Consider the following 70,847-nt stretch of genomic DNA (forward strand, 5'->3'; position numbering starts at 1 on the left):
TTCGTCCCCTTGGAGGCCAACCGGAAGCTGGAGGACCACATCAAGAGGAAGATCATTGAGAGGCAGTGGGGGGTTCCCCAAAGGGTGATGAAGTCTCTCCAGATGTTCATGCCAATGCCCCCCAGTGTAGAGGAGATGGACGCAGAGAGCGAGGAGGAGAAGGTTGCAAAGAGGTCACCTTCTGTGAAGGATTCAGGTCTCCACAAGCTCCCCCAAGCCCTTCGGAAGCACGTGGCCCAAAAAGCTCTCAAGATTCACCTGGGAGAGCCAGGTCCGTTTTCCACGCTGCTTCAGATGGCTTCTCTCCGAGACAGAGAAGACGGCGCCCTCCCCAGAATTATCTCCCCTGGGACAAGGACTTTGCAGCTGCGACCCAAGGAACTCTGCTTCGTGGAGATGATGGCCCTGGAGCGTGTTGAACTTAACATCAGGCACAAAGACTTGGCTTGCAAGTGGGGGCTGGTCACTTTGTACCAAAAGTCCCTCTCCCACATGTTCACAGGTGTTGAATTTCAGGTCCCCCCTCCTCCCTTACCCAGAAGGGCCCTTGGGTTGGATATCAGCTCAACAGATACAGTCTTCATCAGCCAAGGAACCCGGGAAGATCTGGAGTGGCATGTCAGAAGGAAGAAGATGCAGCACACCTGGGGGCTGGTGAGTCTCGTCAAGAAATCCCTGCAGTTGTTTTTGCCAACTGCCCCACGCTGGCACGCTGCAGGGCACACTGAGGTGATCACCCTCCCAGCTGAAATCACTTTCCTCGGGGATGCCAACCTACATGAGCTAGAGAAGAACATGAGGAAAAGAGTCGTGCTGCAGAGATGGCACCTGCCCAGGAGGCTCCGGGAGCCATTGAAGATGCTTGGCTCAGAGATGGCAGTGGTCTCAGGCCCAAGTCAAGAGGTGAAGAAGCCAAGAAGGAGGACGGCTTCTTCTCCACGTCAGCTGGAGGTCTTCCACCTGCCACCACAGGGGAAAGCCCTGGAGGAGGTGAAGGTCTCTCTGGAGAAGAAGCACATGGAGATATTGCTGGGGGTGATGCCTACAGTGGCCAGACTCTCTTGGCAGCATGCAACCTCCACACCAAGGAAGCCCCTGCCCAAGCTGATCCCTCCTGGCCATAACTTCCTCCAGCCACGTTGCCGTTTCTTGCCCTTTGAACGCCCAGAATATGTGGACCAGATTGAGCAGACCCTGAAGCACAAATGGCTGATGTTCCTCTGGGGCCTGACCACCCAGTACCTCGAAGCCCTGGGAGGGATGATGCCAAGACCACCTGAGGAGCGTCCTCTCCAACCCAGATTGGCAGATCGCTTGGTCTTCTTAGAAGTGAAGACCCCCTTCCTCCAGGAGAATGTCAGAGAAACCTTTGAAGGACACATCCGCAGGAAGTGGCTGCAACACGAGTGGGGGCTGCCAGACGTGATCCGGAGGTCGCTCAGGGGCTTCATGGGAGGAGTTCCCTCCCCACTCTCCCCACAAAGTGTGTCTCAAGTGCAGATTCTACACGAGGAGTTGACCTTCCTCCCTCAAGATTCCCGCCGGTTCCTGGAGCTCCATATCCATAGAAGAAAGCATCAACATCAGTGGGGGTTGCCCAAGAGGGTGCTAGAAGCCATGAAGGGGCTGGGGGTCGAGTCCATCACTGGTCCTCAGTCCAAGGAAATGCAAGAGGTAGATCAGAGTCAGGTGGGCCTGGGGACCTCTGAAGCAGTGGCCACCAATGGGGAGAAGGCACCTCATCACCCATCTCCAGAAGAGATGTCCCCGTCCGAGACCCTGTTCTTTAGTGGTGAGGTGGAGGAAAGTATCCAGATGTTCTCCCTTAAGAAGTGTGTGGAGGTGCATACGGGGGTCTTCCCAGGGGTGGCCAGGCAGTCCTGGCAGCGTCTCCCTCCTTCCAGAGCCCCCCTCCCCAAACCGGCTTCCCCGAGCTCCTGGACCCCACAGCCACGCAGAAAGCTCCTGCCCTTCGTGCACGCCGAAGACATTGACCGGTTGGAGCTGGGCATTTTGCGCCACCGCTTGGCCTCCCTTTGGGGCCTGGGCAGGGCCTACATGGGAGCCATAGCTGCCCTGCAGCCCAAGCTGCCCTCCAGCCACAGAAGACCCGGAGTAGAAGAGCTCTCCGAGGAGCAGGTCCTCTCTCTGCAAGCGGAGGTCCGAGAGGCCCTAGAATTGCACGTCAGGAAGAAGAGGCTGGAGCACGGATGGGGCTTCCCCAGACTCATCCAGAAATCCCTGCAAGGCTTTATGGACAGAGCTCCTGCCCAGCCGAGCCTTCAGAAGACGGACAGCTGTGCCCGCATCCTATGCCAGGTCCCAGCCTTCCTTCCTCCGAGCACCTGCACCCACCTGGAATCCCACATCCAGAGGTGGCATCTACAGCGACAGTGGCATTTGCCAGCAAAAGCTCTGGAGTCCCTTAAGCTTCTCCATCCTCGGCCTGAGTTAAGCCCGTCTGACATGAGGAGCAGTGAGGATGGGGACATTTCCCCCTACTGTTGTGGCCAGGGGGCTGTTTCTGAGCACCCCGCTCTGGATTTGGGGTATTTCCAACCAGGAGGGGACATGGGAACTGCTGGCTCAGTGGAGGGCACCCCAGAGCGGGCTGAGGTTCTGTCTAAAATAGATGCCAAAGAGGTGAATCAACTTCAAATCTACTTGTGTAAGAAGAACGTAGAGGTCCAGTTGGAAGCAGTCCCAAATATTGCCTGGACCCGGAGCTCTTCAAGGCAACGCCTCCCCAAGCAGATCCCTCCTGGCCTCAGAATGTGGCAGCCCCGATCCTCCTCCCTGTCCTTCTTCCATGCAGGGGAGGTGGAGCGGATCGAAATGGCCATTCGTTGCCACCATCTCCTATCCTTGTGGAACTTGGGAATGAGCTACGTGGATGTTCTGAGTGCTTTGCCCTTCGCGCCATTCTCCAAGCCTTTCAGGCTGAGAGGGACCAGCATTGAATTCTCAGAGGTCCAAACATCCTTCCTCCAGGAGCAGGAAAGGCAAGGGCTAGAATGTCATGTTGTGAAGAAGAAGATCCACCATGCTTGGGGCCTCCCGGTTCTTGTCCAGAAATCGATGAAGGCCTTCATGCAAGAACTTCCCATGCCCCCCACCCCACAAAGGAACCCAACTGATGTCCATGTTATGCACCAGGAGCCATCTTTCCTTCCCCAAGTTGTCTACAGCCGCTTGGAGTTCCATGTCCAGAAGATAAACTTCCAGCGGCGATGGGGGCTACCCAGGAAGGCATTAAAATCCCTCGGGATGCTCTGCCCAACAGGTGATGATGCTGAGGCGGAGAGGCCACTAACGTCCCATCTTGATCAAACCTGGAGGAACCTCCCCAGAGGTCCTAGCTTGGAGACTCCTTCAGTAGGTTGGCCTGGAGGAGCACAGAGCACGGAACAGGCCCCCGGGAGGAAAAGTGATGTATTAGGGACTTTGGACCCTCTGAACCTGAGGAGGCTACAGATTCATCTGGCTAAGAAACATTTGGAGGTCCACTACGGGGTTCTTCCAACTGTTGCCAAGGCCTCCCTTGGCCTTGCGGATGTCTATTCAAAGCAGCCCCTTCCTAAGCCGATCCTTTCTGGCCAGGGGCTGCTACGGCCTCGCAATCTTTCCCCGCTTACTGTGTCTCCAGAAGACAAGGATCGCTTGGAGTGGGTGGTCCAGAGAAACCGTTTTGCTTTCTTGTGGGGGATTGGCCTGAGATACAGGGAGGCCCTTGCCGGAATGATGCCCCCATTTACCTCCCCATTCCCCAGGCCCAGGCTGCCACAGGCGGATTTCTCAGAGACGCAGATGTTCTTCCTCCAGATGGAGGACAGAGAAGCCCTAGAGGACCACATCAAGAAGAAAAGGATACAGCACATGTGGAGCTGCCCGATTCTTGTCCAAAGGTCCATGGAGCGCTTCATGTCAAGAGCTCCCTTGTGCCCCAGCCCCCACACGGTAGAGACCAACACCCACATTTTGCTGCATGAGGTGCATTTTCTACCCCCCAACACCCAAACCCACTTGGAGCACCACCTTCAGAGGCGGAAACTGCTACAGAGGTGGGGGCTGCCCAAAAAGATCCACCAGTCTTTAAAGATCTTCCTCCCAAGAGCCCCGATGAAGGCTCCGGCTCCCCCCACTAAGGAACTTTTGGAGGGACCAAAGAATCAGCAGTGGAAACAGCCAGCAGAATCGCTTCCAAAGATGACTTCATCAGCCTCTTCTTCACGGCCAAGCAGGAATCACACCTTCCATTTCCAGGTGTTGGAGACGCCGTACCTACAAGACGAGGAAAAGGAAGTCCTGGAGCATCATATCAAGAAGAAGAGACTCCAGCACCAGTGGGGACTGCCTGTTGTCATCCAGAGATCTCTGCAAGCTTTTGCACCCCCTTCCCTTGGACCAGTCTGTCCCCCAAAGAAGGCAGGTCCAGACGTGAAAATCCAGGTTCAAAGGCCACGTTTCCTCCCTCTGCATTCCCAGAAGAATTTGGAGGATAGCCTGAAGAGGATAATCACCCATCAGCAGTGGAGACTCCCAAAGAAAGTCCTGGACTCTCTACGGGCGTTCTCTTCCACCACCCCAGCCAGAAGGCCACAGCCCGGTCAGGAAAAGGAAGGATCCGATCATGTTGCCAAGAAAGAGCACCTCAAAACACACCTCAGGAGAAAGTCAACAGAAATTAGCTTCCAGTCCAGGACAATCCCTGACATTTTGCTTCCTGAGTCTCTTCACAGTGAGAGGGGCCCCACAAGCACCACTCGGCCACCAGAGTCAACCTCAGCCATAAATGGTGAGGGACCCAACCAGATAACTTCTCAAGCTGAGGCCAAAGACCTTCTGGAATTCCACATCCTACACAAGAAGATTTGTCACGAGTGGGGCTTGCCACGAATTGTGCAGAAATCTCTCTCGGCTTTCTGCCCACCTCTTCCTAAGCCACGAGCTGACCAGGGATCGGTTGGGGAGCATCTGGAGACCGTGAAGGAAGATGGTGCCACCCCTGAGGAAAGCATCCTTCAAGATGATGAAATGAAACTCTTGGCGGAAAGCCAACAAGCGACAAAGGAAGAGGTGAGTGAGACCCCCCAAGACTCCAAAAGAGGCAGTGTTAGCACCAAGGCCGCAGAGATGGAAAAACTGACCCTTGCTGGTGGAATGCCAGAGTCTCCAGAAGAAACCATCTCCACTGGTGGGGACAAAGAAGAAAGCCACAGACACTCGCCAGACACAGAAAAAGAAAACGGGTTTTCTTCCAAGACTCCACAGCACCCCACAAAAACCAGCCCTCGGGTTGAAAGTCCTCAATCCGTAACCATGTCCACTACCCATCCACAGAGTCCATCAGCCTCAGAAGAAGTCAACATCACAAGTAAGAGGCTAGAAGCCATTGAGGAGGAGACACCTAAAGAAACAACTACTCTGAGTAAGAGTCTGCAAGCTGCCGAAGAAGCCAATGTGGCCGGATTGCAGATTGATGATTTGGTGGCCACTGAGACTCCATGGTCTACGGAGGCAAAAGGCCCGTCAGGCCCATGGAATGTGAATGTGTCATATGAGACCCCACAGACAGCAGAAGAAAGCAGGGCAACGGAGACCATCTTGGGGGGAGATGCTGCAGCAGAGAATGGAAGATACTCCCCAGGTACTGGTTCTCTACAGATGGAAGAGGAAGGGATCCATGGGGCTGCAGAAGAGGAAAGCACCACTGTCCATGGCCTAAAAGTTGGACCAGAGGATGTTGCTTCGGACAGCCTTCATGCCACCGAAGAATCCACGGAAGAATTAGGCATCAATAGTCCACCGTCAGCTGAAGAAACATCCATTACCAGCAAAGGTTCCCAAGCTACAGAAGGATTGGTTGAGCTACAGAGCACAGGAGAAGTTGTTGACATGCCACAAGCCACAGGAGAAAGGGCCAGAGCCAGCAAACTCCCACAAGATGAAGAAGAGAGTGAGAACGCGACGTCTCCTAAATCAGAGACCACACGGAGTCCCACCTCTGAGATTTCACTGGCCGCGGAAGGAGAGCGAGCCGTGGCAGAGAGCACAGCGGGTGGGAAAGCGAAGGATGCTGAAGTCACAGCAGCTGCTGAAGAGAGTGACTTTCCTGGGGGGCAACATCGGGAGAAGCCACACCCCATCAAGGATAGGAGCCTTGCTGATGGCAGGAGGTCATCAACTCTGAGTTCAGAGGCTGCATCCAAAGAAGCCACCCCTTGGGACGGCCCCTCGGGCAAAGAGGGAGGAAATGCAGAGATGGGGGCCCTGTTAGCAGGAGAGGAGGGGAGACTCTCTGAGCTGCATCCGCAGTGGGTCACAGCTGCAGAGAGACGACCTCCAGCAGGAGGAGGAACGCACGGTGGAAGTGGGAGCTTCCAGGTCATCGGCAGACTGAGCCCCATGGCGGAGAACCCCCCAACTGCAGAGAGAAAGAGGATGGGTGGCAGGACTTGGGCGCAAGACACAATGGGCCACTCGGCAGCCTCCTTCGCAGGAGAAGCTCCCCAACCGACCCAAGAGTCCTTCCGGGCATTTCTGCCCCAGTCCAGATTTCATAGCTACCATAAACAACCCAGAGTCCATTTTCTTACAGAGGCCAAACTGGATTCTCACTCAGGCTCACAGAAGAGCCTCCAAACCTACCGGTCTGAAGTGCGACTCCAATTGGAGCCTGGAGGAAGAATTGGCTCCTGGGTGTCTACCTGTTCCTCTTCTCCAAATGCTCTTCCTGCCTTGGAGGCATCAGAGGGAGGAAGCAGCCAGAAGATGCAACTTGAAGAAGGTGAAGCCAGAGCCCCCAGCTCTACAGGAAGATCTTCATCACCAGAGTTGATGGTCCCACACATCCTGTTGCAGCAGGGAAGCCCGACGCAGGACTGGCTCGCTTTTTCTGAGCCAAAAGATTATGGAAGCCCATCACCGCTTCCTCCTCAATCCAGCTATGACAAGTATGATGACGCCTCTAGGGAACGCCAAGTTTCCCACCCCTCAGAGTTTGTCTCTAGGGAGGGCGGTGCAGAATCCATGCCAAGCAGTTCCATCGAGCATTTGCTCTGGGATAAAGAGAGCTTCTCGCGGCAGCTGGAACGCGGCATGGAAGGAATGGTAAGACGCAGTGCATCTCCATCGGGAGTGAGACACCCAGGAATGCAGCCGGTGACCCGTTCTCCCTATGAGTGTGGCGCTACAGTTTGTGAAAGAGAGGTGGGTCAGAAGTGGGAGCAGAGAGAGGAAGCTTCCCCCATGGCCAGAGATGCAGGAGCCAAGTCCGTGGCATCTCAGGAAGACCATGAGACCCAGAAAAAGACCCGTCGTGCAGGAAGCATAGTACAGGATCATCTCCCAGAGCAGGAGAACCTTCTCAAACCTTCTGAGGTGGCAACCAACCTTCTGCTCAGGTCCCACGTTGTCCAGAGAGCCTTGAGTTCCTTCGTACTTCCTGCCTGTGTCATCTCCTCATATTCCACCTATGAGGAGGTGGAGGTGGGACTCATCCGGCAGGTGGGCAGAAAGCACCGGCAGCGGTTGAGTGGCCAACTAGTTGAGGAGAAGCCACTTCTTAAGAAAGAGTCTCCACCAGAACAAGGACAGGGTGTTGGAGGTGAAAGACCACTGCGGTCTGCAGCTCCATGTACTGGAGAGCCTAAGGATTGGGCTTACAGGGAGCCACCTGCACCTCCTCCATCACTTAACCTGAGTACCATCACTCTGGACCAGCAGGACCACGAAGCTTCCCAGGTAACTGGTGAGGCTTCAAGTGAAGGTTCTGAACTCTCAAAGCTATCAAGCAAGAACTTCTCAGCTGTATCTTCTTTGGAAGCAGGAAGCGAATTGCCAGCTCCCCCGTCTGATTGGCTTCGGTCAGAAACAGGAGCAGAGAGCGGGTACGAGGATGGCAGCAGTCTGGTCATCAGAGATGTTCCTCAGACCCCAGACCAGCAATCAAGGGAACAAAACCCGACGTCTTTAGAAGACCAGTCCCAGTTCAGCACAGAATGGGAGTGGGACAGAATAGGGGACTGGGCCACTGAAGACATGAATAGCGAAAGTCTCACCATGGAGGAGGAGGAGGAGGAGGACAGCCATCTGACCATGGAGGAGAGGCCCTCAGAAGGGTCTTCGTGGAAGGCTGAAGCCAGCTCAAGACCACAGAGTAAAAGCCCGTCATCCAGCTCCAGGAAGGAGAAGATCAAAGGTCTCTCTATCATTGGATCGATTCTGGAGAGGAAGCTCGCCTTGAAACAGGGGATGGACTTTTGGCTTCATAGCCAGGGCTGCTGGTTGACAACCTGGACACAGGAGGACAGAGAAGGGACTCCCAGGGTAGGTGGGACTCATGTCCCCCAGAGACAGACCTTTCCCACTGGACGACCGGGCTTCCACCACAGAGGCCACACTTCCACGGGCTCCTTCTCCACACATGAGAAAGCAAGCGGGTCCTCCTCAGAGGACTATGCCCAGAACAAGATCCGGGGGCCAGAAGGAGCTTTGGCCTGGGATCGGACTGGGCTCAAGACCTCAACCGCGACTTCGGTGGCCAGAAAGAGGCGGAATCTCAAGGTCCAAGGCCTAGAAAGGGCAGCTGAGAGGGGGGCTGGCGGCAAGACGCGGGGACTCGGTAGAAGGAAAATGAGGCCTGGCAAGAGGGACTTGGACACCAGTGGCCGTGGGGAGAGTTCCTCCAGCAGCAGAGAAGGGAGGGACAGCAGCGGCACCTCCAACAGTGAAGGGCAGCCGGCCGCTCAAGAGGCAGCCAAAACAAGAGAGGGGAGACTATATAGGAGAAGGGAGGAACCCCCCCTGTTTGAGAGGACCACCCACCAGCCCCTTCCTCAAGCAGAACAGGACTACAGGGCTGGACAGCCCACCGCTTGGGGGTCCGCCCAAAACAGGGAGGGCTCCCCAGGAAGGGGCCTTTTAAGACTGAGCCCCCGAGAATACCAAGCTGCAGGGAGGGAGGGGCCTCGCCTTGAGGACCCACCAGGAGGCGGGGGGTTTTCTGAGGCCGCAGCCCCACCAGGCAGGCTCACGGGCCCTCTTCCCCATGGGGAGCAGTTCCACAACCTGAAAGAAAGGATCCGGTTGAGGCGGAAGGAGCTCTGGAGCTCCCCAGAGAGCCAGGACGAAAAGCCGGCGTAGCTTCTCTTTGGAGCGGCCGTGGGTGTGTAAATAGTTGGTGTTATTTTAAAAAATATCCATTAAACTTTTTAAGCGTGCACTTTGAAATGAGACTGAGGTGGCCACGCGTGTTGCATTTCGCCTCTTAATGGCCTCTCCAGATATTCGGCGATACCTGGGGGGGGGGGTTCTCTTCACCTCCCTCTCTCTTTGCATTGTGAAGTACCCGTGGTTCGCCCATGAGGCCAATGTTGAGAAAAGACACGGACACGAGCTTTCTCGGGATGAGGCGACCCAGATTGGGGTCTGGTAGATCCTTTTATTGAGATAGGACAAAGGCAGGAGGAACAATCAGCATGTGATTTAAGACAGCCTGTAAAAGTACAATTGCTAATCTACTGCTCAGGGAAGTTCTGTCTATATATGGTCATATCCTGGTCAGGATGTTTTATCTTTTGGGACTGGTTTTTTCCTGTGTGGTTCAGCGTGGCTGCGCATGCCCTGTTATGCACTGGGCCATGGGTGACCGCCACACCTACACAAGGAGTTATATGACAACATTGCATCTCCCCTCGGTTTCTTTGACCCTGGAGGGAATCACTGATGTTCTCTCAAAGGGGGAAGAAACCCTCTTTTCCAGCCACCCCCCCCCCCGAGTTTCCAAGTCCCTCCCAATGGCTCAGTGGTGGGATTCACATTCCTTTACTACCGCTTCTGTGGGCGTGGCTTGGTGGGCGTGGCAGGGGAAGGATACCGCAAAATCCCCATTCCCTCCCAATCAGCTGGGACTCAGGAGGCAGAGAATAGATGCGGTGGTATTTACCGGTTCGCCAAACTACTCAAAATTTCCACTATCGGTTCTCCAGAACTGGTCAGAACCTGCTGAATCCCACCTCTGCAATGGCTCCTCATTCTGTGTGCCTCAGGCACCCCAAATATCTGGGCATCTCCATGCCTTTCCATTGTTCACCCCCCACCACACACACACACTTGGGAGTTGCGTCTGAAACAGGGGGAGCAATAGCCCTTAGACTTATATTCCACTTCCCAGTGCTTTACGGCCCTCTCTAAGCGGTTTATAGAGTCAGCCTCTTGCCCCCAACAATCTGGGTCTCATTTTATCCACCTCGGAAGGAGGGAAGGCTGAGTCAGTTTTGAACTGGTCAGGATCGAACAGCTGGCTGTGGGCAGAGTTAGCCTGCAATACTGCATTATAACAGGAAGGAAGGAAGGAAGGAAGGAAGGAAGGAAGATATCAATAGCACTTAGAGTTATATACCGCTTCACATGGCTTTCCAGCCCTCTGTAAGCGGTTTACAGAGTCAGCCTCTTGCCCCCAACAATCCAGGTCCTCATTTGACCCACCTCGGAAGGACAGAAGGCTGAGTCAACCTGGAGCCAGTCAGGATTGAACTCCTGGCTGTGGGAATGGTGAGTTAGTCAGCAACACTGCATTCTAACCACTGTATCACCAAGGCTTAGAGGAAGGAAAGAGAGAGAAAAGGGAAAAGGAAAGAAGGGAGGGAGAGAGAGAGAGAGAGAGAGAGAGAGAGAGAGAGAGAAGGAATGAAGGGAAATATTGCAATAGCACTTAAGACTTACATACCGCTTCGCAGTGCTTTGCAGCCCCTCTCTAAGCAGTTTACAGAGTCAGCCTCTTGCCCTCAACCATCTGGGTCCTCATTTGACCCACCTCAGAAAGATGGACGGCTGAGTCAACCTTGAGCTGGTCAGGATCGAACTGCTGGCAGTGGGCATTCTAACTACTGCACTACCATAACTCAGTAACGAAATTGCAGAGTTAGAAGGGAATTTCTCCTTATTTCGGGGTTGCGTCTCTCCTGGATTAGTTCCCACCCATTGCTTCTTGTCCTGCCTTCAGGGGCTTTGGGGGTTGAGCCCCTCCTCTTTGTGGCAGCCCCTCAAATACTGGAGTCCTGCTTTCATGCCCCCCCCCAGTCCTCTTTTTCTCTGGAGAGACCCAATTCCTGCAGCCGTTCTTCCTACGTTTCAGTCCCCAAGGCAATGCTTCGGACCCCCAAGGCCTGCCCCTCCAAGCTCTTCTCTTGGCTATTGCGCCCCCTTCCTTCTGGGAGGACCCCCCCACCTTCCGGGGCTGAGATTGGCAAGCCGAGAACCCCCTGCTGATGTGGAGGATTTGGGGAGCCACAGTGTCATCCTGGGAGGAGGCCCCACAACCGCCTCAGCAGGAAGTTTCCCCGAGAAGGAGAGGGAGGTGTGAAGAGCTTCTGCCAGCGTTTCACCGGAGGAGGAAAAGATGGTTTAAAAATAACCACGCCAGGTTTACGCTTCTCCTTACGGAAGCCCTGCAGGTGGGCGCGGATTTAAAGTTTGGGCCTCACGAAGCCCCCCCTCCCGCTGGCCCCCACCCAACTGCCAACCTGATTGCAGAGGCCGCCACCCCCACAGCTGGAGAGAGCCCACCGGCCACTGGAGAAAGTGGCCAAAAAGGGCTTGTTGAGGAGGCAAAGGGGTCCCCTCATTGGCCACAGAAGTGAGACTCGTCATATCTAAATTCAGGGCGCAGCATCTAGGGAAGAGCCCACATCTGGCTGCCCTTTTAGCTTCACTGGCCATTCTCTCTCTCTCTCTCTCCCTCCCTCCCTCTCATCAGCCCCTCCCTCTTTCACCCCCCTCTTCTCCTCTCTCCCACTCCTCTCTCCTTCTCTCTCTCTTGCCCCCTTTCCCTTACCCCTCTCCTTCTCTCTTCCCCCTCTCTCTTCTCTTTCTACCACCTCCTCTCTCCTTCTCTCTCTCTCTCTTGCATCATCCCCACCCTCAATTACCCTCTCTCACTCCCTCTCTCCTCTTCCCCCTCTCACTCCCGCTCTCCTCTTTCCCCCCCTCTCACTCCCTCTCACCTCTTTCCCTCTCTCTCACTCCCTCTCTCCTCTTTCCCCCTCTCTCACTCCCTCTCTCCTCTTTCCCCCTCTCTCACTCCCTCTCTCCTCTTTCCCCCTCTCTCACTCCCTGTCTCCTGGCCTGGAGGACTGAGAGTCTCCAAAGACATCTATTCAAGGGGTGAAAAACAACATCTTCTCTTTTTTGCAACTGCCTTGCTTGGGGTGGCCCAGCCCAGGCAGGTGAGGCAGGTGGAGTCCAGGTTGTCCCCAACCTGGAGAGGTTTCTGCCCCAGACAAGCCCTCTTGGCATGGCCTTTTTTGGCTTCATTCTGCCCCTGGGCACAGAGGCTGGCTGGCTGCATTTTGCAGAGCTGGGCAGCCTGTGATGGTGTCTTCTGGCCGCACCTGGATTTTGAGGGACGTCCTGATGATCTCTGGAAGCCCCTTGAAAATACTCCCCAACGGCCCAAGAGAAGATGCCACGCGAAGGCCGTGCACCTCAATGGATTTATTGCGTTGGGCAGGGAGGGGTCAGTGCTCAGCCTTGGCCGACCTCACAGCCATCTTGGGGGTCCGGGGGTGGGAGGGTGGGGGTTGGGTGGAGAAGAGGGAGCGAAAGGAACCACGTCTCTCCTTCGGTGGTCACAGGGAGCTTCTGTCCAGAGGGCGGGAAGCTGCGGAGGAGAAAGATTGAGTCAGCCTCCAAGGGAAGTTTCACAGCACCCTACTTGTAGGCTTTCATGAGGACTAGCAACAGGCTGGATGCAGACCGTCCTCAACTTATGATTGGGGCTCTAGCTGTAGTGCTGACGGCCACTCTGTTATCTCATGTGGAAAGTGTCACCCGTGCAACGCTGGTCTTTGACATCAATACTAGTCAGCAGCATTCATGATAAAACTATGCAAAGGCAGTTTGTAGCTCCTGCATACAAAAGGCACAAATAAACTTGGCTCAAGCAGATTGTGAGGTCTCTGCTTGCCAATTGGGCCACGGGGAACTTCTTCAGCTCCCTAATTATTTCCCCAGGGAAAGACCAAGCGCTGGGGGGGTCTTCATTCAACAGAAGAAATCTGCACGAGAAAAACCACGGGAGTGCCATTGAAAGAAGAATTGAAAGAGGAATTAAATGTGTCTCAACCTCCAGAACAGCCTTTCCCAATCTTGGCAACTTTTAAAGGTGGCTGGACTTTTGACTCCCAGCCATCTTAAAATTTGGCAAGATTGGGAATCGCTGCTCTAGAATCACAAATGTCACTCTGTGTGTGTGTGTGTGTGTGTGTGTGTGTGAGTGGGGCGTGTGTGCAAACCCCCGTGCCCCCCCCCCAGGGAGAACTCACAAATGTTTTCCACTTTGCAGATATTTCTCTGTAGGATCCCTTGGGGGGTCATGCACGTCCGGGCACGGTCTTCCATTGTATCCTGAAAAATAAAAGAGGGACTGAGCAGGGTGGGGGTGGGGGGGGGTCCCCCAGCTTGGCTCCATCACCTGTAACACCCCCGCCCCCCCCCAAGCAGTGGAGGGATTCAAATAATTCAACAACCGGTTCGCCCAGAGTCAGGCTGGCCATCATGAGGGGCGTGGCCCATCCCTGTCCTCCAGCTCCACCCTCCATGCAGAATGAATGGCCAACCGGACCAATTAATTTAATTTTAATTGTTAAATTAAAACACCCACACACACTATCAAAGTGGATCCTGGGCACTGCACTCTATAGAGAAACGGGCAACGGAGCGGCCAGCATGAGGGGAGGAGGAGGAGGAGCAGGGAGAGGAAAGAGGGAAAACGCCTTCCTCTTTCCCTCGCGCTGGCCGCTCCGTTGCCCGTTTCTCCATTGCGATGCTGCGCTGAGGAGCTTGCCCCACCCGCCACCACCGCCCAGATGCCCTCGCTTCCCCCGAGCATTTCTTTGCCCACCTGATTTCCACGTCCATCACGCTTCTCTGTCAGGTTTCTCGCCCGTCATGTCAGAGGTGGGATTCAGAAGGTTCTGACCAGTTCTGGGGAACCGGTAGCGGAAATTTTGAATAGTTTGGAGAACCTATAAATTCCACCTCTGACTGGCCCCGCCCCAGGGGTGGGCTCCAGAGTCTGTTACTGCTGGTTTGCTCAGGGACGCGCTCCGTGCATGTGTGCGCTTGATGCACGCAATGCACGCATGCGCGCATCACAGTAGTGAAAAAATGCTTCTGTGCATGCGCAGAAACAAAACCAAGATGGCGGCACCTACACCGCCGCCAATTGAACCGGTTTTTGGCGGACATGGGCAGCCAAGTTACTACCTACTCTGCCGAACCAGTCTGAACCGGTGGGAACCCAGCTCTGCCACGCCCCCATCTAGTCTCTGGCTCCCGAATCCCAGTTGATGGGGAAGGAACGGGGATTTTGCAGTATCCTTCCCCTGCCACGCCCACCAAGCCACGCCCACAGAAGCGGTGGTAAAGGAATGTGACTCCCACCACTGAGCCATTGGGAGGGACTTGGAAACTCAGGGGGGGTGGTGGAAAAGAGGGTTTCTTCCCCCTTTGAGAGAACACCAGTGATTCCCTCCGGGGACAAAGAAGCCGAGGGGAGATGCAAAGGGAGAGGGAGGCGAAGAGACACCCAACCAAGCCAGGCCCACAGAACTGGAGTAAATTTTTTTGAATGCCACCACTGCGTCATATGCAGGAAAACAAGTTTGTGGGACTAAGAAAAAAGGTTAAACCAATCAATTCCAACTTTGCGAGATCTTTTTTTATTTTGTGAGAAGTTGGAATTGATTGATTGACCTTTTTTTTTTTCAGTCCCACAAACTTTTCTTTCCCTGCACGGGACAGAGAGAAACGTGATGGAGCCGGAAGTCAGGTAGGCAAGAGATGCTTGGGAGGAGCCAGGGCATCTGGGCGCCAGGCGCTAAAATGGGCCCGTTCCTCTCCAGCAGCTGCCCAGGCCCACCGGAGGGAAGGCCGGCTTCTACCGGCACTTAAATGCGGCTGAGGAGGGGCAGCCAGCACCCTCCGTGACCTTCTAGCGCTCCGCCGATGCTTTGGCCCCGCAGGCCAGAGGGATTGAAATGGACGCTATTCGGGTGGTTTGCCGAACTCCACAAAAAATTAGCTCCTGGTTCTGCCGAAGTGGTGCGAACCGGCTGAATCCCACCACTGAGCCCAAACCTCCAGGGACCTGCCTCTTCCTCAAATGCAGGAGGGAGGGGCCGGAAGGACCCTGTTTCTCAAGGTGTTTGGAATGGGGAGGGGCCCCTTCTGGGTGCCCCCTTGAGTTGAGCTGCGAACCCCCTTTCCTTTGGACTTGACCCACGGGGAGAGAGAGAGACTGGATCAGGAGAGGATCGTTTCATCCCCAAGAAGGACCTTGCAGAAAGTCCTCAGCTTATAACCATCTGTTTAGTGACAGTTACAACAGCACTGGAGAAAGTGACTTCCGTTGGAGCCCCTACAGCTGCCCTATCCATGGTCACGGGATCAAAGTTCAGGCGCCTGACGGTCGCAGCATCCCCCAGTCGGTCACCCGATGATCCCCCTTTGCAACCTTCCCAGAGGCTTCCGACATGCAAAGTTAATTGGGGAAGCCAGATTCACTTAAGAACCGCACGATTCACTTAACAATAATTTGGAAACAATTGTGGCAAGAAAAGTCGTAAAATGTCTTGCTTAGCGGTGAAGATTTTGGGTTCAGTTGCAGCCACAAGGCGAGGACCTCTTGTGTTCAAGCAGGGGCAGAGAGCCCAGGAGGGGAGGAAGCGAGGCTGCCCCTCCTCTCTCCCAGGGTGCCCACACCCCTACGCAAAAAAACTCGGCCCCTCCGATCTCAGCCCCTGCCTTAACACCTCCCCCCCCAGCACCACCCAGTGGAGGCCCCGGGCACTGCAGCCTTACGCTCCTTCGATGAATCCGATCCGGTTGTTTTGTCTTGATCATTTCGGCCGCCGGCATCTCCTGGGAGGAAGAGCAAAGGGAGGGAGACTTTGAGGGTGAAAGCGCCCGAGAGGCATTTCTGCAATCTGCAATTGGATAAAGCCCTCCATGGTAGTGGATCTGGGTACTTGAGAGACCGCCTACTGCCAATTACTTCCACACGACCTATTAGATCTCATCGATTAGGCCTCCTCCGAGTTCCATCTGCTGGTCAATGCCGACTGGCAACCACGCGGAGGAGAGCCTTCTCGGTGGTAGCCCCGACCCAATGGAACGATCTCCCCGTGGAGATTCGTACCCTCACCACCCTCCAGACCTTCCGCACAGCCCTCAGAATCTGGCTATCCCGTCAGGCCTGGGGCTAAAGATTGTAACCCGCCCGAATGGTATGAATGTTGCGTTTTAATCATGTACTGTCTTATATGTAAAAAGTCTGTTTTCCCCCCTTTCCTTTTGGATTGTGAGCCGCCCTGAGTCCCCCCAGGGAAAAGGGCGGCATATAAATAAACCTTCTAAATCTAAATCTAAATCTAAATTTTTCAAAACCAAACACTAGTTGAAACAGTCCCGAGCAGGGAAGCTGAAAGCAGATGTGAGCCATAAACCACCCCCTGGCCTGGCCTGAACAAAACAAAATATTGATTATTGTTAATTTTAATTCTTTTAAAAAAATGTGTCATTGTTAATTTTAATTGGGTTTGGGGATATCCTATTTAATTTCTTTTTTAACTTTCGTAGTATGTGTTTCTTCTAATGTTGTACGCCGCCCTGAGTCCTTGGGAGAAGGGCGGCATATAAATCGAATAAACCGCAAACCTCAACCTCAAACCCCCAGGATTTCAGGCCCCCTTGGCCAAAATCCGATCGGAGCTGGAAAGGTGGAATGGTGGCTCTGATGCAGAAATAAACAGAGACAACCATTTGCCCAGAATGGTGTGAAGCAATGATGGTTAACCTTTTCAGCACCGACTGCTGAAACTGGAGCATGTGCGCACCAGAGCACCGGAAGAGAGCAGCTGGCTGCTGCATATGCGCAAGACGGAACCAGGAAGAACAGTTGGCGATGGCGCACGAGCCCACAGAGAGGCCTCTGCATGCCACCTCTGGCACACTTGCCATAGGTTTGCCATCCCAGGTGTAAAGGATCTTCTGCTTGAGCAGGAGACCTGCAAGGTCCCTTCCAACTCCTATCCTATCCTCCCCTCTTCTCTTCCTTCTCTCTCCTCTCTCCTCTTCCCTTCTTCCACCCCATTATTTCAGCCAAATGCCTACTTCAGCCATAAACCTCCAGTGATGGAGCACCCACAGCTTCAGGGGAATGCTTGTGCCAGGCCTGCCTGCCGGAGTGACGTGGCAGCTGCCTTGAGCTCTGCCTGATGCCCTCAAGTCCTCTCCAGCTCTCCAAGGGCCTGACCGTCCACAGAGCAGGGCCCCTGACCTTCACAGAAGGGCCCCAACCACAAGAGCCCTCAAGGCAGGGGAACTTCTCCATCTGCTGGCTGGGGCTGCACCCCATTAGGGCTGAATGTATTAGGAAGGTTGGAGCTGGTGGAACAAATTGGCTGCTGGCAGCTCCTTTCCATGTTATTCCCAACCTCTCCTGCTCAAGTGGGGAAACAAGGACACTTCAAGCATTACCTGAGCAACTTCAGTGTTTTGTTCAGCAACCCATTATTTTTACGTCTGTGTGGGCCTCGCCCTGTTTAAGCATAAGCTAGAGCTGATGGAAAGAGCTAATGACAGATGCAGCTCAGGCGTTTCAAGAAGGGAAGGCTACACTTAGAACTGAAGGGCTGGAAGGGACCTTGGAGGTCTTCTAGACAAGCCCCTGGTCAAGGCAGGGGTCCTCATCCTATCCCAGACAGAGGTAGGTCCAATCTTTTCTTGAAGGGATGGAGCACCCACAACTCCATGAGGTAAGCTGTTCCATCCATCCATCCATCCACCCCTCCACCCCTGCATCTCTGCACCCACCCATCCGTCCATTCATCTTCTATCTTGTCTGTCTATCATATGCCTCTTCTGTCTCATAAAATCCTAGGGCTGGAAGGGATCTTGGAGATCTTCTAGTCCAACCCCCTGACCAAGGCAGGACTCCTCATCCAATCGTTTCTTGAAAACCTCCAGCAAGAGGTTTCCAACTTCAAGAGGCGAACTGTTCCACTGACGGATGGTAATAGCAATAGCAGTAGACTTATATACCGCTTCATAGGGCTTTCAGCCCTCTCTAAGCGGTTTACAGAGAGTCAGCATATTGCCCCCAACAATCTGGGTCGTCATTTTACCCACCTCGGAAGGATAGAAGGCTGAGTCAACCCTGAGCCGGTGGGATTTGAACCGCTGAACTGCTGATCTAGCAGTAGCCTGCAGTGCTGCATTTAACCACTGCGCCACCTTGGCTCTTGGATGGTTCTGTGAGTTCACTCGACTCTCTCTGGAGTCTGGACCCTTCCAAAGGGGGTCCCAGCAGCCAACCAGCATGGCCCCTTCCCTGAATCCCAACTGCTGAGGGGGAAGACCAGTAAGGAGACCAGTAAGGACCAGTGGCCCCATCGTAGGGCAGGGCTGTTGCGGCCAAGCAACCAGAAGGGGGACTGGGCTCTAGACCAGCAGGAGACCCAGGAGGTAGCCTGGCCCGGAGAAGGAAGTTCTGAGATCTCCACCCAAGGTGGACATGGAGAAGTTCTCCATCCTGGCTGGCAATTTCCAGCAGGGTTTGGGTGAGGGATGTGTGTAAGTTACAATGGAGTGGGTGTCACCACACGGCCGTGAGTTCCTCTAAGGCAGCGGTTCTCCCCCTTGGTGACTTTAAGAGGGGTGGACTTCAGCTCCCAGAATGACCATGGCTGCTGGCTGGGGAATTCTGGGAGTTGAAGTCCACCAGCAAGGTTGGAAGCGCCTGCTCTATAGGGAGAGCTGAGCTTTCTTGCATTCTGCTAGTTAGCCAAAGGAGGGGAAACCCAGAAACCGAGAATCCTGTCCATGAATTCTGGCTCGTTTTCTTGCCTTCTTTTCCCCTCCTCCTGCTCTCTACAGGAAGACGGAGCTTCACGCGGAGACCGGCTGCATTTGCCGCCTGCAAAGAATAATTGCTCTTCATGCTTAATTGACTCCTAAGAAAACATGGTGGGAATACTAATTAGAGGAAGGCAGTTGGAGGCACCAGGCTCCCCACAAGAGCGGCTGCCTTGCTGAAACGGCCGGGACTCCAGAAGGCTGTGGCTGTTTCCGTGGTCTCCAGTGCTTGGAATCGTGGCTTTGGACATGGCGCAGGCCCTGCCACAGAAAAAGAGCCGGCTGTGTCCTTGGTGCTGGTTCACAGGTGACTAAAAACCCATCCGTTGCCTGAGCTGGTTGCAAAATGGTTGCAATGTCCATCTTTACCTGTGCGTGACTCAACATTCGGCTTCTGTTGATTGTTGTTGATAATCTTGGTTAGTTGCTGACAATCTTAATTCAGAGACATCTGCAGTGGGGCCAAAGAGTTCCCTGGTCCAAGAATCCAAGAGGGGATAGAAAGCTGCACTCCTGTCTCCCCCCAAGGAGACGTAGCCCAGCTTCTACCAACCATCGGCTCAGGGGGGCACACTGGAATTCCTTCCTTCCTTCCATTACTCCTTTCTTCCCTTACTCACTCCTTCCTTCCTTCCATTACAGTGTTTCTTCCTTCCATTACTCCATCCTTCCATTACTCCATCCTACCTTCCTTCCATTACTCCTTCCTTCCCTTACTCACTCCTTCCTTCCATTACTCCTTCCTTCCATTACTCCTTCCTTCCGTTACTCCTTCCTTCCATTACTCCATCCTTCCTTCCTTCCATTACTCCTTCCTTCCTTCCATTACTCCTTCCTTCCATTACAGTGTTTCTTCCTTCCATTACTCTATCCTTCCTTCCATTACTCCTTCCTTCCCTTACTCACTCCTTCCTTCCTTCCATTACAGTGCTTCTTCCTTCCATTACTCCTTCCTTCCATTACTCCATCCTTCCTTCCTTCCTTCCATTACTCCTTCCTTCCCTTACTCCTTCCTTCCATTGCTCCATCCTTCCTTCCTTCCATTACTCCTTCCTTCCTTCCATTACTCCTTCCTTCCCTTACTCCTTCCTTCCATTACTCCATCCTTCCTTCCTTCCATTACTCCTTCCTTCCTTCCATTACTCCTTCCTTCCATTAATCCATCCTTCCTTCCTTCCATTACTCCTTCCTTCCCTTACTCCTTCCTTCCTTCCATTACTCCTTCCTTCCTTCCATTACAGTACTTCTTCCTTCCATTACTCCTTCCTTCCATTACTCCATCCTTCCTTCCTTCCATTACTCCTTCCTTCCCTTACTCACTTCTTCCTTCCTTCCATTACTCCTTCCTTCCATTACTCCATCCTTCCTTCCTTCCATTACTCCTTCCTTCCTTCCATTACAGTGCTTCTTCCTTCCATTACTCCTTCCTTCCATTACTCCATCCTTCCTTCCTTCCATTACTGCTTCCTTCTCTTACTCCTTCCTTCCATTACTCCATCCTTCCTTCCTTCCTTCCTTCCTCCCTCCCTCCCTCCCTCCCTCCCTTCCTTCCTCTCTCTCTCTCATTCATTCAATTTTTATAGCCACCCAACTCATCCAAGGGACTCTGAGCGGCTGACAATTCTAAAATTGTAAAACAATTAAAAACAACGGAAGAGTGAAAAACCCCAGAAAAGAAATACAGAAAGCAGCCGTGATCATTAACCAACAAAGAGTAAAGCCAGGAAAGGAAACCCTTAACGCATTTCTGAGCCACGAACCTGGATACACAGCCGTGTTCTTAAAGCATTGCAAAAGGCCAGCAGTCGGGAGGGGGGGGGATATTCTGCAGAGCAGGGGCCAGTGCAGAAAAGGCCCGGCCAGCCGACACCATGTGGCTGATTCTGATTCTGCAGCTGCCAAAACCTCCGGGACCAACTTGGTGCTTTCATCAGTAGACCAAACGTTAGGTAAGTTTGAAGGGAGAGAAAAGAATATTGAAACGAGAACGGAAGGATGACGTCAGCAGGTGTTACCTGGGATGCAAGGAAACCCCAGCTATCCTACTGCAATTGTGCGTCAGTCCCTAACAAGACAAACTGCTTTTGCCAATTTATTTCATCCACTCTTTTCCAGCTTTAGGACCTGCTGTAGTCAAAAGGCTTTTTTGCAGTGGGACCCATGGGAAGGCCCAAAGACCGGGAGGAAAGGGCAGGCGCAACCACCCTCAACCCTCAAGAAACAGAAGCCAGAGGGAGGAGGAGCCAACGTCGCGACGATACATCGTGCGGGCTCGACTGTCCGAGCCCGCCGATGACACTTTTGCCCCTGGATGGTCCAGCAGGACCTAAACCGTCCCGGAGAGATGGTGAACAGGAAGTCAAAGCCTTGCTGGTCTCAGGGACACTGCAAAGTCCCTGATTGACCCAGGAAGCGCTTCCAACCGGCGGCAAACAGGCAGCCCCCAGGCTGACGAAGTCAGAGACGGCTCCGAAAGGAAAGGAAGTGAAAGTGAGTCCATCGGGGGAGGTTTCTTTTTACTTTGAGAAAGATTGCCCAAAGAAACCTTTTTTTAAATAAAAGATAAGTTAGTCCTCTAAGTAAAGAATAAAGCGGTGAATTTAATCCTTATTGGACTCCCTTAGAACATTTTTGCTCTTGTTTGCAACAATGTTTTGAGGATTGAAGTGATTGTAACGTTCCCTATTTCTCCGCTTGAAGTGAATGGACTGATTTTTTCTTCTATTTTTTACCACCTTATTTCTTTTTGGATTAAATTAAAACTCTTTTTTTATTTTAACAAATTCCTTTTTCTATTTGCTATAAAATTATATTAAAGTTACCTAAAGATTTTTGTTTTCCATAAAATTGAGAGAAATGATAAAAAGGTTGAATCTGCCATTCGGAAGCCTGAGTTTGAAGTTTCTTTTTTCCCTTGAAACCATGTATCCTTTGTTCACTCTTATTTGATTTCACTGACTTTGCAACGGAAGGGTTTGGAACTTGTTTATAAAACCTGATAAAGACTCAAGGGCACGAATCGCATTTTGCAGGTGCTTTTGGAAAATATTTTGGCAAGAGAAGGAAAAGGGAAGAAAAAGATAAGAACCCTTCTACTTTGAAAAGTACAAAAGAACTTGTGCTTAAGACTCAAAATAAATATAGATACGTCCATAAAAAAAATCTGGCAGGCTAGAATGGCAGTGATTATTAGGCTTTTCTTTACATTTCCTTTCTTTTGGAAAAATGGATCAATATTCAGATGAGGATAACTTAAAATTTCAAAACATCCTGGTTGGAATACAAAATATTTTAGAAGGATTTGAGAGATTTGAGAAGAAATTGGATAGACTACTGGGTATCACAGCAAAAGACGATGGGGTTGGAGCCCCAAAAATTAAAGAAGAGAATGAAAATACAGAAAATAGAGATAAGACAATAGATGAATTTATTAATGGAGCAAACATGGGTGAAAGCGGAGAGAAGGGAAGATGGAAAAGTGAATTTGACAATTTGGATCTTTATCCCAAATTTCAAGATACAGGAGGGAAAAAAAGAGCGAAAAGGATGGAGTTAACAAGACAAATCTACTCAGAAATAAGTTTGACAACCAAAGATAAGCCAACGTTAATAACAATTCAAGGGCAACGAGACTACATGAGAGATCTTCTAAGTAATAAAGTGTGGAGAGAAGTTTATAACTCTGGAAAGGAGCTGGAAAGAGAATTGACACAACAACTGGCAAGAGAGATAAGACCGTTTCGCTACTGGAAAGATACAGGTTGCTAATGCTAGTTGATGATAAAAGCTAGTTAATTTTTGGTGATTAATAAGTAGGGATTTTAGTATTTTGTAGACTGTTTTAGATTATCATTGAATGTTTATTCGTTAACATACAATTAACTATGACATTAATAATGAAATGATAATTAGGATAAATAACCTGGCTATAAATTGTAAATTGAGATTTGGTGAAAAGACTCATAAATCTTATTAACAAAAATTTTGCTTAGATCTTGTTATGAAGGTATAATTAATTTAGGTCAGAAGAGAGGAGACGTGATACAAATAGTAAACAATTTACTCCTTCTTGTTAACTATAATAATAATAAGGAAATGTTAATGGATAATGTTTAATGATGTATACATGTGTGTTGTACCAGTAAAAGCAAATTGGACATAAGCTTTAACTTGTGAGTTTTGGGAGGGGGGGGAAGGGGAGGCAATGTTTAGTTATCCTACTGTTTGATTTTGTCTTAGAATATCTTATAAAGGTGTAAAGTTATGGGAGATTAATTGAGATTGCGAATATATGCCAGTAGGTGGTTGTGTCTTCAAATATAAATGATTTTAGATAAAAGCACGTCTAAGTAACTGTAATCAAATGAGAATTGTGGTACAGTGATAGCAAAATACATAAACTTTAAAATGTACACCTTAATTCGAATGAAGTATATGTAATGATTGTGGAAGAAACGCACAAAATGTATTTGTAACCAAACGACACGCTTTCTACAAGATGTAACGAAAGATGATTCTTCTTTTTTGTGTGTTTTTGTTAATTAAAACAATAAAAATTTAAAAAAAAGAAAAGAAACAGAAGCCAAGACAGGGAATAAACTGGCAGGACCAGGTGAAAAACAGAATTAGAGGGTTGGAAGGGACCTTAGAGGTCTTCTAGTTCAACCCCAGTTCTAGCAGGATTCCAATATTTGAGGCGCTGCCACAAAGAAGACAGGCTCCACCTATTCTCCAAAGCACCAGAAGGCAGGACAAGAAGCAATGGACGGAAACTAATCAAGGAGGGAAGCAACCTGGAATTAAGGAGAAACTTCCTAAGAGTGAGGACAATCAACCAGAGGAACAGAAGTTGCCTTTCAGAAGTTGTGGGCAGCTCCATCACTGGAGGTTTCTAAAAAGAGAGTTGTCTGAAATGGGATAGGGTCTCCTGCTTGAGCAGGGGGCTGGACTAGAAGACCTCCAAGGTCCCTTCCAGTTCTATTCTGATTGATTGATCCGCTTGCTCGAGTTGGAGATTCCATACCTCTTCAGAAAAAAGAGGGCTCCAATCTCTTCTTGAAAAACTCCAGTGATGGAGAAGTATACTACTTCGGAAACCAGTATTATAAACTGCTGGTCTAGCCAAACAATTACTGAACAACTTCAAGAAATTCTGAATAAATGTCACCCCCCCCTCCCCACTCTCTTTCTAAAGAAGGGAAAAGGGAGATCCAGCCCAGATTTCTGGCATCAATTCCCAGATCGTAAGAAGGTCACTTGGTGAGGCCCTTGAAGACAATATGGTAATTGCTGGATGACCCTCAGAAAAGGGAAGGAAGGAGGGAAGGAGAGAAGAAAGGAGGGAGGGAAGGGGGAAGGAGGGAGGAAAGGAAGGAGGGAAGGAAGGAGAGGAGAGAAGAAACGAGGGAAGGAAAGAGTGAGGGAGGGAAGAAGAAGTAGGACCGTTGTAAGATAAGATGGATCTATGGGATGGTAAGAAAGCAATTTTCAAGCATATTGTCAACTGTAGGGAAAAAGTTGTTATAAATACATATTTATAAGCCGAAGTGGCGCAGTGGTTAATGCAGCACTGCAGGCTACTTCAGCTGACTGCAGTTCTGCAGTTTGGCTGTTCAAATCTCACCGGCTCAGGGTTGACTCAGCCTTCCATCCTTCCGAGGTGGGTAAAATGAGGACCCGGATTGTTGTTGGGGGCGATATGCTGACTCTGTAAACCGCTTAGAGAGGGCTGAAAGCCCTATGAAGCGGTATATAAGTCTAACTGCTATTAATAACACTGATGAGATCATATAATTGTAAATGTATATGTGAAATTGATAAAATAAAAAATTAATAAAAAAAGAAAGAAAAGGTTTTCTGGCTTAAATTGTCTTGTTTTTGATTGAGCAGCCTTCTTCGTACATTGTGAGAATGCTGCATTTATGCTGCATTCCTGGCCTAAAGCGGAGCTTTTGATAAAGGGCCCCTGATTTCCAAAGCAAGGTACTGTAATGTGGGATGACGTGACAGCTCAATCAAAACGCAGCTGGCCTGAGAGAATGCAAGGTTCCTTCAAACGAGAGAGATCCATCAAGGTAACGTCACAGGGATCGGCCCCTTCGCTTCAGTGTTCTGGGTTTTCTTTCTTTAACGGTTTGAATAATGACGCGCAAGGAAGGACTATTAATTTGCCAGAGGATACAAAAGTGAGAGAGATAGCTCAGGCCCCAGAAAAAAAGAGAAATTAAATTAAAAAGAATCAAAACCAAACTGAGAGAGAAATAGGCTGAGCGTAATGAAACGAAATTGCACAAAGCGAAATGCAAATCGGGCACTTAAGGGCATAGAAATGAAATACATACTATGGGACGGAACTGCCAGGCTTGGTAGCTTTCAACAGTTCTCAGAATAATGGCGGTTGTTAAATGGAGTAAGAGCCAGCTGGGTGATGCCACGGCAAAGAAGGCAAATGCAATTTTAGGCTGCAGCTACAAAGATATTCTGTAATATCTAAATCGTGGGGAGGAATTGCTCCGCTGACCTCTGCCTTGGTCTAAACCAGTGTTTCTCAACCTTGGCAACTTGAAGATGTCTGGACTTCAACTCCCAGAATTCCCCAGCCAGCGAACGCTGGCTGGGGAATTCTGGGAGTTGAGGTCCAGACATCTTCAAGTTGCCAAGGTTGAGAAACACTGGTCTAAACCCATCTTAAATTCCATGTCCTTTCCTGGGCATAAAAGGCAGGAAGGAAATTCGAACGGGTTCAGAGGAAGTGGAAATCAGGAACAGGAACTCAGCTGCGCGAAGGGGCCGAGGACCAGAGAGGGGGGTATGACAACTCTCAGGTCTGCCATCTTCGTCGCCTTGCTGGCATTGCCATCAAAGGCTAGGAGAGAAGAGGGGGACATGGGGAGGGGAAAGAAATGGGCAACCAACCTGCTTGTGAACGGAAATTGTGAGGGGGGTGGAATGACAACTTGACAAAGAGCAGGAGAGCTCAGAAGTGGTTCGTTCCAGCACCCAAGGCCGTGCACCCTGAGAAAGAATGTGAATTACCCTGAACACCTCAGCATCCTCAAAACACCCAGGCAAGACTCTTATTGGCTGCAGGCAGATGGGTCACGGGGAAGGCCCGGGACGCGGGGAAACATTCTGCATCTTTTGAGAAATTGAGTTCTGTTGTGACTCAGCAGAAGTTTGCTGTGAGTTGAGTCAGGATGCAGGAATAACAATGCAGCTGGGTCTCGTTAGTGTGGTCTTCTGGAGATAAAAGGACTGATGGTGCCACGCCCTGGTTGCAGAAGTCAGCGTTCATCGTTCATCAGTCGTGGTTTGTTTGTGAGAGACACTTGGATAAGTGATTTGCTTTCTGTAACCCTGCATTGCTTTGTAAGAGATCTTTGTTTTGGCATTCTGTTATCTTCTTGCCAGAGACTTTATTTATGTTTATTTTTGGGCTTGCAGCCAGCGTGAGTCGAGGCTGATAAAGTTATTTCCTTTTACGTCTGTCTGACTGTCGTCTTTGAACGAGTGGTGAAGGGGGTCAGAACAGAGTTCTAGCCTGACTCTACAGCAACCAGCATCTTTTAGGAAAAGCAGCTACCATTTCAACCCAATGGAGTCGAGGGTCTTTCTTTTCGAAGGGATCAGACTCGAGCAGGCCTGACAATAATCCTGTGATGTTGCACGGAATATGGTCAGGATGGGTTTTGCATTGTTCCAGAGGACATGAAAGAATGCAGAATGACAGACATCGGACTCCACCTGAATGTTACCAGAATTGGAGTTCCTGGATAGAAGAACCAATCACCTAGTTTGTGGGTGTATGTCTGTTTGTGTGGCTCTGTGTCTGTGTGTCTGTGTTTGTGTTCCCCTTCACTGGATGCATTTAGGAGGCAGCTGAACAGCCAAATATCAGGGATGCTGGAATTTGGATTCCTGTGTTCCAGGATGCTGCAGTTCACAAAGAGTGAACAGTCTCACCTACCAGCTGCTTGCAAGATGCCCCCTTCCCAAATGCCCGCTCTCTTGTGTCCCTTCTCCATTGTGGCTTTGGAGGGCAGCTGCCCAACCAGCCCCCAAATGCACGGCAGTTAACTGCCTTCCTAAAGCACATGGAACGTCCTTGTCGATGACCAGGCTGAATCTGAGGGAGGGAGGGGTCAAGCACGCCATCCATCTGGGGTCCAAGACAAGACAAGACCGAGTGGCTGTTGTGTTTTCCTCCCAATAATTTGGCCAGTGTTCCATCGCTCAGGCTGGGGGGTCAAATTTTACACCCCTCAGATAGGGTTCGCAACTTGGGAGTCCTCCTGGACCCACAGCTGACTTTCGACCATCATTTGTCGGCTGTGACCAGGGGGGCATTTGCCCAGGTTCGCCGGTGCACCAGTTGCGACCCTACCTGAACCGGGAGGCCCTCACAACAGTCACTCGAGCCCTTGTGACCTCTAGGCTGGAATACTGCAATGTGCTCTACATGGGGCTGCCCTTGAAGAGCATCCGGCGACTTCAGCTAGTCCAGAATGCAGCCACGCGAGTGATTGTGGGCCACCGCGGTTCGCCCACATAACACCTATCCTCCGCGAGCTGCGCTGGCTACCTGTTGATCTCCGGGTGCGCTTCAAGGTGCTACTTACCATCCATAAATCTCTCCATGGTAGTGGATCTGAGTACTTGAGAGACCGCCTCCTGCCGATTACCTCCCTTCGACCAATTAGATCGCACAGATTAGGCCTCCTCCGAGTTCCATCCGCCAGTCAGTGCCGACTGGCGACTACGCGGAGGAGAGCCTTCTCAGTTGCAGCTCCGACCCTTTGGAACGACCTCCCCGTGGAGATTCGCACCCTCACCACCGTCCAGACCTTCCGCGCAGCCCTTAGGATCTGGCTATCCCGTCAGGCCTGGGGATAAGATTCTAATTCGCCCCACCCGAATGTTGAATGAAAGTTGTGTTTTATTGTTTTATTTTTATTTATGCACTGTCTTGTGTTTTTGTTTTGCACCCCCCTTCCCATGTATTGTAAGCCGCCCTGAGTCCCCTCAGGGAAAAGGGTGGCCTATAAATCATAAATAAAATCCTAAAAAAAATCCTAGTCCCTGCGTGCCCATAAGAGAGCCACGTCCAGCCCTCCTTGAGTCCCCTTGACTCGCTCTGAGCCTCTCGAGGAGAATCAGAACACAAACCAAAGTGAAACGGAAGGTCCCCCTCGGGAGGAGGCCGAGATCTGCTCTTAGGAGCTTCCCCCACTTACCAGAATGTTCTTCTCGGTGCCCAGCCTGGACTTCCCTGGAGCCACCTCGGGCCTTGGCACATGCGCAGAGCTGGCCTGGAGAGGGGAGGAGGACATAAGGGGGCGGTCACCAGGCAGGGGGAATCCACCCTTGCAGGAGTGGGGGGTGAGGGGCTTCTGGTCCCATCCCTGGCTGGAGGGGGCAACCTCCAGGGGCTTCCACCTGCTCACTGACTCCTTGTTGCCTCAGCTGCTGCTCCCGGAGGGCCTTCCTCTCCTGCATCGCTCTGGCCAGCTTCTTCTTCTGAGGAAGGAGGGGAAAGGGGCTTAGCAACCTTGGCAGGGGGTGGGGGGGGCACCCTCTGGACCAAAGAGACCCCTGATCAATCTGGGCCAGTGGGAAGGAATGGAGGAGCAACTACAGGTAGCCTTCCACTTACAACCATTCATTTCGTGACAGTTTGAAGTTACAACAGCACTGAGGCTTGGCAACTGACTCATGTTTATGATGGTCGCAGTGTTCTGGGGTCACGTGATCCCATCCGGTGACCTTCTGACAATCAAAGTCAATGGGGAAGCCAGATTCACTTAACCAACTTAACTGTTACTAACGTAACAATTCATCGTCTTCTTTTAACGACCCCATAATCCCTTGCGTTGTGGTGGAGTCTGGGCCACTGAATGGAGCTAGCAGAGTGTTTACTGGCCGGATGCTCTTCTTGTTGCCAATGCGGAGTTTTGTTCCGCAGAGGTATTCTCAGCGCACCCAGAGAGATCTCTACCGAGGATCAAACTCACAGCCTCCTGATGGTGAAGCCAGAGCTCCACCGCTAAGCCACTGCGCTACTCCACTACCTTAACAATGGCAGTGATACAATTAACAACCGTGGCAAGATAGGTCGTAAAATGGGACAAAACTCCCTTAACAAATATCTCACTTAGCAACAGTACCTGGACTCAATTGTGATCGTACCTTGAGGACAGTGGTGGGTTGCTCATCCCATTCCAACCGGTACAGTTGGAACGGGGCCGGCGGCATCCTCGTGCACGCGTGCACTTCACACATGCGTCTTAGTGCCTGCGCGATACTCCAGCTGCTCATGGAGAATCGCGCAGGCGCTGTATGTGCCATGCCCCTGCGTGGAAGCGCAGAATCCTTCAAAGACCGGTAAGGAGCGCGGGCGGGCGGGCGGGTAGGCCCTTCGGCATTCCATGTTAAGTAACTTCCGGGTTCACCAACCAACCGGTCCGCACGGACCGCCACGGACCGGTTGAAACCCACCCCTGCTCGAGGACCACTTGAATTGGATCCTGGGACAGAATTAGGGATACGGCCTCCTTGCATGCCCCCCTCCCCCCAGTTCCTGTCTCCTGCCAGCCTTAACTCCTGCAGACACACCAGCCCCCCCCCCAGCCTCCGGACCCCACCTGGCCTGCACCCCCCCTGCTGGGTCTCCTGGCTGACGGTCTTCCCTCAAGGCTCACCAGGTAGATGTTGTACTTCAGCAGCCGCTTCCGTGCATCGGAGACGCTTGAGCCCAGCTCCCTCAGCTTGGTCTTCATGTCAACCATCAGGTGGGCGGGGGGGTCCTGGTGGCCCTGGAGCTTGGTGACTTCGGGCAAGAGGGGCCCCAAGGCCGTATACAAAGCAGAAATGAAGTTCCTGGGGAGGAGAAGGGCAGGAGAAGGTCCTGGTTTACAGCAGCTCCTGCGAGGGCCGAAGGGAGGCCCAGAACCCTCCCCTCCTCCGGTCCCCATCACTGACCCTGTCGCTAAGTGGGTCTGCTCTGGACACTTGCAGGGCAGACCCCCCTCCCCCGGGGGCACATGGAGGCAGATGACGCTCGATGGAGAGTCTCAATCACCCAGGAGATTGTTATCCCAAAAGGTGCTTTTTCTTTTTCTATTTTATTATTTTTCCATTACAAAAATAAATCTTCCATCTTTCCTCGTGTAGTATATGCCATCTGGGTACAAACATCTCTGTGCAACATCTTTTGCCACCTCTTTCACATTCACATGAAGTCCGCAGAGGGCTGCCGGGGGAAGGCAAAAACACCTCCGGTTTTGTGAAAAATTGCCTGTTTTCCACCTGTTTCCCCCAAAAATGGCATGCAGGGGTGGGGTTTCGGGAGGCAAAAAAAATGGATCTATTTGGTGTATAAGACGCACCAACATTCCCATGCTCTTTTAGGGGTGTGTGTGTGTCTTATACTCCGAAAAATATGATATTTAATTAACAGGGTACTGTCCGGGTCAATTTACAGATACATAATAATAGTAATAATAATATTCTTTACTTGTATATAACGGTGTTCTTCCAACTTCTAATTTCTACCTTTATTATCTAACCATTGTTAAACCAAATCCCAAGTTAAGAACTATGCTGTATCTTCTTTGTCCTTTATTTTTAATGTCAACCTATCTGTCAGCCTCTGCTTTGCTGCTGCTTCGGCTGCCATTGAAACGGGGAGGGGGGGGGGCATGGTATTTGGGAGGGGATTACTAATTGTGCTGGAGGAAGATTCTGGAGTTTCTGCTGCCTGTCTTACTGCGCATGCAGAGGAGGTTTCCCGCCAAGGCCAACGGCACCGACATTCCATCTGGGTGATGCCTTTTGAAGTTCTCTCGCACCTGACACTTGGGAGAATTATGATTGGACTGTAACTGGGATGCCAAGGGGTGGGGAATGGGTTATTCTATATATCATTTGCTTTCCTGCCTAAATAATCAGTCTTCACTTTGCTACGCTTCTGATCATTTATAATTAGTAAAAGTACACTTGATTTCTCGTGGTTTTCTTTCCTAATTATTCAATGGAGGAGTGCTGACATTTCCGCACAAACTAATATTTTTTTTAATTATATTTTCATTTTAGGAGTTTCCTCATTTTTCAAGTGTTGTGCAAATACAATTCTAGCTGCTGTCATAACGTGCAATATTAAATATACCTTCCCTTTGTCGTATTTTTCTGGCAATATACCTAACAAAAATATTTCTGGCTTTAAATCTATATGTTGCTTTATCATTTTCTCAAACCACGGATGTGTTTTCGTCCACATTTTTTCTGCTTTTGGACACGCCCACCATTGTTGTAATATAGTTCCTTGTGCAGGTGTGTGTCCTCCATGGCCCAGTTCATAACAGGGCATGCAGAGTCACGCTGAACCACACAGGAGAAAACAAACTCCTAAAACTCCATAACATCCTGATAGTTCATAACATATCCTGAGATGTGCCCTACCAATGACGCCCAGGATTTGACCATATATAGACAGAACTTCTCTGAGCAGTAGATTAGAAATTGTACTTTTACAGGCTGTTTTTAACCACATGCTGATTGCTCCTCCTGCCTTTGTCCTATCTCAATAAAAGGGGCTCTCAGACCCCCAATCTGGGTCGCTCCATCTCGAGAAAGTTCGTGTCCTGTCTTTTCTCCACATTGGCCTCATGGACGAACCACAGGAACATCACATTTGGTAGCAGAGGATGGTTACTTTACACACCACATATGGTAGGAGGAGCCCGGTTTCTGATTGCAATTCCAACATTTGGCTTCTTCAGTTCCGATGAGAAGCGAAACATTTTAAAGGAAAAAAACCGAAACGAGCCCAGCTGCCTTTTGGAAAAGCCTCCTTGGGACAACCTGGATGATGGAGAACCTCCACAGATGAGACCTGGGAGGGAAACTTTGCTCTCCCAAGGAAGAAGGGGGCAGAGGGCCACCACGCTTCTCCAAGCTCTCTCGTGGGGATCCATGTTCGCAGCGGCCATGAGATTCACCCACAGCTGGCCAGCCTTGGAGAGCCCCCCACTTAGCTGACCGCTGGGATGGTCCTGCCTTCCCCCCTGCAGCCGGGAGCCCCTCGTCGTACGAGGGGAGACACTCACATGGTCTCCTCATCCAGCTCCTCATCGTTATAGTTGAGGTGCTCGCTCACGGAACATCGAGGCTCTGCTGCGTATGTGGAGGAAACAGAAGAGGGGAGGGCTGTGAGGCTCTGAGGGCCTGGGGGGGGGGAGATAAGAGTTTTGGGGGGGGGGGGGCTGGGGATCCAGCTCCCCTGTGGAAGGAGATTGGCATTAGAAGAGATTCCCCACTTGACTGACTGATTCATTACCAATAGTCCTTGACTTATGTCCACAATGGAATCCAAGGCTTCTATTGCCAGTTGTAAATTGAAATCTTGCCCTGCTTTACGACCTTTCCAGCCACAGTTATTAAGTGAATCACTGCAGCTGTCAAAATTGGTAAAAAGGTTGCTAAGTGGGCCTGGCTTTTAACCGCTGACTTTGCTTGTCAGAAGTTCGCAAAAGGGAGAGAGAAGAAAGATAGGAAGAGAAGGATAGGAGAGTGGGTGAAGGGGGGAAGATGAGGAGGATAAGGAGGAGTGGAATGAGAGAGAGGAGAAGGAGAAAGGAAGGGGAAGTAGAGTAGAAAAGGATGATGGAGGGAAGAAAGGAGGTAGGAGAGTGGGAAACAGAGGAGAGAAGAAAGATAGGAAGAGAGGGATAGGAGAGAGGGTGAAGGGGGGAAGATGAGGAGGATAAGGAGGAGTGGAATGAAGAGAGAGGAGAAGGAGAAAGGAAGGGGAAGTAGAGTAGAAAAGGATGATGGGGGGAAGAAAGGAGGTAGGAGAGTGGGAAACAGAGGAGAGAAGAAAGATAGGAAGAGAGGGATAGGAGAGAGGGTGAAGGGGGAAGATGAGGAGGATAAGGAGGAGTGGAATGAAGAGAGAGGAGAAGGAGAAAGGAAGGGGAAGTAGAGTAGGAAAGGATGATGGAGGGAAGAAAGGAGGTAGGAGAGAGGTAGAAGAAAGAGGTGTATGGAGAGCAGAAGATCTAATATGTTAAGTATATTGATATGGAAGCATAAATACCATCAACATAGAATGGAGTTTGCTCAGAAGCTGAAATACACCAATGAGAGGAAGAGTGGGAAGCAGAGAAGAAAGATAGGAAGAGAGGGATAGGAGAGAGGGTGAAGGGGGAAGATGAGGAGGGTAAGGAGGAGTGGAATGAAGAGAGAGGAGAAGGAGAAAGGAAGGGGAAGCAGAGCAGGAAAGGATGATGGAGGGAAGGAAGGAGGTAGGAGAGAGGTAGAAGAAAGAGGTGTATGGAGAGCAGAAGATCTAATATGTTAAGTATATTGATATGGAAGCATAAATACCATCAACATAGAATGGAGTTTGCTCAGAAGCTGAAATACACCAATGAGAGGAAGAGTGGGAAGCAGAGAAGAAAGATAGGAAGAGAGGGATAGGAGAGTGGGTAAAGGGGGAAGATGAAGAGGATAAGGAGGAGTGGAATGTAGAGAGAGGAGAAGGAAAAAGGAAGCGGAAGCAGAGTAGAAAAGGATGATGGAGGGAAGGAAGGAGGCAGGAGAGAGGTAGAAGAAAGAGGTGTATGGAGAGCAGAAGATCTAATATGTTAAGTATATTGATATGGAAGCATAAATACCATCAACATAGAATGGAGTTTGCTCAGAAGCTGAAATACACCAAGGAGAGGAAGAGTGGGAAACAGAGGAGAGAAGAAAGATAGGAAGAGAGGGATAGGAGAGAGGGTAAGGGGGGAAGACGAGGAGGATAAGGAGGAGTGGAAGGTAGAGAGAGGAGAAGGAGAAAGGAAGGGGAAGTAGAGTAGGAAAGGATGATGGAGGGAAGAAAGGAGGTAGGAGAGAGGCCGAAGAAAGAGGTGTATGGAGAGCAGAAGAGCTAATAATGGGTTTTTATCTTTCTGGGCGTTGCTGACAAGTGGAACTGATGTAATTACTACTTAATACAATAGGATATTGGCTATGGAATAGTATACATGTGGATTATATGTTATGAAAATGGAAAATAAAAAAAGTATTTTTTTAAAAAAAAAGGTCGCAGAAGCGGATCACGTGACCCAGGGATGCTGCAATCGTCATAAATGTGAGTCAGTTGCCAAGCGGCTGAATTTCGACCCCGCGGCCACACAGGGACGCTGCCAGGATCAAAAGGAAATGGTTATAAGTCCCCTTTTTTTCAGTGCCGTTGTAACTTTAAATGGTCGCTAAACGGACTGTTGTAAGTCGGGGACTCCCTGTAGTTCGTTCAAAGGTAGAGGCTGCCCGATCCCAAATGGAGAGGAGCCCAGAAGGGAAACTCTTGATGGACAATCATATTTCACCCCGTCCCCCCCCCTCTCTCTCTGACGGCTGCCCACCCTGCGAGGGCCTGGGGGAGCCCCCTCTGTGGTCATTTCCCCCAATTCTCCTCCTGGACGGGGTGGGGCTGCCCCAATTCTGGACCCTGCCAGGAATGTCTGAGCGGGCCTGCTTTGCCCGGAGGTGGCCCTGCCCCCGGCTGCTCTCTGGCCCTGAGCCAGCAATGCCCCCACCCACGGAAGGCTGATCCTCCCCCCAGGAGCAGCAGAGAGGAGGGGCTGGCTGAGCCCCCGAGGACTCCTAACTGAATAACAGAGTTGGAAGGGACCTTGGAGGTCATCTAGTCCAGCCCCCTGCTCAAGCAGGAGACCCTACAGTCTCTTTTTCCAGTCTCTCCTTGAAAGCCTCCAGGGATGAAGCTCCCACAACTTCCGAAGGCAACTTCTGTTCCATGGGTTGATTGCTGGTCTCACTGTCAGGAAATTCCTCCTTAATTCCAGGTTGAATCTCTCCTTGGATCCATTTCCATCTGTTATTCCTTGTCTGGCTTTTGGGGGCTTTGGAGAATAGCTTGACCCCCCCAACTCCTCTCTGTGGCAGCCCCTCAAATATTGGACGACTGCTATCCTGTCCCCCCCTGGTCCTTCTCTTCTCCAGACTGGCCATGCCCAGTTCCCACCGATCACCCCTTGGCAGCTGTCCTGAAGGAGGCCAAGACACCACGCCTAGGCTCCAGACCGGCTGCCTTCTGCCCCGTCCCCCCTTCGTCCTGGGGAGCAGCCTATAGTGAGGGGGGGGAGTTCTTACCTTGGATACCTGAGGAGCCTCTGAAGTCCATGGCCTTGGTGGCTGAAAGGCTGCGAAGGAGAGAGAGAAGCCGGATGAACCTGCGGCTGAAGGGACCGGGGGGGGGGGCTGGTTCTCAGGGGCCCAATAAGGGCCTGCACCCTGGCCCCGTAGCCCCTCCCCCACAATCCCCAACATTGAAGGCTCTCACAATCTGGGAGGCTACTCACCACCCCTATGTTTTATACAGGGGAAATTTTCCTCTGGGCTTTTATTCCATTAGAAAAAGTGGAACATCTTCTTTCCTTCCTTCCTTTTCCCTCCCTCCTTCCCTCCTTCCTCCCTCCCTCCTTCCTCCCTTCCTCTCTTCCTCCCTCTCCCTCCTTCCTTCCTCCATCCCTCCTTCCTCCCTCCCTCCCTCCTTCCTCCCTCCTTCCTCCCTCTCCCTCCTCCCTCCCTCCTTCCTTCCTCCCTCCTTCCTCCCTTCCTCTCTTCCTCCCTCTCCCTCCTTCCTTCCTCCATCCCTCCCTCCTCCCTCCCTCCCTCTCCCTCCTTCCTTCCTCCCTCCCTCCTTCCTCCTCCCTCCCTCCCTCCTTCCTCCCTCCTCCCTCCCTCCTTCCTCCCTCCCTCCTTCCTCCCTTTCTCTCTTCCTCCCTCTCCCTCCTTCCTCCCTCCATCCCTCCTTCCTCCTCCCTCCCTCCTTCCTCCCTCTCCCTCCTCCCTCCCTCCTTCCTTCCTCCCTCCTTCCTCCCTTCCTCCCTTCCTCCCTCTCCCTCCTTCCTTCCTCCCTCCCTCCTTCCTCCTCCCTCCCTCCTCCCTCCCTCCTTCCTCCCTTCCTCTCTTCCTCCCTCTCCCTCCTCCCTCCCTCCCTCCTTCCTTCCCACTTTGTCCTTTTCAACTGGCAGGCAATACTGCAGGGCTCCTGCACACCAGACTCTCTGGCTCTGCGCGCATATCTGTCTTATGCACAGTGTTTTCTAAAATGATTTTACTTGGGAATCCTTCCTTCGTTTTTTTCTGTTTTGGCTCCTGTTCTGCTAACCGCTAGAGGGGGCGATTTGTTCCCATCCTTCACATAAGCCGGCTTATTAAATGACAGTAATTAAAAACCTGCGTAAAGGATCATCCTCCCAAGAGCAAAGAATGAGAAACAGCCGGAGGGGAAGGTGGGCCAGAGCTATTAATTAAGGGGCCTCTTGGCCATCCTCCATCCTTTTCCCTCCTAGCTCTGAAAAACTTGCAGGCTGTCAGTTCCCCTTTTCTTAACACCAGGAGCCTCACAGCAGCTTCCGGAGCCAACATTGTGTCTCCTTAATCTTCCCAGCAGCATTGTGATGTCAAGCGCTAATTGTGAGATCTTGGCTTGACATCCAGCCATGGAGCTCTTTGTGGGAGCCCTTCGTGGGAGCTGCATGTTCAACTCTCCCTAAACCTAAACGATTTTGATTCCGCTTTTAAGTGAGACAGAGGCCGGAGAGGCACGGAGAGAGCAAAAAGGGGGGGCGCCTCTTGTGTGGCACCAGCAGGGGGCAGTGCAGGAGAACCTTTCTCAGGGCTGGACCACACAGTTAGCCCATCCCAGAAGCATCTGGGGGCCCCTCAGAGGACGGCCCAGGGCCAGCGGGCCAAGGGGTGCTGCGTTGTGCCCCTTCCCTTCCTAAAGGTTTTGGGAAGTGTTAGGGCACCTGCTTCTGTGAAAAGTGGGGGGACACTTATCCACGCCACCCATTTCCCAACTTCTCCACAAGCAGCTTCTTCTTCCCCCAGATTCTTGTTGGATTGAGAGGAGAAGGATGAGCAAAATATGAAAAGCCGATCGGCCCAGGAATAAATTTTAAAGCCTGCCCTTGTTACTGAGAGATATAATTTTACATGAAACTTTAGGAGCCAAAATACAACAGGATGTCTGTCTTCCTTCCTTCCTTCCTTCCTTCCTTCCTTCCTTCCTTCCTTCCTTCCTTCCTTCCTTCCTTTCTCCTCCTCCTCCTCCTCCTCCTTCTCCTTTTTCTTCTCCTCCTCCTTCTCCTCCTCCTCCTCTATTCTCCTCTTTCTTTCTCCTCCTCCTCCTCCTCCTCCTCCTCCTCCTCCTCCTCCTCCTCCTCCTCCTCCTCCTCCTCTATTCTCCTCTTTCTTTCTCCTCCTCCTCCGTCTTTTTGGGTGGGTGAAAGGAGACAGGGAATGAAATGGGAGATACAATCTCCATAGTGGCCACGAGCATTTAAAATGGGGGTGGGTGGGAATCCACATTAGAGCCCCCTCCCTTTGCTCTCCTTCATGTTCCTGTCGATTTGTGAAGTTCTATTTCTTTTGGGTTCCCAGCATCCCCCAACCGGCTCGAGAGTCCCTCTCTGAGCAACCCTGCTTCATTCCTCATCCTGCCTTCAGCTCCTTCCCTTTCTACCCCCACCCCCCACAACCAGAGCGCCAATCTGGGTTGGGGGGGGGGGTCCTTGTGAACCTTCTAGACAAACCACACGATGGCCCACCCTGGATGGATGAAGAAATGCTACTCCTGGCTGACCCACCTCATGGGAAAGGACCTGGATTCCTATCAGCAGCCCTGTGATATATCCGGCTGAGGTCCACTGCGTCCTGCTTCCTACTTCTTCCTTGGAGTAGCTGTTACTTCCTGGTTGCTAGGCGTTGAGGTCAAGGCTGAGGGATGAGGTCACAAGGGAGGGAGGCATCATGGAACTGTGTGAGCCAAAGGGTCTCCTGGCTCTGGCAGATGGGTTCTAGCAGAGGTTGCTGGATCATTTGGAAGAGTCTGGAAAACACCACTTAGAAAGGAATTTTGATCTTGACCTTCAGATAGGCTGGGACATTGATAACCTCCTTCCCCCTCCTTTTGGCAGACAGGAATGTTTTGGAGAGGCACAACAGCAGCTTAAGACATCGTCCACTCAAAAGGGAAAACCAGACATTTGAGGGAGAAAGGAGTCAACCGCTTTGATTACGGTCAGGCTGGATCATAGGAGAGGTTGGGGATGGTGCCCAGAGACTATAGCATCTCCTGTGATGGCTGTGACCCCCGCAGTGCCCATCAATGCTTCAAAGGTGGCACAAAGGCCCATATACACTTTGACTGGAGTAAACCAGGGGAGTGGGCTCTGGGCAGCACCAGGAACCCTTCACCTTGTGCTGAGGCCCATCATGTGGTTGCTTGAGCCATGGACAAAAAGTTTCCTGGTGGTTCCTCTTCCCTAGGGAGCCCCAGAAGCTTGCAAGGCAGATGAGTCAAACTAGGTCACTGTTTGGGATGGGGTAGCCTGGCCAAGACGCTCGCCTGATCCATCACAAGACTTCACCTGACATGATCTTCCCATCACAAGACCTACTGACCACACGAAGCCCTTATAAGTGGAAGGACACCAACATGGACATCCCCTACACTCTGCTAAACATGTAACTCAGCCTGTCCCAAAGGGGCTTTTTCAGGAGGCAACTGGGCTTCCTTGTTTTCTTTGAAGACATTTCTCTTCTCTTCCAACAGGCTTCTTCAGCTCTGACTGGATAGCAATAGCAATAGCAATAGCAGTTAGACTTATATACCGCTTCATAGGGCTTTCAGCCCTCTCTAAGCGGTTTACAGAGTCAGCATATGGCCCCCAACAACAATCCGGGTCCTCATTTTCACCCACCTCGGAAGGATGGAAGGCTGAGTCAACCCTGAGCCGGTGAGATTTGAACAGCCGAACTGCAGATAACAGTCAGCTGAAGTGGCCTGCAGTGCTGCATTTAACCACTGCGCCACCTCGGCTCGGATGGTGGAGAATGGGAGGATTTATAGTCCTTGCAGACAGCTGGTCATTTGCATCCTTTGAGAGGGTCCTGGAGGCCACTTGGAGGTTTATCTCTGTCCTCAGGGTCTCCTGAGTGGTTCAAATGGTTCCTGCAGTCTGCATTTTTTTCCCTCTGGAAATCCATTCCTTCTCCCACCCCGTTCAAGTGCTTCAACAACCCTCTCAAAGGATGCAAAGGACCAGCTGTCTGCAAGGAATATAAAATCCTTCCCTTCCCCACCACCATCCAGTCAGAGCTGAAAAAGCTTCTTGGATGAGAAGCGAAGCGTCTTCAAAAGAAAAAACAAGAAAGTCCAGTTGTCTCCTGGAAAACAAAAGAACCTTTGGGACAACCTGGATGGCTGAGAATCTCTACAGCCCTTTAGCTATACAATTTGGGCTGAAGACCCTTTGAGTGGTGCGGGAATAGGAACAGATTTCTAGAGAAAAAAAATTGCAGACTACAGGAACCATTTGCACCACTCAGGTGACCCTGAGGATACAGAGAAACCTCCAAGTGGCCTCAAGGACCCTCTCAAAGGAGGCAAATGACCAGCTGTCTCCAAGGAATATAAAATCCTTCCCTTCCCCACCTATCCGGTCAGAGCTGAAGAAGCTTCTTGGATGGGAAGGGAAATGCCTTCAAAGAAAAACAAGGAAGTCCAGTTGCCTCCTGAAAAGTTACCTCCAGGACAACCCTGGATGATGGAGAATCTCTACAGGCTACGTAGTCTGGTAATACACCGTTCGTGAAGCTCGCAGAAGTTTCCTCCATCCCCATCCTCCACCTGAGCAGATTCCCCCCACTATCGCAAACTAGCCAGCCTTGCCAGGGTGAATAGAAGTGGGGAGAAGTTGCGGTCCTTCAAGGCTAGCAGCCTGCGGCACTCGGCCAGGGCTTCCTGCTGACTTCAAGAAGGGAAGCTGGGATTTGCTGGTCTGCTTCCAACACCACCCTGCTTTCAAACAAAACCTTCAGGATGTTTACAAGGACAAGCTGCACTCTGCCTCCTCCCTGTCTCCTGCGGTGGGTGACTTTCTCCACCCCAGCTGCCCTCGGGCTCCAGCAGGTGCTTCATAGCTTTGTGGCTGTGTCCCAAGCCAGCTGTGAGAGAGCACAGCACAATTTTTTTGGCCTTAAGAGCTCTGCAGCTCACAAAGTGCATTCCAGCGTGGATTTGTGGTTTGTGAGTAAGCCCGCAGCTGTGGTGGCTTCCTCCAACTTCCACTTTGCAACAAGAAGATGGAGAGCCAGGTAGAAGGGAGATGGTTGGAAGAAGCAGGGGTTCTCAAGTTTGGCAGCTTGAGGATGGGTGGACTTCAACTCCCAGAATTCCCCATCCAGTGCATGCTGGCTGGGGAATTCTGGGAGATGAAGTCCACCCGTCTTCAAGCTGAACACTGAATTATATAAGCTTTTAAATGTGAAATGTGGAAACTTATAGGACAACTCCGTGACTTCATGTGCCTGATGGGTCTCACCAAATAAGTAAAAACCCTATCCTCCGCGAGCTGCACTGGGTACCCATTAGTCTCCGGACCCGCTTCAAGGTGCTGGTCGCTACCTATAAAGCCCTTCATGGCATTGGACCTGGGTACCTGAGAGACCGCCTCCTGCCGATCACCTCCCACAGACCGATTAGATCTCACAGGTTAGGTCTCCTCCGGATTCCATCTGCCAGCCAATGTCGGCTGGCCACCCCCTGGGGGAGAGCCTTCTCTGTTGCAGCGCCAGCCCTCTGGAACGAGCTCCCTGTGGAGATCCGGACCCTTAGTACCCTCCCGGCCTTCCGCAAAGCCACCAAGTCCTGGCTGCTCCAGCAGGCCGGGGGGCTTGTGAAATATCTAGCCCCACGGAAATTGTGAATGTTGTGTTTTTTTAAAGTGTTGTCTTTGTCTGTTTATCCCCCTTCCCTTGTCTATTGTGAGCCGCCCGGAGTCCTTCGGGAGTGGGCGGCATACAAGACAAATAAACTAAACTAAACTAAACTAAACTAAAAAAAATCTACTGGAGATATTCACCCAACACATTGACCTTGGTTTGTATGAATCTTGGTTAGTGTTTTGCGACTTACGATGTTAGCCCTTCTAGGTTTAATCCTGCATGTGTGGGTAAAGCCACAAAATGGAGGAACATTTAAGCGGAGATGTGAATCCAGTCAACACATCTTGAAGCCAAGAGTTGAAAGAGTGAAGGAGTGGCACACAGGTGTCACTCAAGAATTATCCAGCAGGCAATGGACCGAAACTAAATATTAAAGGTGATTTGGGGTTATGATGTTGTTGTTGTTTTTTTAACATGTCACCAAGTTGTTGCTTTTGTTTTAGAGTTCGGTGGTTTGTGCCAACTCAGAATATGAGTGAGGTCAGTTCCCAATATGTCGTGTAAATGCAAGTGACAGAATCACAGCGTGGGAAGGGGCCGTGGAGGTCTTCTAGTCCAACCCTCTGCCCAAGACCTGAGACCATCCCATATAAATGATTGTCCAATCTTTTCTTGAGAACCTCCAGTATTGGAGCACCCACAACTTCTGAAGGTCTGGCGTTCCACCGATGGATTGTTCTCACTGTCAAGAAATTTCTTCTTAGTTCTGGGTTGGTGATCTAGTGAATTTCCACCCATTACTTGTCCTGCCTTCAGGTGCTTTGGATAATAAATTGACCCACCCCTGTGACAGCCCCCTCAAGTATAGGAAGGAAGGAAGGAAGGAGGGAGGGAAGGAAGGAAGGAAGGAAGGAAGGAATCATAGGGCTGGAAAGGATCTTGGAGGTCTTCTTATCCCAACCCTTGCCCAACCATCCTGGAGAAATTGTTGCCCTGTCTTTTCTTGAAAGCCTCCAGTGATGGAGCACCCTCAACTACAAGCTGTTCCATTGGTCAATCGTCCTGACTGTCAGGAAATTCCTTCTTATCTCCATCTTGATCTCCCACTGCAGGGAGGTGGAACCGATTAAATGGTTCTGCCCCAGGCGCCTGATGGGTCCTTTGAGATTTCAGACGGAACTTGGGGAGATACCTGACTCCCTTGCCCACAGTCCGATGGAGTCCTTGGTCGCTGCTTGGAACAGAGCGGCGGCTGGGGCTCTTGATCGGATTGCGCCTTTGCGGCCTCTCCGCAGCAGTGGATCCAGGAGGGCCCCTTGGTTTACTGAGGAGGGCCAAAAGAGACGCCTAGAGCGATGCTGGAGGACCAGTAAATCCGAATCTGACCGAACACAATTAAGAACCTTTATTAGGACTTATCTAGTGGCGATTCGGGCGGCTAAATGTACGCATTTCTCCGCTCTCATTGCGTCCTCAGAATCACGCCTGGCCGCCCTGTTTAGGATAACCCGCTCCCTCCTGAAAGAAAGAGATGTGGGTGAACCCTTGCAGGGAAGAGCCGAGGAATTTGGTCAGTTTCTGTCGGACAAAATCGCTCAGATTCGGACGGACCTGGACTCCACTTGGACAGTGCCTGCAGAGATGCCAAGAGTGGGCCTTGATCGGATTTCTTGGAGCGAGTTCCAGTGTGTTACTCCTGAGGAAGTGGACAAGTCCATGGGAGCGATGAGTGCCTCCACCTGTTTACTGGACCCATGTCCCTCCTGGCTGGTTTCAACCAGCAGGGAGGTGACACGAGGCTGGCTCCAGAGGATTGTTAATAACTCTCTTCAGGAGGGATCTTTCCCGCTGCCCCTAAAGGACACGGTGGTAAGACCCCTCCTTAAGAAGCCTTCTCTGGATCCAGCTATTCTTAAAAACTACTATCCAGTCTCCAACCTCCCTTTTGTAGGGAAGGTTGTTGAGAAGGTGGTGGCCTTTCAGCTCCGACGGACCTTGGATGAAGCTGATTATCTAGATCCCTTTCAGTTGGGTTTCAGGCCTGGTTACTCCACCGAAACTGCTTTGGTCGCGCTGACCGATGATCTCTGGTGGGCCAGGGACAGAGGACATTCCTCTATCCTGGTGCTTCTTGACCTCTCAGCAGCCTTCGATACCATCGACCATGCGTATCCTTCTGCGACAATTGGGAGAGGTGGGAGTGGGAGGCACCGTGTTACGATGGTTCTCCTCTTACCTCTCGGATAGGTCGCAGTCGGTGTTGGTTGGAGGACAGAGGTCGACCCCTAGGCCCCTAAAATATGGGGTGTCTCAGGGCTCGGTCCTGTCCCCCTCCTATTTAACATCTACATGAAGCCACTGGGTGAGATCATTCGTCGGCACGGGATCAAATATCATCAATACGCGGACGATACCCAGTTGTATCTGTCCGCCCCGTGCCAACTCAGCGAAGCAGTAGAAGTGATGTGCCAGTGCCTGGAGGCTGTTAGGGTCTGGATGGGAGTAAACAAGCTGGCACTCAATCCAGACAAGACCGAGTGGCTACTGATGTTGCCCCCCCAAGAACAGACCAGATATTCCATCTCTTAGCCTGGGGGGGCGAAACCCTTCACCCCTCAGAGAGGGTCTGCAACTTGGGCGTCCTCCTGGATCCTCAGCTGACATTAGAATACCACCTGTCGGCTGTGACCAGGGGGGCTTTTGCCCAGGTTCGCCTGGTGCACCAGTTGTGGCCCTATCTGGAGTAGGAGGCACTTCAAGTGGTCAGTCATGCTCTCGTCACCTCTAGGCTTGATTACTGTAATGCGCTTTACTTGGGGCTGCCCCTGCAGAGTGTTTGGAGACTACAATCGGTCCAGAATGCGGCTTTCCTTCTCTTCTTTTTGATTTATTTCTATTGTTAGCCGCCCGGAGTCCTACGGGATTGGGCGGCATATAAATGTTGTTAAACTTTAAACTTAAACTCTGAGGAGCTTCCACCAGTTGTTTCTTGTGCTACCCTCACTTGCTTCATCTTCAATGAACGTAGGGGTCCACCCTGAAGCTGACCTGACTGAGGCCATCTTGACAGCTTCACTGGAGCTGTGGCAAAGGGAGGGGGAACAGAACTAGCTGAGGTTTTGTAGCCAAAACAAAATATTTTCTTTTGGGAACCAAGGGCATTTTCATACCTGAGCAGAGAGAGGAGGAGCGACGTTACCAGGCAGCTGGATGGCAACCCAATTGGACCATGCGGCTGATGGTTTGGGGAAGGGGAAAAACTTTGAATGAGGTGAACACTGCCGGAACCTTCAGAGTCGGTTTTCACCAGAAAAGATGGCTGCTGACCTGACTTAGCCCTCACGAAGGAGGCTCCGGGAGGATCAGCACCTTCTGACAGCCCTTAGTGAAGTCCCATCCCTGAGAACTTGCTGCCCAACCTCCCAGGTCTCCTTCTCCTCCGATTCCACCTCAAATCCTCAAATTGTTCACTCACCCATGACGTTGGTGGCCTCCTGCCAGGTGGTTTCCCCAGATACACTCCCAGGTTCCTGATTTCAGAGGAGAAAATAAAATTGACAGGGAACAGGGAGTTTTCCTCATAAGGTCCGAGGCAGAAACGGGGATTAAATCGGGGTGGAGAATTTTAGCGTTGAACTGAGATTTGGAGACCAGCAATCTCAGCCCATCGCTTGGCCAAGATCTTGGGTTGAATCCCCCTCCACAGGTTGGTCTCCTGCCTTCCTTGAAGGCCTCCAGAGAAGTAAATAAGAGGATGACTTACGACCACAATCGAGCCCAAAATTTATGTTGCTAAGTGACACATCTGTTAAGTGAGTTTCGCCCCATTTTACGACCTTTCCTGCCACGGTTGTTAAGTGAATCACTGAAGCCGTTAACTTAGTAACACGCCCCGTTGAGTGAATTTCACTTCCCCATTGACTTTGCTGGTGTGAATTGTGCAAAAGGTGATCATACGACCTTCGGATGCTGTAACCGTCATAAGTATGAGCCATTGGCCAAGGGCTCTGAGTTCTGACTGTAGGTGTGCTACAACAGTTGTAAGTGTGAAAAATGGTCACAAGGTTTCCCCCCCCCCCAGTACTTGGGCAAATAAGGATTGAACAACCCACTTCTGGACCAGAACCTCAGTGGAACTATTTACCAGAGCTTCAAGTAACTTCAAACGGTCACTAAATGGACTATTGTAAGTCAAGGACCACCTGTGTTATCTACATTCACCACCTTGAGTTACTGATAATGTAATTAAGTCTAATAAAAGAACAGATTAACAGAGCTGGAAGGCACCTTGGAGGTCATCTAGTCCAACCCCCGCCCAAGAGCTCCCCACTTCTTTGTGCCACTGGTTGTGCTCTCAAACTATTCCTATCGCCACTGAGAAAGTCCCTTTGCAGAATTACTTCTTAATTAAGGGCACAGAACGGAGGCTGCTGCTTATGGCACCCATACAACGGACAGGGACATTAGGCACGCTGGTGCGCTTATGCACGCCCCCTTTACGCACCTCATGGGGAATGGGGTGAGGTCCGCGATAGATAGTTTGAGGTTGAAGCTGTGGGGATTTGAAGATTCAGATTCAGATTCAGATTTAGTTTATTTGTATGCCGCTCTTCTCCGGGAGGGACTCAGGGCGGCGAACAACTCAAAGGGGGGAAAGGGGAACATAGAACACAATACAGGTGATTAAAATAAACAAGGATCATACAACCACACAGGTCGAGCGGGGAGGGGAACTCATCACCCCCAGGCCTGCCGGCAAATCCAGGTTTTGATGGCTTTTCGGAAGGCCTGGGGAGAGGTGAGGGTCCGAATCTCTGCGGGGAGTTCGTTCCAGAGGGCCGGAGCTGCCACAGAGAAGGCCCTCCCCCGGGTAGTAGCCAGGTGGCATTGGCTGGTAGACGGAACCCGGAGGAGGCCGACCCTGTGAGATCTAATGGGTCTGTGGGAGGTGATTGGCAGCAGGCGGTCTCTCAAGTACCCAGGTCCAATACCATGAAGGGCTTTATAAGATGTAACAACAGAATCAGGTGGAGAATTCCAGGCGTTGACCACCCTGTTGCTGAAGTCGTATTCTCTGCAGTCGAGTTTGGAGCGGTTCACCTTGAGTTTGTATGTATTGTTTGCCCGTGTATTATTGTGACTGAAGCTGAAGAAGTTGTTGACAGGGAGGACCTTGTAGCAGACAATTTTGTGGTGCTTCTCTTCTCCTCAATGCTCCTTCTCTTGATGCGTCTCTCCTCCAGCTAATTGGTCAACCAATCCATGAGCCTTCTTAAATCACAATTTCATGCTAGCTAGGTAGCCACTTAACTACCTAGACGAAGAATAATGATTAAGATTAAGGGCAACTTTTAACAGCCACAACCAAACAGATCACACAGATCCAACAAAGCCACTTCCAGGAATGCAGCTGTCCCGAAAAATATGGAGCCCCCAGAACAGAATCCGGAGGCCCTGCCAGAACTTCAAGGCGAAGCTCTTTCGGTGGGGAACAACCGAGAGCCTGAAACTGTTTATCACCGGAAAAAACACAGATAATTTGAGAATTTCTCATCAAGAAACTTCCAGGCAGCTGGGACAGCCTCAGCGCAGCCACACCAGAAGCCTCATTAGAGAGTTCGCTTCCTTCCTGACATACAATTATAACATCCACCCTTTTGCTCTTCTATGGCTGCACAATTATGGCTGGTTTTATTATGGTTTTACCTTGATTTAACATTTTACCTCCTATATTGTACTGTGCACATATCTTATATGTATATATATATATGTATATATGGTTTTTTTTTTATTTGTGCTGATAAATAAATAAAGGGAGACTAGTATAGATCTATTTCAAGCTATTTAGCTCTCATCAGCTAGCCATACCCTCTCATCAGCTAGCCAAATCCCAGTAAGGGTATGGCTAGCTGATGAGAGCTAAATAGCTTGAAATAGATCTATACTAGTCGCCCTTTATTTATTTATCAGCACAAATAAAAAAAACACAAATATAACAAAGGCAACAGTAAAAATATTGGGTTTCTGTCGTGATGGACTCTTGTGACGAGCCAAATGACAGATGATGGAAGCAGTTGGCTTCCTCCCATAGTTGGGGCTTACCAGGGGTTGTAAAAATCTAATATGTATATATGTATATATATGCCCCCACTTTATTTAAACTAAATTTGTATATCAGCGGCATGACCTCTGTAGATGCCATACACGAAAGAAAGGAAGGAAGAAAGGAAGGAAGGAAGGAAGGAAGGAAGGAAAAAAGAAAGAAGATAAGTAAGTCACTTAACTGGACCCTAGCTTGGGAATCAACATGTAATGGGAGATTTGGCCAAATGTTTACCTGAAATCAAGAAGCCTTTAGGGTATTTCCTTAATCTATTAAGGAAGGAAACTCTCAAACCAGAGTATGCAAGACAAGATTTGTTCCTACCCAGTCGGTGCTGTCTGGAAGTAAATGCTTTGTGGTTCCCAGCTTGTTTTCACTGACATTTGTCACCCTCTCGAAAGAAAATGCCCTGATGCCAGGCATGTTTATCCCTGAAACAAGGCCTCTTCCTCCCACTCTCCTTGCATGCATGCATTGGCCCCTTTCATTCGGAGAAGCCCAGCAAATATGCCACGGAGGCCATGCGCCTATTTAGCAGAGCAAAACTAGGAGCGAATCCAAAGTCCAAGAATCACAACGCTCACATGAAATTCGTGGTTAAGGCACCCATCTAGAAACTGGCAGGCTGTGAATTCTAGTTCCTTTTTAGGCAAGAAAGTTGGCTGGGTGACTTCGAGCCAACCATCAGGAGATGGAGACTTCTAGTTCTGCCTTAAGCAGGAAAGCTGGTTTTGGGGCGACTTTGGGCCAATCACCAGGAGACGGTGAGTTCTAGTCCTGCCTAGGCAGGAAAGCCAGCGGGGTGACTTTGGGCCAGTCCCTCTCTCTCTCTCACCCCAACCTACCTCACAGGGTCGTCGTTGCGGGGAAAATAGGAAGGGGGAAGATCTGTTAGATATGTTCACCGCCTTGAGTTGTTTATAAAAATAATAAAGGCGGGATACAAATAAATAAACCAATTATAGAGCTAGGCATAGCGCAGTGGTTCCCAAACTTGGCAGCTTTAAGACTTGTGGACTTCAACTCCCAGAATTCTCCAGCCAGCAGAGAATTCTGGGAGTTGAAGTCCACAAGTCTTAAAGTTGCCAAGTTTGGGAACCACTGGCATAGCGTGTAGCCAGCAGCAAGCAGAGATGCCCAGTGCTGGAACCGCTCACTTTCCCTCTTTTCTGTAAGATGTTCAGAACTGCTCCAAGGTGCCCACTTTTAGCCTGGCAACCCTGGGGGGAAGCTGAGGCCCAAAGGGGTGGGCTGGGCAGTGCTTGGGGTCCAAAGGGAGGCTCTGAACATGTTGATGTCCACGGTGATGTCCTCCCACAAAGGGCCCCAGGATCCCAGACCATACAAGGCATATACAAAAAGAGGAGAAGGTCAAAGGGCTCGAGGCAGACCCTGGGAAAGAGGGAATAGAAAACATCAAAGCTACATGGCAACAATATCAAATAACAATGTTTGAGGCCCCCAGAAGAGCAAGAATCAAAACTTTGTATCTGCCTTGAGAGGAGGAGGAGGAGGAGGAGGAGGAGGAGGAGGAGAAGGAGGAGGAGAGACACCTCCATCCCTGACTGCACAGAAGATAGAATGTTGGGTTCCACCACAAAACCACGTCCGACTAAACCGCGTAGCTGACGTCATCAACAGGACGACAACAGCGCGGAGACAGAAGCACGCTGTAAACCCTAAACCTAAAATTAACACCTAAACCTAATCCTAACCCCCCTAAACCTAATCCTAAACCTAATCCTAAACCTAACCCTAAACCTAACCCTTAACCTAACCCTAACCCTAATCCTAATCCTAACCCTAACCCTAACCCTAACCCTAACCCTAACCCTAACCCTAACCCTTAACCTAACCCTTAACCTAACCCTAACCCTTAACCTAACCCTAACCCTAACCCTAACCCTAACCCTAACCCTAACCCTAACCCTAACCCTTAACCTAACCCTAACCCTAACCCTTAACCTCACCCTAAACCTAACCCTTACCTTAAGTTGAATCGGCTTGCTTTCAAAGCGCTATTTAAAGCGCCCTTCTTTCTCCGCGTTGGCTGTTGTCGCCCTGTTGATGATGTCAGCGACGCGGTTTAATCAGGCGCGGCTTAGTCGAGCGCGGTTTTGACGGGTCACGGAATGTAGAAGTATCAGGTTGGAAAGGACTTTGGAGAACTTCTAGTCCAACCTCCTGCCCAGGGCAGAAGACCCAATAACATTCTGGGCAAATGGCTGTCCAGTCTCTTCTTGAAAACCTCCAGGGTTAGAGCAATGCATGTGAAGGACTCCAATGATGGCCTGCAGCAAGTTATGGGGTCTATTCCTTGTTTGAGAAAGTGGAGCGTCTGAAGGGCCACCTTGTTCCCCTGGGCTCATCAGGGAAGTGGGGGAGATTCTGGATGAGGCAGAGTAAGGTCTGTGAAATAACCACCAGAAGCCTGAAACTCCCCTGGAAGACCCAGGCAGGCAGCCTATGACTTGGAGGACCCAGAGAATAATAGCAATAGCAATAGCAGTTAGACTTATATACCGCTTCATAGGACTTTCAGCCCTCTCTAAGCGGTTTACAGAGTCAGCATATTGCCCCCAACAATCCGGGTCCTCATTTTACCCACCTCGGAAGGATGGAAGGCTGAGTCAACCTGAGTCAATAATGCCTCTCGTGCAGGGGTGGGTTTCTCGCCCCGTTCCAACCGGATCGGTTGGAATGAGGCCGGCGGCGTCCTCACGCACGCACGCGGCACGCGCGTGCGTACTAGCGTCTGCGCGATGCTCCAGATGCTCCTGGAGGATCGCGCAGGCGTTCTGCGCATGCATGGAAAGCGCGAAATTCGAAAAAACCGGGTAAGGAGCGGGCGCGGGTGTGCGGGGGCGCGGGGGCGCGGGGGGGGGGCTTCGCCGTTCCCGGAAGTTACTTACTTCCGGGTTCGGCGACCAACCGGATCGCAGGGACCGGTGCGAACCGGTCGAAACCCAGCCCTGCTCTCGTGGGGCTTCAGAATACATTTCTCTCCTTCCCTCGAAAAACGAGTCATATTTTGAGAGAAGATTCCCCCCCATTCCAGGATCAGGTGGGGGACAAACCTGGACTTCCAAGATGGGGAGGAGCTAGTGGCTGCTTTCCTGGAGTGGGGAAGGGCTCCTGCCACAGTGGGTGATTCGTCATTGAGAGGAACGAAGTTGACAATCTGCAGACTCGACTTGGATTCAGCAAGAGTTCTGGAAAGTTTCCGGGTCCTGCAGCTGCCAACAGAGCTCATGCAAACTTGTGCTGCTGCGTCAACAGATGAATAATATTAAGGTAGTGAAAGTGATAGTATTGCTCTGTGTTGCACACCGGTCCAACTGCATGTAGCATCCTGCCTGGTTCTGGCCACCATAATGCCAGAATGCTGAAGAACTGAGGAAGAAAGGCAGAGAAGAGCCACGGAGGAGGCCTAGAGTGTGAAGTACCCGTGGTTCGCCCATGAGGCCAATGTTGAGAAAAGACACGGACACGAGCTCTTCTCGGGATGAGGCGACCCAGATTGGGGGTCTGAGAGCCCCTTTTATTGAGATAGGACAAAGGCAGGAGGAGCAATCAGCATGTGATTTAAGACAGCCTGTCAAACTACAATTTCTAATCTACTGCTCAGGGAAGTTCTGTCTATATATGGTCAGATCCTGGGCATCATTGGGTAAGGCACATCTAGAGTGAACTATCAGGATGTTATGTTATGGACTATCAGGATATCAGGATGTTATGGAGTTTGGTTCCTGTGGTTCAGTGTGGCTGCGCATGCCCTATTATGCACTGGGCCATGGGTGACCGCCACACCTACACAAAGAGTTATGTGACAACACTAGAGGCTGAAAAGGGTTTAAAGAACAGAGCGTGTTCAGCCTAGAGAAGAAAAAGTGAAGGGGAGACACGATAGCAGTCTTTTAGTTCTTGAAGAGCTGCCCCAGACAAGAAGAGATGGGTTTATTCTCCATAGTGCCTGAAGACAGGACAAGATCTGGAGCAGGGATATCCTGGCTGGCTGGGGAACTCAGGGAGTTGAAGTCCACAAGTCTTAAAGTTGCCAAAGTTGGACATCCCTGAATTAAAGGGTGAAAGTCCCAAAGGAGCTTTTTCAAGAGACTTCCTTTGTTTTTTCCTTGAAGACAATTCGCTTCTCATGCAAGAAACGCCTTCAGTTCTGAAGAAGCTTCTTGGATGAGAAGTGAAACATCTTCAAGGAAAAACAAAGTCCAGTTGCCTTTTGGAAAACCATCTTTGGGACAACCATGACCTGGATGACTGTGAAGCTTCATAGACCAGTGTTTCTCAACCTTGGCAACTTGAAGATGTCTGGACTTCAACTCCCAGAATTCCCCAGCCAGCGAATGCTGGCTGGGGAATTCTGGGAGTTGAAGTCCAGACATCTTCAAGTTGCCAAGGTTGAGAAACACTGTCATAGACAACGGGGTTGAAAGCCTTAGAAGCTTAACTCCCTTAGACGGAGACACAGATTCAAAGTATGGGGGGGATTTCCTGATTTGAGGTCTATTAAACAGTGGGCCAGCTGTCTCCCGGAGTTATGGATGTTTCCATCTCTGGAGGTCTTGAAACAGAGTTTGGACCGGTCTTTAGCTGAAGATGTTTGCTCTGGCCTGGAAAACCGCCAAGATTCCTTCCAACTGTATGGAATCTAAGCATCCAGATGGACTTCCATACGTGCAACATGGGGCGAAGAAGACTTCTCTGGTGCTCCTGGCCAGAAAGGGCTATTGCTTGGCAAGGAGCTTTTGCAATGATTTGATCTGCTGGATCTCCAAAGGGTACGATGCGAATGGACACCCCGCCTCTCCTTTAGACGCAACGGAACCCACGTTGCTCCGTGGAGCAGCTGGAGACAAGTTTTTGGATGGACCCTTTTCCAACCGACTCCCTTTGAAGTTATGAGTTTGGCCCTAATGGCCAATGAGGATTTAATCCCCAAATCCAACCCTCTAACTGCCACCCCATCGCATGCGTAGGTGCAGCCCTAAACATTGCAACAGATGTCCCGAAGTTCAAAGCTCTGACATGAGATTTCCAGGAAAGGCTCCTTCGTCGGAATAACCCTAAACTGCCTCCTAGAAGACCACCCACCCCTATCGCTTAATTCCATTTCCATAAGAGGAGATAGACAGCCAGCCAAGCGTGGCGCAAGATCCGTTTCATGGGCCAAATGGTTCTCGGATTTGGGACGCGTTTCTGGATATCTATTAATCAAATCTAAACCTCCTCTTCCTATGTTAACTTTTGAAACGGTTGCATTCCCCACGGAACCCATTTCACTGGAATGTGTGCCACCATGATGGCGAAGCTGGAGGAGATAAAGGGGCCCGGCCTGCGAGGGAGTATCATCTGTCGCCACGTGGGTGGCCCAACCTCTGCATGGCCTGGTGGCTTTAGGGAAGAGATAAGGTGGGGAACTTTTGGGAACGACCTGGAGAACGGAGGAAAGAAACCTAGGAGGGGCCAGCTGGAGAGCAGGCGGTGGAATCGATTTCGTTTACAGATTACCATCATCCTGCAGACATAAATCACTCACACCTGTACTTTAGGCAGTCCAAAATGTGACTCACCAAAATTTTTACTCTTTTCGGAAAAGGAAGAAAGACAGACATTTGTAATAAAAGATTAATTGCCCAGCCACACACACACACCCTTGACTCTCGGATAGATTGCGCAATCTAGGTTGTATCTCAACCGTGGCAACTTTAAGATAGCAACAGCATTTAGGCTTGTATACCACCCCATAGCACTTTACAGGACTCTTGGGATGTTTTACAATGCAGAAGCATTATTTGCAAATTGCCCCCCACAATCTGGGTCTTCATTTCACCAACCTTGGAAGGATGGAAGGCTGAGTCAACCTTGAGTTGGTCAGGATCGAACTACTGGCAGAATTTGCCTGCAATACTAATTCTAACCACTGCGCCACCAGGGAAGATATGTGGACTTCAACCCCCCAGAATTCCCCAGCTTCAAGAATTTCTCTGACTGTCATGGGGAATGCAGTCTGGTTTTGTGGTTGCGTTAAGACTCCAACACGTTCAGGGCAGAATCTCCACTGAAACTCACGCGCTTGAGTTATTTAATGCCGGGTATTGTGAGATGGTCCCAGGGGTGAAATCCAGCAAGTTCTGACAGGTTCTGGAGAACTGGTAGCGGAAATTTGGAGTAGTTTGGAGAACTGGCAAATACCACACCTGGCTGGCCCTGGCTGGAGTGGGGAAGGAATGGAGATTTTGCAGTATCCTTTCCCCGCTATGCCCACCAAGCCATGCCCACAGAACCAATAGTTAAACAATTTGAATTTCACCACTCGATGGTCCTTTCCACCAACTTTGTAGGTTGAAGTCCAGGGCAGCAAATGGAGGAAACCTTAAATACCCAAGAAAGTCTTGGATTGAGATTGGATCCATTTCCTTCTGCTGCCTCGAACGACTCATTTATACTAAGCCCTAACTGGGGGAGGAGGCCCCTTGTTTGGGACCCTGTGTGATTCCCAGCTGCCAAGGTCCTAGCTGGCTTCGTAGAACAAAGAATAACAGGAAGAAGTAGAAGACCCTGGAGCTCTTCTAGTCCAATCCCTGGTCAAGCAGGAGACCCCCATATCATCCCAGCCAAATGGCTGTCCAGTCGCTTCTTAAATACTCCAGTGATGGAGCACCCAAACCTTCTGAAGGCAACTTCCATTCCACTGATGAACAGAATTACAAGATAACAGAGTTGGAAGGGACATCTGAGGTCTTCTAGTTCAACCCTTTGATCATGCAGGAGACCCTGTATTGTTCCAGACCAATGTTTGTCCAGCCTCTTCTTGAAAACCTCCACTAATGGAGCACCCACAACTTCTGGAGTCCACCCGTTCTACTGATTAATTGTTCTCGACTAATTTCTCCTGAGTTCCAGGCTGAACTTTGCTTTCATGATCTTCCACTCGCTGCTTCTTCTTCTTCTGCCTCAGGTGCTTTGGGGAATAAGTCAATGGGGAATAAGTCACCCTTCCTGGTATTGGACCTGGGTACTTGAGAGACCGCCTACTGCCAATTACCTCCCAAAGACCCATTAGATCACACAGGGTCGGCCTCCTCCAGGTTCCATCCACTAGCCAATGCCATCTGGCTACGACCCGGGGGAGGGCCTTCTCTGTTGCAGCTCCGGCTCTTTGGAACGAACTCCCCGCGGAGATTCGGACCCTCACCTCTCTCCTGGCTTTCCGAAAAGCCGTTAAGACCTGGCTGTGCCGGCAGGCCTGGGGTTGATGAGCTCCCTTCCCCTCTCGACTTGTGTGGCTGTTGGCTATTTTAAACGTTTATTTTGTATTTGTATGTTCCCCTTCCCGTTGGAGTTGTTCGCCGCCCTGAGTCCCTTTCAGGGAATAGGGCGGCATATAAATAAAATGAAACTTCAAACTTCAATGCCCTCAAGAACTGGAAGACAATTATCCTGCCCCCCCCCCCCCAAATCCTTCTCTTTGTTAGACTAGATCCGTGATTGTGGATCTATTTTTCGAGGTCTGTTTTTCGCCCTCGCCGGCCTCCAGAGGCTTTCTAGGAACCTGGGGAGGGAGAAAAACAGCCCAATGCGCAAACCGGAAGTTTGGGTTGCCTGTTGGGTCACTTTTCTCCCTCCAGAGGCTTCAGGAGGCTTCCCTGAAGCCGCCGGAGGGCAAAAAACAGCCCCAAAACGAAGGCCAAAAACCAGCTGGGCAGCGTGCACTGGAGCTGACAGGGCAACGCCTCGGGTGCCCCCAGAAATGGCTCCAGGTGCCACCTGTGGGAGGCCTGCCATAGGTTCCCCATCCCAGGACTAGAAGTTCCCAGTTCCCTCAATTGTGCATCAGATGCTCCAGCCTCCAGACCTCTGTTGCTCTTCTCTGCTCCCCTCTGCTAGAGCCCAGGAAGGAGACCCTGCGATGGCCCCCTTCTCTTTCTCCAGGGGCCAGAAGAGCAGAAGCTTGTGGCTTGCCAGAACACTTGACCCCTGCCGCGCATGACAGAAGCTGGCCTGCAACAGACAAGCCAGCTTCCCAGCGGCTTCCCAAGACACACGCTCGGCCTCAAGGAAGCTTTCCAAGCAGCTGTCAGGCCGGCTTGCGGCAGTCTTGATGCCTAATTCCCGCTCGCGGGGAAAGCCGGGCCCGTTGCTGGTCCTGGAAAGCCCCTCGCCTTGGCACCCCCAATCCTCCTTTCCACGATGCCTCTCTCTCTCCAGACCCTCCCCCTCCCCTAACTTCCCAGTCCTGGGGGAAGATTGATCGGGAAGAGAAGCGAGAGCAGAGAGGTTCCACTTTCTCTTCTGCTGGCTGTCGGTTTTGCAATTGGGCTGGGAAAGCGGGGCAGCACCTCCCTCCTTCCCCAAATGGCTGCCACGCCCGCTGTTAAACAGAAGTCCGTGCAGAGATTTACAGCCTGCAGAAAAGCCCGTGAGTGGCAGAAGGCAATTGGAGTCAGGGTCCCCGGGGTGAGGAGGGGGCATTTCATTTTCATTTTTTTCATTTTCCCCTTATTTGTATGCTGCCCTTTTCCCTGGGGGGACTCAGGGCGGCTCACAGTTCAAAAAAAGGGGGGGGGAAGGACAAACTGTTTCCAACATACAGACAATACAACATATTAAAAAACACAACAGCCACACAATTCGAGTGGGGTCAGAGTCTTAACCCCAGGCCAGCCGGGACAGCCAGATCTTTAAGGCGGCGCGGAAGGACTGGAGGGTGGTGAGGGTCCGAATCTCCACGGGGAGTTCGTTCCAGAGGGTCGGAGCAGCCACCGAGAAGGCTCTCCTCCGGGTAGTTGCCAGTCTACACTGGCTGGATGATGGAATTCGGAGGAGGCCTAATCTACGCGATCTTATCGGTCTAGTGGAGGCAATTGGCAGGAGGCGGTCTCTCAAGTACCCAGGCCCACTACCATGAAGGGCTTTGTAGGTGATAAGTAGCACCTTGAATCGCACCCGGAGATCAACAGGCAGCCAGTGCAGCTCGCGGAGGATAGGTGTTACGTGGGTGAACCGAGGTGCACCCATGATTGCTCACGCGGCATTGCTCGGTGCTGCCAGGGCCTGCAAGGGAGTCGTTGTCCGGGCACTTGAGTGAGGCAGGAGAGCACTTTCCCTACAGATTAGGCTTTTGGAAGGAGGGAAGACACGCGACGGGGGCTTGATGCAACGTCTCAGCCACCCCCTGCCCAGTGGGACTCCAGCTGGCAGAACCGGAGTTTTGGATTCTGGAAGGGCACGAGGCCATGAGATGCCCGCCAGCCAGGAGACGGCTCCTGACTCCAAGGGGAGGTTCAAGGGTTTGCATCAGTTCCAGAGCACCAACTGCATCCAGAAAAGTGAAGACCCCTGACGTCCAATGCAATGATAGTAGAAGTCAGTTTTTTTCCCTTGGCCGTGCGATGGGCAGGGGTGGGTGGAGGAATTGTCAGAGCTCTGCGTCCCTTCTGCATGAAGCAACCCGGGGAACAGAAAGTCCTTCCCTTCCCTGCCCCCCTCCCAACTGAAGCAGGAAATGGAGAATTTGGGTAGAATGGAAAATGAAATCCAAAATGGGCTTTTCTGGTTTCAAGAAATAATTTCTCTCTCTCTCTCTCTTTTTTTTTTTTTTAAAAAAAAGCTTATTATATGGAGGCCCCATCCGAACGGTTGTTGGCTTTGATTGAAGCATCGATTGGTGCACGGTGTCCTCCAGGGTCAGTTTTGATTGGCGGGCCCACTTCAAAGGCTCTGAAGGCTCTGGAGCTGAAGCCATGAAGGGCAAAAGTGGCCTGGCTCAGATCCATGAAGAGGAAGAGGAGGAGGAGGAGGAGGATGGCTTCATGCTTGGCCAGTGGGAGCTCTGGGCTCACCTTCTCCTGACACAAAGGCCCATCCAGCCGGAAGCTCTGGCCAGCAGGGCCTGAAAAGCACCCAGAGGGGTGGAGTTACTCCAAAATAAAGAACCTGGTCTCTCTTCTCTTAGGGCAGTGGTTCCCAAACTTGGCAACTTTAAGACTTGTGGACTTCAACTCCCAGAATTCTCCAGCCAGCTCTGCAGAGCTGGCTGGAGAATTCTGGGAGTTGAAGTCCACAAGTCTTAAAGTTGCCAAGTTTGGGAACCACTGTCTTGGGGGAGGAGTCCTCCTTGCCCTGCTGAAGGTTGATTCTGAGGCTGCTTGGGAGACCTGTGGAGTTCTATCCAAGTGGACCAGGTCACCTTGGCCACCACCGTTTCCTCCCAGTCCTTAAAGGCAGCCACTTGACTCTCAAGGAGGAAACCCATTCTCATCCCCACTGGAGTTAAGCTTCCTCTGTCCCAAAACACCAGCCAGCTCTGACACTGTGGCTGCCCCAAAGCATGTGAGGGTGTGGCTCTGCAGCATGGAAGAGTCCTACTTACCCTTGATGGGCCTGATAACTTTCCTCTTTCCTTTTGGCCTTTCACTGGTCCAGCTCAGGACCTGTTCTGAATATGGGCTCCAGCATGAACCCAAAAGCTTGGAACGCAAACCCTCTGGTCCCAGTGACCCACCCAGATTGGGCCCTGGAACATTAGAAGACAGATTCTCCTTCATTCGTGGAGCAGTTCTCCTTGGCTGGATGTGGAAAAAAAAATAGCCAGAAGTCCTTACCTCTCCCTCCATCACCGATTCCTAGGCCAGATAATGGGAGGGGGAGAGCAGGAGGTTGTATGGAACGAGGGAGGGGCGTTGTGGGGGGAGAACAGCCACCTTTGAGGGCAGCTAATGCTTCCCACTTGATGTGCTCCGAAAGGCACAGACAGGAAGGCTGAATTTTGAGGGAGAGGAAGGATGTGCGCCCTATGGCTGAGCAGATCAGGTGGGTTTGAAACAGATCCTGTGGCGATACCCCTGCCTCACGCTGGCCTTGGGTTCAAGGTCTTGTTTTCCTTTACTTCCTTTGGAATCAAAGCACAATCTCATTCATCCAGGATTTATTTATTTCTCCCCTTTGGCCCCCTTGCTCTTTCCCGATTGAAAGCCAACCCAGAGTTCTCACTTGAGGCACAAATATTGTATGATAAAGTGGGCTCAAAACATTGAAGAACCAATAATGCTGGATACAAGGGAAAGAATCTGGGTAAGAAATGTGAAATTTACACAAGCACAAAACCTGAGAGAAAACTTTTACAAGATGTTCTATAGATGGCATTTAGATCCTAAAAAGTTGGCTTCTATGTATCCGAATGTACAGCCTAAATGTTGGAGGTGTGGTTCTCTCGATGCTACATATTTTCATATATGGTGGACCTGCCAAAAGGTTAAGGCATTTTGGATAAAAATATGGTGGGTCATGCAAAATATCTTTAAAAGAAGGATAAAGTTTACTCCTCAGCTATTTTTACTAGGTATAGGTACTGACTATACAGTGGTAGAGACTAACTTGATTCTGCATCTAATAACGGCAGCAAGACTGTTGGTGGCGCAATATTGGAAGAAGGAAGACTTGCCTACAATCCAAGAATGGACATTGAAAGTTACAAACTTAGCCGAGATGGCTAAAATATCGGCATATCTTAAAGATCACTCAAATGAGAGATATAAACGAGACTGGAAAAAATGGATTGACTATATACAAAATAAATATGGGACCAAGAAATTCCAGTTAGCCTATGCTTAAGATCAGAAATGATTCAAATTGTTTAAAGTTGGTTCAGCAAGAAGAAGCTAAGGTCAAGGTAGAATGTTATTAATTTTTTTTAATTTATTTTTTTCTCAATAGATTTTAGACTCTGTTTGTTAGAAACCCATACCGTCTACGGGTTCTGGGAAGTCGGGGGGGGGGAGGTGGAGGGGGGTTGGGGGAGAGGGTGGAGGGAGGGAGGGGTATATATTAGGCTAGACAAGAATTTGGTGGTAAACTAGAATTATTTTGATATACAATAAATTGTACTTCGATGTCTTACTGACTGAGGAATGATGAAATGTTTGCCTTAAAAGAAATAAAACTTTTGAAACCGAGGCACAAATAATCAGACTTAAATTATGACATTTTAGTCCCATTATAGGAAGACTCGACTCTCTATAGGAGGCTCTGATGCTGGGAAAGGTGGAAAGGAAGAAAGGAGGAACAGCAGCCAAAGGCAAATGGACTCCGTGTCTATGGAGACCCTCATCCATCCAGGCCATGGATGCTTTTTCCAAGAGGCAAATAGACCTTTCCTTTTTGGAAGACGTTCAACTTCTCATCCAAGAAGCTTCTTCAAAAATGTCTTCAAAGAAGAACCAGAAAGTCCACTTGAAAGAGGACCTTTGGGACATAAACAGCACTCCGTTTGTAGTGCCGATGGATCCAATGTTGGAAGATCCGCAGGACCAGGTTAGGCCCAGATCATCCTGGAGAAAATAATCAATGTTGTTGCCAAGAGCCAACCATGACTTGATGGCACACAGCCCATCAATCAACAGGAAGCCCTGGAGAAGTTGACGACGCTGGAAAAAGGTGGAAGGAAAGAGAGGAGGAGGCCCAGCAGATCGCGGGACAGAGGCAACGCAAGACCCCGGGAAGAACTTATAAAGCCCTTCATGGTATTGGACCTGGGTACTTGAGAGACCGCCTGCTGCCAATTACCTCCAACAGACCGATTAGATCCCACAGATTAGGCCTCCTCCGAATTCCATCCGCCGGCCAGTGTCGACTGGCGACTACCCGGAGGAGAGCCTTCTCTGTGGCTGCTCCGACCCTCTGGAACGAACTCCCCGTGGAGATTCGAACCCTCACCACCCTCCAGGCCTTCCGCAAAGCCCTTAAAACCTGGCTGTTCCGACAGGCCTGGGGCTAAAGAGCTGTTGCCCCCGTCCCGAATGGTATGACTGTCGTGTGTTTTAAATTATGCATTGTTTTGTGTCGTTTTTAATTTTGTCTGTATCCCCCCTTCCCTGGTTTGAGTTGTGAGCCGCCCTGAGTCCCCTTCGGGGGAAAAGGGCGGCATATAAATAAAATAAACATTCAAACATTCAAACATTCAACTGAGGTAGGCAGTTTTTACTTTTTCTTTTCCCAAGGAGGAAAAAGTGACCTCTTTCCTATCTTACTAACTATGAAGGGTGGCACAATCACAGGCTGAATTTAAACGTTTTTTTTTAACTTTGCTGCCAACAATTCACAGGTAAACGAGAGCGATACCATCCAATGAGCCGTCTTGCGTAGGATTGCTTAATACCTAAGATTAGTAATTAAGTGATTTTGCAAGCTGCCACCCGCTAAAGCTGTAGATTCGATGCAGGGGGAAAAAATTCCCTACAACAAGGACGAAGTTATCAAGATTGCACCCAACTGGGAAGACTCTTCCGGGGAGCACCACGAAGCTTCAGTTCTTGCTTGAGGAAATCTACTCTCCCTCCTGTTCCCTGGCGGAGAGATCTACTCTGGGTGTGGCAAAGGCTTCTCCTGTAAGCTGGGCCCGGGAAGACCCCGGGAAGACTGAGAATTTGCTCAGCTCTTGCATGCCATGACATCCAGGGGTGGGTCACATCAAGCCATGGGCACAAGAAGGCTCTTGAACCCATCTGGTGCCCGTATTCCAGACCCAACTTCAACCACCGTCTCTAAGGCTCAGCAGAGGGTTTCCTGCCCTGTTGAGAAGCATCCACACAGAGCCTGCAAACAGATTTAAAGTTTAAAAGGGTGCCCTGAAACTCCCTTCAAGAGACAGGAAAAACCAGGAAATCTCATCATCCGTGTCCACTGAAGTGACAAGGCCTCTCCACTCGGCACCAGTCAACCAGAGCTGATCTAGAGTCAGAATAGTAGAATAACAGAAATTAGAAAACTGGAGGCCTTCTAGTTCTCCAAGGACCTAGCAAGAACTTTGGAGGTCATCTAGTCCAACCCGCTGCTCAAGCAGGAGACCCTATACTATTTTGGACAAATGGTTGTCCAGTCCCTCCTTTTTTTAAAAAGTTTTTTTTTATTGAAGGCACATTAAAACATTGGATGCAGTGTAACCGTTCTGGCAGTGTCTTTAGATTAGATTAGATTAGATTAGATTTAATGAATTTATAGGCCGCCCAATCCCGAAGGACTCTGGGCGGCTTACAACAAATACATTTAAAAATAGAAGTTAAAAACACAGAGACATAGATTAAAAAAGCCACAACATACACCTAGTCTAATCGGGGCTGGAACTCAGTCATGAGTTCAACAGCCCAGGGCCTGCCGGAATAGCCAGGTCTTAATAGCCTTTCGGAAGGCCATGAGAGTGGGTAGGGTCTGGATCTCTGGGGGCAGTTCATTCCAGAGGGTCGGAGCGGCTACAGAGAAGGCCCTCCCCTGGGTAGTTGCCAGCCGACATTGTCTGGCTTACGGCACCCGGAGAAGGCCCTCCCTGTGAGATCTTATCAGTCGTTGGGAGGTATGCGGCAGAAGACGGTCTCGCAGGTATCCGGGTCCTAGGCCATGTAGGGCTTTAAAGGTGATAACCAGCACCTTGAATTGCGTCCAGAGACCAATGGGAAGCCAGTGCAGCTCTCAGAGGATGGGTGTGATGTGGGTGTACCTTGTGGGTGTCTGCCATACATACCAAAATATAAAGTTAAATATCATAACCACCGTCCTTATTTTCAATTGGTCTGTCCAGGATTTACAAATACCGTATAAAGATATCGTATTTCCCTCCATGTTGCTTTGTTCCTGTTTTATACATTTTCACTGTTATAATTTTATACATAATTCTAATCTCCATTCTATAAATCTTAGTTTATTTGGAACGCTGACACGCTGCTTATTTTGGGTCTCCCCATTTTTGTTCCAGCCATTGGTAAAATTTATCCCAGATCTTGTAATATTGATTCATCTTTCTTCTTCAATTCCCACGTCGATTTATCCATTTCATTACAAATCAGAATTCTCTTAATCACTTCCTCTTCTTGTGGAATTTCCCTGTTTTTCTAGTTTTGGGCAAAGACCATTCTTGCTGCCGTAATAATATGTATTATTAAGAAATAGTTCTGGTTTGAATTCTAGTTGAATTCTTCGGTTAACTCTATCAGCCACCTTTGAATTTTCCGCCAATATTCTTTTGTTTTTTTGGCACAGCCACCACTCATGGTAGTACTTGCCTGATTAGTAATAACATTTCCAACAATTGGGCGCTAAATTTCTAAAATCCAGTCCCTTCTTAAAAGCCTCCAGTGGTGGATCACCCACAACTTCTAGAGGCAAGCTCTTCCACTGGTTAATTAACAGGATAAAGGAGTTGGCAGGGACTTTGGAGGTCTTCTAGTCCAACCCCTGCTTGAGCAGCAGACTGTATAACCTTCTGGACAAATGGCTGACCAATCTCTCTTTAAAACTCCCAGTGTTGGAGCACAAACAACTTCTGGAGGGAAGCTGTTCCACTGGATAATTGTCCTCACTCTCAGGAACTTTCTGCTTTGTTCTAGGTTCGTCAATCAAAGGACTCCTTTCTGCATCTGTCCAGATGGTCTGGAGAGGGTGTCTTGAGGATGTCCCAGGGGGCTGCCTCTCTTTCTGACACTTGGGGGCGAGGGGGCTGCCCCTCCTCTGTCTTATGGCAGTCTGCACAGCTGGATGTCTTTCACCAGACATTTCATTATGAAATGATTTTAGGCACATATTTTATTGCTAGCTTTACATTGTGTTTGTAAACATGGTGGGTGCTCACTAGAATGGGAAGCTGGGATAGATATTGGAGGAATAAATCAGCCAGAAGAAGCTACAGAAAGTGGAGCAACCAAATGGAATAAGAACTGTGGGTTTTTTTTGGGGGGGGGGGGTCGGGGGCAGTAATAAAAGACAAATTGGGACAGAAGTGAAACCTGGAACTCTTGACAAGATAAATTAATGGAAATGAAAAGAAGTGGGGGGGGGGGGCTCACCCCATAGAGGGAGACTCGGCACCAGGGAAATCCAGCCAATGATCTTTGGTAGCTGGAAATTGGAGAACAAATTCCCGGCACAAGGAGATCTCACCTTCCGAGCCATTGGGTGACTATTTGGAGTTTCAAAGGCAATGGAAAAAAAAATGGCAACAGCCGTTACCCTTAGATCTACCTCTCCACAGTGCTTTATAGCAGAGCTCCCCAACGCTCAAGGATGTGGCCCACTGCCAGGCCTTGAGGGTTCAGGACTGGGCCACAGAAGTGGAGGGCAAATGCACACACACAACCACACTTGGGTGAGCAGCACACGCTTCATTTGCGTGAGTGATGTGTGTTTATCGCTTGCCCACTGCTTGCATGGAACCAAAGAGCCGAGGTGGCGCAGTGGGTAGGGTGCAGCAGTGCAGGCCACTTCAGCTGACTGTTATCTGGAATTCAGCGGTTCTAATCTCACCGGCTCAAGGTTGACTCAGCCTTCCATCCTTCCGAGGTGGGTGAAATGAGGACCCGGATTGTTGTTGGGGGCAATATGCTGACTCTGTAAACTGCTTAGAGAGGGCTGAAAGCCCTATGAAGCACTATATAAGTCTAACTGCTATTGCTATTGCTATCTATTTATCTATCTATCTATATATCTATCCATCTATCCATCCATCCATCCATCTATCTATCTATCTATCTATCATCTATCTATCTATCTATCTATCTATCTATCTATCTATCTATCTATCTATCATCTATCTATCTATCTATCATCTATCTATCTATCTATCTATCTATCTATCTATCTATCTATCTATCTATCTATCTATCTATCTATCCGAGGTGGCGCAGTGGTTAGGGTGCAGTACTGCAGGCCACTTCAGCTGACTGCTATCTGCAGTTCGGGCGGTTCTAATCTCACCGGCTCAGGGTTGACTCAGCCTCCCATCCTTCCGAGGTGGGTAAAATGAGGACCCGGATTGTTGTTGGGGGCAACATGCTGACTCTGTAAACTGCTTAGAGAGGGCTGAAAGCCCTATGAAGCACTATATAAGTCTAACTGCTATTGCTATTGCTATCTATTTATCTATCTATCTATATATCTATCCATCTATCCATCCATCCATCCATCTATCTATCTATCTATCTATCATCTATCTATCTATCTATCTATCTATCTATCTATCTATCTATCTATCATCTATCTATCTATCTATCATCTATCTATCTATCTATCTATCTATCTATCTATCTATCTATCTATCTATCTATCCGAGGTGGCGCAGTGGTTAGGGTGCAGTACTGCAGGCCACTTCAGCTGACTGCTATCTGCAGTTCGGGCGGTTCTAATCTCACCGGCTCAGGGTTGACTCAGCCTCCCATCCTTCCGAGGTGGGTAAAATGAGGACCCGGATTGTTGTTGGGGGCAACATGCTGACTCTGTAAACTGCTTAGAGAGGGCTGAAAGCCCTATGAAGCGGTATATAAGTCTAACTGCTATTGCTACCATCCCTTCTCCCCACCCCTCCAGCGCAAAGCTGGAAAGGTTATATAACCCTCTCTAAGCGGTTTACAGAGTCAGCCTCTTGACCTCAACAATCTGGGGTCAAGAGGCTCACTTGACTCAACCTCACTTTACTCACCTCGGAGGGATGGAAGGCTGAGTCAACCCTTTTTCCCCCAAGTTTTTTTTATTTCTTAATACAAATTATATATATTATAGGAACAAAACGTTGTCCTGGTCTTTTCTTTTACCTCCTCTCATTTTCATAGTCCATTTTACATCCTAGTCTTGTTTTCACACTCAGCCAAATTATTATCTTCTATTATTTTTCATCCTTATAATTATTTTTTCTTACTACATAAACAATATCTTCAATTGCCCCTTCACAGTTTCACCAAATTTTCATTTCTTATTTTCTCCCTGGATATATTTTGCTACAAACAGCATATATCCTCTAATTCAATTTAAACCTAGAGAGTGTTTTTTTCCGTTTTTTCTACATTTAACAATATACTATCATTTCTTTATTTCTTAATTAGTTACATAACAGTTCTAACCCACCCCCCTCGTTCCACACCAAAGCACACTCCGAGCCAGAGATAAATTGCAGCATTTAATTAACAGACAGACAGGTCCTTGGCAGCAATCCGGCACAGACAAGCTTGGGTAGCAATAAACGCAGATAAGACTTGGCAGCAATCCAACAAATAACATTTGTTCCTGCGTTGACTTCTGCAAAGAGGGGCGTGTGCACCAGTAGACTTTTTATAGTCTGGAGAGGAGCCTAATGACCACCAGCTGAGTGCAATCACCTCCTGTAATTGCATAATTGTTCTTGACACCGAGTAGCTCTTCGATGGCGTGCATCCAGGAACAACTCACTGCTGGCGTCCGGCTCACTCTCCCTTGTCTCCTCCCCACTGGTCCAAGGCTCAGGCGCCTCCTGGTGGCCAGCCAGCATCTCTGCGCCCTGCTTGGAGTCGGAACCCTGTCCAGGGTCCTCCACATCCTCCAGAGCCGACTCATAGGGCCCCTCGGTGTCAGAGTCTGGTGGCAGCTCCAACGGCTCCTGCTGGGCCACAACACATAACCATAACACTCTTACTACTATTCTCTTTAGTCTACTAATGTAGTTCTTTTTCCCTTTCTTCTTCTTTTAGACATTTTCTCTTGGATTCTGAAAGATTCCACTTTTAATCCTTTTTCTTCTTCTCTCCCTTTCCCCTAATTTCTTTTTCTTTTCCCTGTTTTTGTGATTGTAGGGTATTTCCTTTTATTATTCTAATAACTTTCCCAGGGTTTCCCCTGTTCTCTTCCTTTCCTTACTTTCTGGGGGATCTCCCCCTTTGTCAGCTTTTTCTTTGTGACTGTAAATCCCAGTGAAATCTTCTATCTGCATTTTATTTTCAATTCTTCTTTTTTCCACTTTGCCTTCCTGTACCTCACTTGTGCCCTCTTTCAGCCCCATCTCTCCTATTTCTTGTTCTGCGTGTTTTCTTTGCTTTTCTAGCTTTTCCTTACCAAATTACATTTCACGCACGCTTTTCTAGGCTGAGTCAACCTTGAGTTGGTCAGGATCGAACTCCAGGCTGTGAGCAGAGTTAGCCTGCAATACTGTATATACCGCTTCACAGTGCATTACAGCCCTCTCTAAGTAGTTTACAGAGTCAGCATTTCCCCCCCCCTCCCAACAATCTGGGTCCTCATTTTACCGACCTTGCAAGGACGGAAGGCTGAGTCAAGAATCGCTCAGGATCGAACTCTAGGCTGTGGTCAGAGCTTGCCTGCAATGCTGCGCTTTAGCCACTGCACCACCAGGCCACCCAAAAATTACACTTACAATCGGCCCTCCCCAATACGATCACCCCAATATCCCTGTGATCATGTGATCCAAATTCAGATTCTCAGTAATCGTATGTATTTCCATCCTGGAATCGTGCGATCACTAACCCCCTCAGCTGGCTTCTGAGCAGCAAAATCAGTGGGGGGAACCAGGTTCCCTTGGCAGCTGCTGCGATTGATTTAAAATAAAATAAAAAAACCTGAGGAGTAGAAGGAAAGATAGGAAGGAGAGGAGAAAGGAGAGGAATAGGAGAAAGGGAAAGGCAGAGGAAGAATGGGAGGGAATGTAAGAGTAGGAAAGAGGGGAGGAATGGGAAGAAGAGGGGAAGGGTAAAGGGGAGGAAGGGGAAGGAGAGAAGGGAAAGGAGAGGAGGGAGGAAGGTAGGAGAGAAGAAAGAGAAGAAAGGGGGGTAGGAAGGAGGGAGGGAAGGAGGGAGGGAAGCAAGGAGGGAAGGAAGGAGGGAAGGAAGGAGAGAAGGAGAGAAGAAAGGAGGGAAGGAAGGAGGGAATGTAGGAGAGAAGGAAGGGGGGAAGGAAGGAGGAAAGGAAGGGGGAAAGGAAGGAGAGAAGGAGAGAAAAAAGGAGGGAAGGAAGGAAGGAGGGAAGGAATGAGGGAAGGAGAGAAGGAGAGAAGAAAGGAGGGAGGGAAGGGGGAAGGAGGGAGGAAGGAAGGAGGGAAGGAAGGAGAGCAGGAGAGAAGAAACGAGGGAAGGAAAGAGGGAGGGAGGGAAGAAGAAGTAGGACCGTTGTAAGATAAGATAAGATAAGATGGATCTATGGGATGGTAAGAAAGCAATTTTCAAGTATATTGTCAACTGTAGGGGGAAAATTGTTATAAATACATATTATTAATAACAGTTATGAGATCATATAATTGTGAATGTATATATGAAATTGATAAAATAATAAAAAAATAATAATAATAATAAAAAAACTTGTAAAACTGGACACGGCTCATTTAATAACTGCCTTGCTTAGCAATGAAGTCTGGTCATATGTCAAGGCCAACCGGTAGCTTTAGCAATTGACCCCGAGAGACGAGGCTGCAGAATTCAAACCCTATAAGGAGGGGAAGCGTGCCATCTGCAGCTAGCACACCTGTGAAGGATCAGATGGTGGAATGTATGTCCAGATGAGGCCCTGGGGATCAGAGGAAGGGTCACATGTGGAGAAAGGACCCAGGTGTGGATGGGATGGACATGAGAGTGAGGAATATGAATGCTGATAAAACATTTTCTCTTGTCTTCATTTCTTTGCCTTGGCAATTAAGAGTTTTGCTCCTTTCCACTGCAGAGGGAGTTGGGGGGGGGGGTGTTTGCTGCTTCAGACAAAAGTTTTAAACTGCTTTTACTTTTCTATGCGGAAGGAAGGGGGTCTCGGGAAAGTTGCCTCAGATAAAAAAAACCTTATTCTGCTCTGCAATAGTAAGAGTGGGGGCTGCACATTAACAACGAGACAGAGGTTAGCTCCTTAAAGCCGCTAGCCAGGATTATTAGGAACAAGAATAGCTTGTTTATAAGAAAAGACCCCAAATCCACATAGTTGGCACATTTGCAACATACCTGTCACCTGGGGTGAAAAACAGGTGACATGACATTGAGTTGTTTAACATAACAAGGGTAAAGGTTTAGGGGGGCAAAAATCCAAATAACTAATCAATATTATTAGGGGAAGGGCAAAGAGTTGAAGGTGACCATCTCTTGACTATAAAAACGGCTGTAAGATCCTAATCTTGGCTTTTCAAACCGGGGTCCTTCTACCTTGGTTCCAAAATAAAAATGAGTATGAGTATGAGTAGTTTATTTATATGCCGCCCTTTTCCCTGGGGGGACTCAGGGCGGCTCACAATTCGGAAGGAAGGGAGGACAAACAGATTAAACACATAAGACAGTACATCATTAAAAGCACAACATTCATACAATTCGGGTGGGTTGAGGTCTTTAGCCCCTGTCAGGACAGCCCCTGTCAGGACAGCCAGGTTTTAAGGGCTGTGCGGAAGGTCTGGAGGGTGGTGAGGGTACGAATCTCCACGGGGAGATCGTTCCAGAGGGTCGGAGCTGCCACCGAGAAGGCTCTATATAATTCTGTATCACACCTTGTGTCCAGGGACTTATCGGCTTCGACACCAAGCAAGAGCCCAGGGTTGGGGACAATACCTGGGAGAACCTGGTGATGGATTGGGCTGCAGGAAAAGTTTGAGTTTGAGTTTGAGTTTTATTTCATTTGTATGCCGCTCTTTTCCCTAAGGGGACTCAGGGCTGCTCACAACTCAAGGGAAGGGGGGATACAGACAGTTTAAGAACAACACGAACAATACATCGTTAAAAAGCACAACAGTCATACTATTCGGGTGGGGTTGAAGTCTTTAGCCCCAGGCCTGTCGGAACAGCCAGGTTTTAAGGGCTATGCGGAAAGCCTGGAGGGTGGTGAGGGTCCGAATCTCCACGGGGAGCTCGTTCCAGAGGGTCGGAGCTGCCACAGAAAAGGCTCTCCTCCGGGTAGTCGCCAGTCGACACTGGGCGGCAGATGGAATTCGGAGGAGGCCTAGTCTGTGGGATCTAATTGGTCTAGTGGAGGTGGCTTCTCTCCGGAAAGGTGAGATGGCACGGATGCTGGATGGGAAGCCTGGGAAGCAGCCATTTTGCAAAGCCCTTGGGACTTGCTCAAAACCTTGAGGTTGGTCCTTCTGAGGCCAAAGGGACCTGATTATGAAGCCTCCTGTGACTTGTGGCTCTCCACACCTCAACTTTGACCTGACACTCCTTTCGCTCTCTTCAGTCGAGTCCAATGTTAACCTTAAAGATGAGTGGACTTCAACTCCCAGAATTCTTGGCTGGGGAATTCTGGGAGTTGAAGTCCACCTATCTCCAAGCTGCCCGGGATGAGAAGCACTGACTTACCATCTTGAAAGCTATGCTAGATATGGAGCAGCTGAATTAGAAGATCGGGTTTGGGCAGGAACACTTGTGATTTGCTTCTATAGGGTCACCTAGGGTTGGACTAGATGACTGCAAGATCCCTCCCAACTCTGATAATCTGTAATCTGTGAAAAGATGCCCGGGTTGAGAAGCACCAACGTAGAGATAGAGAGTTCAGGCAGGAGACTCCAAGAGAGAGCAAATTTGGACACTACTCTGGTAGGCAAACCAGCTAGGCCACCGGGTTTCTGGCTTGACCAGGCCTCAGCATTTTGTGGCCCCTGGGCCACGTCTGGTCCTTCGGTTGTCCCTGTCCGGCCCACATGAGGCCAATTGGAAATGAGAAGTACAATATAAATAAGTCTATGCTTGCATGCAATATAACTGCATTGATTTTATTTTGAAGGTGACTGTTTTCTTTTTCAATTTTCATATGTATGCGCATGCCACAGCTCTATTGGTTTTGTCCTCCACAATGGCCCCTGAATGGAAAATTAATTGCCCAACCCACAGTTGTGGGAGTTGGGACTGGCTAGTCATTAGTCATGGCAAATCTAGACGGCATACCAAAAAGCAGAGACACCACCCTGCCAACAAAAGTGCATCTACTCAAGGCTCTGGTTTTCCCAGTTGCAATGGATGGCTGTGAAGGTTGGACCATAAGGAAGGCTGAGCGCCAAAGAATGGTGGCCTTTGGACTGGGGAAGACGCCTGCATTGAGTCCCTTGGACTGCAAGGCCATCCAACCGGTCAGTCCTAGAGGAGATCCACCCTGGCTGCTCTTTAGAAGGCCGGATCCTGACGAGGAAACTCAAATCCTTTGGCCACCTGATGAGAAGGAAGGACTCCCTGGAGAAGAGCCTCATGCTGGGAACGATGGAGGGCAAAAGAAGATAAAGGGGATGGCAGAGAAGGAGGTGGCTGGATGGAGTCACCAAAGCAGTCGGTGTGAGCTTCAATGGACTCCAGAGGACAGGAAGGCCTGGAGGAATGTTGTCCATGGGACCATGATGGGTCGGACACAACTGCAACTAACAACAAGAAATCATGTCTAAGTGTGTCTAGTTTAATGAAAAGAAGGACTAGGGAGACATAATGCCAGTGTTTCAATATTGGAGGGGCTGCCACAAAGAAGAGGGGATCAAATTATTGTCCAAAGCGCCAGGAGGCAGAAGAAGAAGCAACGGATGGAAACTCATCAAGGAGAGAAGCAACTTGGAACTAAGGAGAAATTTCCTGACAGTGAGGACAATCAACCAGTGGAATGGCTTCTCTTCAGAAGCTGTAGATGCTCCAACACTGGATGTTTTTGAGAAGAGATTGAACAACCATTTGTCTGCAATGGCAGAGGGTTTCCTGCTTGAGTAGCGGGTTGGACCAAGAGATCTCCAAGGTCCCTTCCAACTCTGTTATCCTGCTACTCTAGTAGTAGACAGCAAAGGAGACCAACAAGCCCATGGAACTGCCAAGAGTTGGACAGAACTGAATGGATCACCATCACCATCACCACCATCACCACCTCCTCCTCCTCCTCCTCCTCATCATCACTGTGGCCTTAGGCTGCGGCTGCTAAGCAGCCCTTAGAAGAGCTGAGGTGGTGCAGTGGTTAAATGCAGCACTGCAGGCTACTTCAGCTGACTGCTAGTTCTGCAGTTCAGCTGTTCAAATCTCACCGGCTCAGGGTTGACTCAGCCTTCCATCCTTCCGAGGTGGGTAAAATGAGGACCCGGATTGTTGTTGGGGGCGATATGCTGACTGTAAACCGCTTAGAGAGGGCTGAAAGGCCTATGAAGCGGTATATAAGTCCAACTGCTATTGCTATTTATATCTATATCTCTATCTCTACCTATATCTATCTATCTCTCTCTCTCTATCTCTATCTCTATATCTCTATATCTATACCTATCTCTCCCTCTCTCTCTCTCTCACTCTATCTATCTATCTCTATATATATCTCTATATGTATATCTATATCTCTATATCTA

The 70,847-nt window shown here is 50.0% G+C and overlaps 1 protein-coding gene across 1 annotated transcript; it reads right to left on the reverse strand.

Moving 5' to 3' along the window:
- Nucleotides 1-12,427: 12,427 nt before the first annotated feature.
- On the reverse strand, nucleotides 12,428-37,664 carry LOC116506628. Its single transcript, XM_032214453.1, has 9 exons — nucleotides 37,578-37,664; nucleotides 35,074-35,123; nucleotides 32,022-32,088; nucleotides 29,616-29,793; nucleotides 28,354-28,434; nucleotides 28,152-28,226; nucleotides 15,865-15,924; nucleotides 13,326-13,407; nucleotides 12,428-12,661 (listed from the first exon to the last, which is right to left on the reverse strand). Exons 1-9 carry the CDS (start codon nucleotides 37,580-37,582, stop codon nucleotides 12,630-12,632), a joined length of 630 nt encoding a protein of 209 aa, XP_032070344.1. The 5' UTR covers nucleotides 37,583-37,664; the 3' UTR covers nucleotides 12,428-12,629.
- Between the last annotated feature and the right edge of the window lie 33,183 nt (nucleotides 37,665-70,847).

Source organism: Thamnophis elegans, chromosome 3 (assembly GCF_009769535.1).
Source record: "Thamnophis elegans isolate rThaEle1 chromosome 3, rThaEle1.pri, whole genome shotgun sequence".
Taxonomy (NCBI): domain Eukaryota; kingdom Metazoa; phylum Chordata; class Lepidosauria; order Squamata; family Colubridae; genus Thamnophis; species Thamnophis elegans.

Bases quoted from the DNA above. Each gene is read 5' to 3' on its own strand.
- LOC116506628 (XM_032214453.1), bottom strand. The intron at 28,435-29,615 runs GTGAGCCTTGAG...CTCCTTCCTCAG, and splicing joins TGAAGTACAACATCTACCTG to AAGAAGAAGCTGGCCAGAGC. The intron at 28,227-28,353 runs GTGGAAGCCCCT...TCCCCTCTCCAG, and splicing joins AACAAGGAGTCAGTGAGCAG to GCCAGCTCTGCGCATGTGCC.